This window comes from Juglans regia, chromosome 13, assembly GCF_001411555.2.
Source record: "Juglans regia cultivar Chandler chromosome 13, Walnut 2.0, whole genome shotgun sequence".
Taxonomy (NCBI): domain Eukaryota; kingdom Viridiplantae; phylum Streptophyta; class Magnoliopsida; order Fagales; family Juglandaceae; genus Juglans; species Juglans regia.
This window is the reverse complement of record NC_049913.1, coordinates 29,872,120-29,944,208: the sequence shown is the minus strand read 5'-3', so window position 1 is coordinate 29,944,208 and position 72,089 is coordinate 29,872,120. Positions and strand designations below refer to the sequence as shown.

The window sequence follows — 72,089 nt, the reverse complement described above, 5'->3', positions numbered from 1 at the left end:
TGAAGAGAAGATCGAACATAAACCCAATGTTAGCATTACTCAAACCTCATAAACCTTATGTGGTCTATAGTGATGCCTCCAAGATGTGATTAGGATGTGTACTGATGCAGGAATGATGAGTCGTCACTTACGCATCACGAAAGCTCAAGGATCACAAACAAAATTATCATACCCATGACCTGGAATTAGCTGCATTAGTCTTCGCATTGAAGATTTGGAGACAATACTTGTACGGGTGAAGTATTCAAGGATCATAAGAGTCTCCAGTATCAGTTTAGTCAGAAGAACTTGAATATGAGGTAGAGAAGATGGGTTGAGACAATTAGCGACTAAAAGTGTGAAATAAAGTATCATCCTAGAAAGGTTGATGTGATAAGCAGATGCCCTTAGCCGTAAATCTCAAACTGACCCAGCATCTCCATTGGCAAGCATGAGGAGTCTATTGATCGAGAGTCCGCCAAGGGATTTTGTGTTGGCAACAATACAAGAGATTGTACCATTTAGCAATGTGGAGGTACTAGACTAACAACAAAAGGATGAAAAGCTCAGTAGATTCTGACAGAAGATCCTAGAATTAGAAGGACCACAACACTTCAGTATTCCTGAAGATGGGATGCCATGTTATAAAGAAAGGAAGGTAATTCCCGCAGTTCTGGAGATAAAGGAGAAAATATTGAGGGAAGCATATTGTATCCCTTATACTGCTCATCATGGTAGTACAAAGATGTATCATGATCTGAAAGGAAATTTCGGGTGGGATAGGATGAAGAAGGATATAGTGGAATTCGTGGCAAAATGCCAACTTTGCCAACTAGTGAAAGTCGAACAATAAAGGCCAGCAAGAGAGCTATAGTCGTTACCTATCCCAGAGTGGAAGTGAGAACATATATCTATGGATTTTATTATAGCTTTGCCATGAACGTCGACAGGAAAAAACTCCATATGGTTTGTAGTTGATAGACTGACAAAGAGTACACACTTTCTACCTATAGCCAACACAAACTCCATGGACAAGATTTAGCAGTGCATATCATCCGCAGATTGACGGACATATGAAATGTACGATATAGACGTTGGAGGATATGCTTCGGGCTTGTGTGTTGGAACTAAGTGGTGATTGGGAAGGACACCTGCCTTTGATAGAGTTTGCTTACAATAATAGTTTTCAGGCCACAATTCAAATGGCGCCTTACAAGTAAGGGTGCTACTGACACCATACGGTGCGGGGTAGCCCCCTCCTTGACCCCTGCCGTTCATGGGCCAGGGGTGGGGTTTTCACTCCCGCTCCCCATCCTCACATCCAAGGGTAGGGGTACCTCGCCCCACATGCCGGGAGGCAGAGCGGACTACTAATCCGCCCCGCCCCCCACCCACTTCAATAATGGATTATAGTCCACTAGGCCCAAAAATTATTCCTAGGTCCAAAAGTGATCAAAAATACATTTTTTGACCCAAATTGTAAATTTAATTATAATTTAACTATAACGTAGTTTTTAAATTTGCTAGTGCATATTTTGTGTAAATTGTAGTGTAGTAGAGTGACCCTTTTATATATTACCTTCACAATACAAGTCTCACACTTAAGTAATGTGAGACTCTTGTATTGCCTTGACAATCTATAAAATGGTCACCCTATTACATCACAACTTAGACAAAATATTAAGTAAAAGTTCTACTTAATACATATTACTATATTTATATATAATACAAATAATAAATATTTATAAATATGTATAGTATAAATATATATTTATATAATAAAAAATATAAGTGCGGGGCAAGGGAAATGCAAGGCGGGGTTGGGCCCTCCCAGCCCCCACTAGAGGGGCCAGATGCAGGGCGAGGCAAACGAGGGTAGGGTAGCGGGGCCCCACTGCCCACCCCTACTTATAAGGCACTGTGAAGAAAATGTGGGTCCTCGTTATATTGGGACAAAGTGGAGAAAAGAAGATATTAGGGCTTGAATACCTGCAAGAAGTTTGACAGCAAGTAGCATTGATCAGATAAAGGATATTGGTGGCTCAAAACAAACGGAAAAGTTACACTGACAATCGACAAAGAAACATGAAATTTGTGGTAGGAAACTGGGTATATGTCAAGGTATCATCGATGAAGGGAGTGGTCCAATTTGGTAAAAAAAGGAAGTTAAGTCCCCGGTATGTTGAACCTTATGAAATTGTGGAATGAATTGGATCTGTAGTAGGGAATACATGATATGTTTCATATATCTTCTCTGAAGAAGAGTTTTGGAGAAAGACTACCATTCATGATGAAGGCTAGCAGCTTCAACCCAACCTGTCATATGAGGAATGGCCTGTGCAGATTGTGGACCGTAAGGAACAAGAACTAAGGAATCGAAGAATACTTCTAGTCAAAGTACTTTGGAATAATCTAAACTTCCAAGACGCAGCCTAGTAAAGGGAGGATTCAATTGTTTGCTAGGAATTTTGTATCTAACTGAATGTACTCTAGTATGTTTGAATAAAAGACTTTGTCTGGATTTCTGTTCTTTTATAATTGATAGTAACAATATATGTGTTTACCATACCATTGATAACAGGGCATGGCAGGAACTAGAAAATTCGCATGTTTGTCCACATTGTTAGCGGCCAGAATTAGAGAAATGGGAGAGCATAGTCGCAGAAACTAGAGCAAAAAAAGAAATCGAATGATGACAACCCTTGGGCAGCAAATGGAGAAATTCAAGCATCATCGCACTCATGTGAATGATGCATATTTTAGAAGAAATATTTTTCTACGACCAGTGCATCTATGAAGTGCTTAAGTTGTTCGAGGACCTATAGAAAATTATCAACAAGGACAAGGTAAAATAGAGAAAGCCTTGTAGGGTTTTTTTTAGAACAAATGTAAAAATGTAAAAAGAGGGAAAGGGTTATTGATTTTGTACCCTCTCGTATTTTGGGAGTTTTAACAATGAAATTATCTTGAAAATTTTAGTTTTAATGGTACCATGACACTTTTGAAAAATTTCTCTTAATCTTACTTAGATCTATATGAATTTCTGTTGCGATTTATTGCATACTCTTAGAATTATGCTAGGTGCATTGCATCTTAACTGTCATGCATAGTGGTATGTAGCCTTAAGTTACATGTCCTGACGCTTCAGTCACCATCCAATCCCAAGCGGAGACTGAGGGCGTCACACATACTCATTCAAAGATTTCGTAGTAAACTTGGACAATATTATAGCATTGATGAAACAATAGATGAATCTAAACAAGGTATTATGGATGATTTTTTAAATACTTTGACACAAAATGGGCTTCCACCCCATGAGTTGTTACTTAATAAAAATTGCCTCATCTTCATCCTTAAGAACATTAATCCTTCAGAAGGCCTATGCAACGGAACACATTCGATTTGTCACAATTTTGATCAAAACATTATTGATGCAGAAATTGTAGTTGGTCACCATAATGATAAAATAGTTTTTATACCAAGGATTCCATTCTTACCAAATGCTAATAAGAACAGTGATTTTGCATTCAAACGAACACAATTCTCTATCAGTTTAAGTTTCACAATGATAATAAATAAGTCACAATGGCAAACATTCGATTTTGTTGGTATGTATCTGTCTCAACCTGTATTTTGTCATGGGCAATTATATGTGGCATTATCAAAAGCCAAGACTATTTTTTCAATAAATATTCTAATAAGGCCAATATCAAGTGATGGATCTTAGCAAAATTACACAAAATATTGTCTATATAGAATTATTAAGATTGGCGTTTTCATGATAATATTATATAGGTAACTTGATTCAATTGTACAACTTCTAATTCTAAACAATTTCTTTACCCATAAAAAAAAAAAAATTGGATATATAACTTCATTTTCTTTTCTTTATGTTTATTATTCTATTCTTTTATTTATTACACTTCTTCCATATAAATTAAACTGCATATCAAAGGATTTCATATGCTAGTTAGGGAATGGCCACCAGGTCTGAGTCTTCAGGAGATCGATCTGAAAATGTCCATCTTTTGGGTGCAAATTCATGGTCTTCCACTGGAGTTAATGTCCCTTCCAAATGCAGGAAAAACAGCAAGAAAATTGGGAAATTTCATTCAAGTGGAGCAGTCTTCTAGCCTTGGCAATGCACTCAGATGATACATGAGAATCCAAGTAGAGATTAATGTCAAATGAAAAGCACTGTTTCATTTAAGTGAAATTTTTTCGTCTAACCCATCACCCCACCCCCCAGCCCAAACCGTGGCACATACTTCTCAACATTCTCTCAATGAAAGTGGCAGAGGATACAAGAACGAGGCTGGCCTACATGAAAATGAAGTAAAAAGTAGTTCCAAAAAGGAAACTGTTAGTGAAATAAAGAACAATGAAACTAGAGAGCAATGAGAAATGGATGAATAAATGAAAATTGCAAGAGGAACTAAGTTACTACTTCTTTGGGTTCCCCTAGCATTGGCTGCTAATGAGATTATTTGTGTTTTTTATGATGTCACAAGAATTTGGTAAACCTTTTATGGTGGGAGGACAGATTGAAAGGCTTGTGGCGGATTTCCCACCAGACCCAGGGTTTGGGCAGCAAAAAGAAAATGCAACCTTCGAAGTCGTATGTCCCATCAATGTTGGAGGAGGTTGGTGGATGAGGTCATCAATGGTGGAGGAAGGAGTCGATGGGTGCAGAGTGGGAAAAAAATTTCAACCTTCAAAGTCATCTATCTCTTATAGGTTTAGTTTTGGAATCGAGGGCAATTTAGTCAATTTAATGGAACACATGTGCGTAGATGTGAAGGATTGCAAAGGAGTCCCAGTTTTGGGACTGTACGTAACGCTGCCCAATGTCGAAAATCCTTTACCAGATGGCTTCCCTCTTGTGAGATAACGGAAACCAGCAACTTGGATCAGTTTCAAGTATGAGAGATTGTCCGATTTTTGCTTTAGTTGCGGCCAACTAGGGCATATTCAACAAGTTTGTCCAGTTTTTCAATCCAAAGTCGAAGCTACAAATTATGGTCCATGGATGAGAGGAGATAGTGTAATAGCAAGAAGAATGGAACAAGTTGAAAGCCAACAAGCTATTGCTAGAAATCAAGGGATTGAAATGGTGGTTCTTGACATGAATAGTCTTGTCCAACTAGCTTTCATCAAGAACACATCAGAGACAAGAAGCTTCTTTCCTCAAACATCTAGCAAAGGAAAAGGGATCATGCACTGGGAAAAAGAAAGTTCAGGAAACATCTTGGAAGTATGGATTAATAATGCAGCTACTCAAATGGATCACACGATAGAAGAGGACTTTCCAAGGATCAACTCGAGAGTGCAACTCCTTCAGAGTTTCCAGAACTGCATGCAAAGGAATAGTACCATGAATCTCATAAGGACACATGGCAGTTTCACAAATCAGCAGCACAAAGAGAGAGAAGTCATAAAAGAAGGCTGCTCAAATCACTTCTTTAGATCACGATGGTCAACATCACAGAGCCACTTCGTACAGACTGAGCCCCCAAACACCTTAGCCAAGAACATCCAGACCACTCAAAATAACCAAGCTAATCCAACGAAAATAAACCCATTTGCAGCTTTTAAAACTCTTCTGCCAGAAAGTAACATCGGCCCATAATTTTTAATGCCCAACCCCAAGCCATCAAAAAAGACTAAAACCCATGCATGGAATCCCAATCAGGAAACCATACTAGAGAATGAGTCAAACCCCAAACCTGAAGGAAGCCTTTACTAACACATCATAGCCAATTCAATCATCTCAAAAACCCAACACAGAGCAACCCAAAGAACCATTCACTTTCTCTTTTTGTCAGCCCATCAGGGAAAACCTGTCTTGCAATCAGACCCAACCCAAATGAAAACATCCCTGCTGGAAAAAATAAACAGCCTCTCGAAACACTTGTCTATTCCCCTCGCAACAAAACTGAAGCCTATTTCCCAAATCCTCTCCAAACCCATCCATGGAATCCAAATCAGAAAATAAGAGGAGATTCACTCAAGAGGGACAGGGAGAGTCTGTCGATCCTGGAGAAGAGCATGCAGAGGAGGTAACACGGAGGAACCCAGGGGAGAAAGCAACAAGTGATACATCTGATGAAGAGGAAACCCTTGTGGCAATGTATTTGCAGACGGTGAAGATGAAGAGGAACGAAATGACAAGTCGCAAACTGAAGAAACTAAGGTTTTCACTGTATCACAGGGAGGAGGCTCACCAATCAGGTAATGTGTCTAAGTCACCCACTTTGAAACTTTTTTGTTACGAAGCTAAGGCCAATGTGGCAGGGCCAATACTACCACCAGAGGAAGAATGAGACTAATTTATTGGAATTGCAGGGGTATTGCCTGCCCCCATACTCATACAATTAGGAAGCTTAGGGAAAATATTAGGACTCTTAAGCCTGATGATGTCTTCTTGTCGAAGACTCTGCTATTTGATGTAAAAACTTTAGGGATTGTGAATAGATTAGGTTTGTATACGTACGTAAATATTCCCCCAACTGGAAAATGGGAAGGCCTTTTGTTCATGTGGAAAAACGATGTGGATGTTGAACCAATGTATATAGATGGTAATGTAATGTCGCTTTTAGTGTATTCTGACCCCTTGCATAACCCGCTCATTAATCTGGTTTATTGCCCTATGCAAAGTGGAAAAAAATGGCCCCTTTGGAATAATCTAAATAATATTGTGAACAACTTCAATGGGCCCATTTTGTGTATAGGTGATTTAAATTCCATCCTTTGTCAAAATGCAAAATTTGGTGGAAATCACTTTGCTAGTTCCTCTAATCAGAATGGTTCCAAGCTTTTTTTGGAAAATAATGGCTTGGTGGATTTAGGCTTCCATGGTCAAAATTCACGTGGTCTTACAATAGGCAAGGATTCAATATCATAAGGGAAATGATAGATAGAGGAGTGGCAAACCACTCTTGGACTCTAATGTTTCTGAATTCCACTCTTAAACATCTTCCCATCAGTGCCTCGGATCACTCACCCATCTTCTTAGATGCTATGGGTAGAAACGATCACAAAAATTCTTTCAAATTTGAAGAATTTTGGACTATGGACCATACTAGTCAAATGGTTATTAAGAAAGCTTGGAACAAATCTTTTTCAAGTACACATGCCTTCATTAAAACTATGGAACAAGCTATGGGCATATTCAAACCTCAATTCGTGAACTAACTCAAACTCTGGCACAAATCCAAACCAAAGAACCATCGGCTCAATCCATGATTATGGAGGCAAAGGTGAAAGAGAACCTCAATGAGCAACTCCGAAGAGAAGAAATTCTCTGGAAATAGAAATCAAGGCTACAATGGTTAACTACAACATACCTCAACACAAAATTCTTCCATATGTCAACCTCTGTTCGAAGAAGAGCCAACTCGATTGACAGCCTAAAGACAAACACCAACCAATGGATTGCCGACCCTTAGTCATTCAAAATTGTTTATTGAATCACTTTAAAGAAGTCTACCAATCTTTGAACCCAACCCAGTCCTCAGAATTAGAAAGCCTGTTCTAAAACAAGATTTTTGAGATGGAAAACAACTTTATTTGTGAAATCCCAACAGAGGATGAAATAGTGTCGACTGTTAAACAAACTCCTTCCAACAAAACCTCGGGGCCTGATGGTTTCATTTGCCTTTTTTATAAGTATTATTGGGACATAGTCAAGGAAGACTTTTATGCTGCAATAAAAAATTTCTTTATTTCCTTAATTCCCAAGAATAAAAATCCAAACATTGCCCAGCAATTTAGACCAATAAGCTTATCCAATGTGTGTTATAAAATCATTGCAAAAATTCTTGCCAATAGGCTCAAAAACATTCTTCACAAGATAATTTCTCCTCATCAAATTGCATTTGTTCCCGATAGAACTATCCAAGAGAACACCATCATTGCCCAAGAAGTCTTTCATCATATGAAGAAGATAAAAAAAAGGAAGGGTAGGTCTAATGGCATTAAAGATTGACATGGAGAAAGCCTTTGATTTCATGGAATGGAGTTTCATTATGAAAATTTTGGAAAGTCTCGATTTTCACAATAAATGGATCATGTGGATCAAGGAGTGTATTTCTACAATCTCTTACTATGTGGTCATAAATGGAACTCCACATGGCTTCTTTCAGCCCTCTAAAGGCTTAAGGCAAGGGGATTCGCTTTCCCCCTTCCTGTTCATCATTGGCATGAAAGTGTTGTCCAGACTCATTATAAGAGAGGAAAACTTAGGGAACTTAAAAGGTATTAACATTAGAAGAAATGGCATCACCATCACCCATCTTCTCTTTGCTGATGATTTGATACTCTTTGGTAAAGCCTCCAGTCAAAATGCCAAATTTTTTTTAAATTGTTTGGAAACATAAACATCCTGGTCTAGCCAAAAGATTCACATAGAAAAATCCTCCATTCAGTTTAGTTGCAATACTCAACCTCAAAAAAGGTGGAAAGTATAAGATATTTTGGGTTTTAAAATAGCCTCATCCAAAATAAAGTATCTCAGACTTCCTCTTTCCTTTAATGCATACAAGAAAATCCACTTCGAGGAGATTCAGGAAAAAATTTCCCAGAAGTTAGCTTGTTGGAGGGCCAAACTTCTCTCTCAGGCTAGTAGAACTACCCTTATAAGGTCAGTAGCCCGCATCATTCCTTCTTACATTATGTCCATTCTCTAGATCCCAAAGTCTATTTCAAAAAAAATAGACAGATTCTTTATGAAATTTTGGGTGGGACTTTGAGCCTGAAAAAACTCACAACTTCTCACCCAAATCGTGGAAGTCAATATGTCAGCCAAAATCTGCGAGAGGATTAGGACTTAGAATGACTTCTCTCTTTAATAAGTCTCTTTTGCTGAAATTAGGTTGGCAAATGATGAATGATAGTAGTGCAAGTTGGAAAGCTATGCTGCATTGTAAATACATGTCAATCTCCTTTTTTTTCGATGCCAAACAAAAAGTATCTGATTTTTGGTTTTGGAAATGGCTTCTTAGACAAAGAGATTTCCTCAAGGAGAGTGTATGTTTCCAAATCAACAATGGCACAAAATCTAGAGTTTAGTCTAATCCATGGATTCCCACATAGCCCACCCATCAACCCACTCCAAAGTCTGCTTCCACTTAAATTGACCCGACCCTCACAGTTGCTGAACTCACAATGGAAGAGACAAGAAGATGGAACACCATTCTTCTTGATGCTCTTTTCCATCAAAATTTGATTCGAGAGATAACAAAATTTCCTTTGGCTTAGACTCAATTCCACAACAGGGTTGATAAGCTCATCTGGCAACATCATATTTTTGAAAATTTCTCTATAAAATCAGCCTATGCAGCACTCACCAGAGAACCAGAGAATCAATCTTTGCCCACTCAAACAAATATGTGGAAAAAATTGTGGAAACTGAAAATTCAGGACAGATTAAAACTCTTTTGTCGAAAAATCCTGAACAATATCATTCCTACCAAATCTGTTTTAAAAAATTTTCTATCCCTCTTTGAAGAGCAAGTAAACTATCCAATCTGCAATATTGAGGAAGAAACACAACAGCCTCTGTTCCTGAAATTCACTTACTAGGAAATCCCCATGGCCCCTAAATAGATCTTCCTTCACAAATTTTAGCAGTTCAAATAAGATTGTTCATGAAGCCTTAAGTCCTAATATTAATAACTTTGTCTCAGGGACCTTAAAGATTTTTAATGAGCACAGAGATGCTTGGAGTAGTAAACAGTTTACTGAGCCTTACAAGGGGAGAATAATTACTAAAGACCATTGCATATTATCTTTTGATGTGGCTATTAGAAACACAGGTATTACAACAACAACAACAATCTACAGATCAAGTGATGGTTCACCAATATTTGTCAAGACAAAATTCATCCAAAGCAAAAATCAAAATCAAGGGGGAGGTCAATGCATTGCTACTAGGAATTGAAGCATGGATTGAACATGATATAAAGAAAATTACAATCATAGGAGATTCGATAATGGCCATACAAGCAGTTGAAAATCTAGATGAATGTGCAATTTGGTCCATGGAGCCAATAGCAAGAGATGCAAACAATTTTCTTAAGTCATTCGAAAGCTAAAATCTGATCAAAATACATCAAGATCATAATTGATGCGTGCATGGAATTGCGCAATGGGCAGCCTCCAAAAGTATTTTTGGAAGCATCCCAGTTATTTATATTCCACCATGCTTACTTGATTTTCATAGTGGAAAGGACCCTCCCTATTTGTTTTCCTATAATATGACCGTTTAATATGGTACTCTATGAACATTTTAGCAGTAATATATAAATCTGATGCTTGCTTAAAAAAAAAAACTCACATTTTTAGAAGGTATATACGAACCTTACACTATAAATGAGCATGAACACTAGGAGGATATGTAGAATGAATAGGGGAAGTGTGCAAACCAAGAGAGCAAGGAGGCTCGGGCATTCGGGATCAACATGCATCTATGGATCGAGGAGGGATAAGAGGATTACCCTGTATGGACAGCCTCGGTCTCAAGTAGTTTCTCGAGCACATATGTTTGGTCTACCATTCGGACATGTGGAGTGAAATTGGATTTGGCCAATTGGGTATGGAATAGAGCATTTCCAAAAAAGCTTACCTTTTGATTCCAATATACAAAGGTTAAATATTGTCATGGCCTCTAAATGAATTTTTGTGATAATCCAAATGTAGAAACATTGGATCACGTTTTATGGTTGAGTGAACTAGCAGCCAATATATGGTGTATTTGGCTAGATTGTTGGGCCTTAAACAGGACAGGATCAAAAGCTGGCAGTGGTTGGTATTATTTTGGTTTCACAAGGCCAAAGCTGTTTCTCAACTTAGCATCGTCATAGGGTAATTCCATCAATTATAAGTTGGTGTCTATGGCTTTGAAGGTGCAAAATTCATATAGAAGGGAAATCTACACCCGTTGATATGGTTTGTTTTAGGATTAAAAGCATGCTCTCTCAAAGTATGGTGAAAGTGCGTCCTTGAAAGAAGGTAAGCACAATTGATGAGGCTGAATTACATCAAATAGGACTTCCTGTCTTGGGTTTGAAAGCACAGAAAAGTATGATTGTACTAGGGTCTACTCCACCATTAGGTTTTGTCAAGTTAAATATTGATGGGTGTAGTTTGGAGAATCTTGGTGAATGTGGTGGTGGAGGGGTAGTTCATGATTCTAAAGGGGGTCTCTTGGGCCATTTTATGGCCTAATATGGGTGCAACACTAACACAATGTTACTAATTCCCAACTGGTGGAATGTAGTATGTTATGGTTCTATAACTATGTATAGTCCATTGGTTAATGGATTTTTATGACTTATGGTTTTAGCTCATTTTACACTTTGGTTTTGATTATTTTGTAACCTCAATGTGTCTTTTTTTTTAATGAATAGTGGGAAGTCACATGTCCAATAGTGACCCTCTCTCAAATTTATTCATAAAGCCTTCACTTATGACCGAGGAATATTGTGGAAACAATCAAGGCCTGTGTGAGAAAAAACTCAACAAGACCACAACCAAGAAATCAAACTAAATAAGCCTATATATCAAAATAAGGTAACCAAAACCACAAAAAACAGGCTACTAACACCTTGAAGAGGGAAGGTCAGAGAAGTCCAACTGGAGTAATCCTATAAGAATTCGAGACATGTTACAGTTATTAGAGTAAACTAATTCTGCACCTGAGGCACCCTCCTTGGCTAACCAATCCACCACCTTATTACCTTCACAAAACACATGCTAGAAACGACAATTAAGAGTACGAGTCAAAGGAACAAGCTTTTCCCAAAAATCCTTCCAGTACCAAACACCACATCGCCCTACATTCTACCAAGAAATAACTACCATCGAATCAATCTCTACTATCACATTTGAAATATTTAATAATTTGCAAAGCCTCAAACCTTTAAGGAGTGCCAAGAGTTTCGCTCTATTATTAGATCCAAAACCAATAGGATAGACAAAGGTCTAGACAAGCCGACCTAAATCATTATGAATAACACCACCAATGCCACAAGAGCCTGGGTTACCGAGACTACTACCATTCTTGTTCAACTTGCACCACCCCGGTGGCTGCTTAAGCCACTTTACCACTGTTAGCTTTTAGCACAACTGATTTAATCCGTAGGGCCTCTAGGATCATGCCATCCCAGTGGGACAACCTATTGGGGTTCTTAGCCACATGACAAAGGGAGCCTATCCACACACAAATAGAATGAACAACAACTTCATGAGTTTTCAAATTGCCTTCCATTCGAGCAAGACATCTTCTCATCCAAAGACGCCAAATAACAATGATGGGCATGATACCGACTATAAAACTCACCTGGGAGGAAGAGCTAGCACGCCTGAACCAAGTCACATAATTAAATTTTCAAGATCTACTAAGAGGAATACCAAAAAGGTTGCCAAAAAATTAACATACTTTTTTGAGGAAATTCACCCTTAAAGAGAACATGGTTAATATCTTCATGATGGTCTACAATTCAACAATCACATTTGGAAACAAGGGGAATGCCAATACGGCACAATCTATCATCCACAATCAAGGCCATATGCCAAGCCATCTAAAAATGGATAGATATTTTTAATGAAAGACTTTTATGCCAAATCCAAACATGTCAATCAAGAGAAGAACCTCTAAAATGAATACAATGCCATGCAAATTTGGTAGAGAACATACATGTCTCCGTAGGAGTCTAAACTAGTACATCTTTTCTGGAATTAGGCCCAGATAAAGTGACTAATCTCAATATGTCTTGTTTCCACTTCCCCCGTCATAAAAAAAAAGGCTTAATAAAATTGTAGTCTCATCCTTTCTTGAAAAAAACTCAACATAGAATAATTATTAGAAAAATTCGGAAAGTAGATTTTTAGTGTTCTCATATTATCATAAGATGACATATAATTAAAAATTCATGTTTATATAAACAATTTTAATAATATAATAGAAATTAATTCAAAAAAATAATATAATAGAAATAATCTCCACCAATTTATAAATATATTTCTTTAAAATTTAATGAGAAATGCCTTGTTGGGACAGTGAAATGAGATGATATGTGAATAGTAGTGAAATAAGTTATGAATAGTAACAAAATATTTGAGTTAATATGTTTTATGAAATTTTGAAAAAAGAAAAAAAAATTTAATAAAAATATTATAAAGTTAAAATATTATTAGAATATAATTTTTTAATATAATTTTTATCTTTAAATTTGAAAAAGTTAAATTTTATTTTGAATTTTGTTTAAAAAATTGTAATAATTAAATTAAAAATTTAAAAATTTATATTTATAATATTTAAATATTAAAATAAGATATTATCTCTTAAAAAAGAAAATGACTATACATCAATATGGAATCGCAGTATATCTCACATGAATTTTTTTTTTTTTTAAATTCAATACATTAAGGAGATGTTTGGATTCGAAGATGAGTTGAGATGACTTAAAATGAGCTGAGATGAGTTGAGATGAATTGTGAATAGTAGTGAGATTTGTGAGTTAAAGTTACTGAATAGTAATGAATAGTAGTGAGATGAGTTGAGATGAGTTGAGATGAACTGAGATGAACTGAGATGACTTGCGAATCCAAACAAGCCCTAAATGTGCTGCAGCGCCACATATCTAAATAATTTTTCCTTAAAAAAGCACCTCATCATCTCATCTTACGTTGTAAATAGTTATTAATTTTCGTCTTGGACGAGACATAGAACCAACGAATGATTCGACTCCCAACACTGTGTAGGAGGGATTTGGAATCTGGACCACATATGCCCCCCCGACCGCAGTTCCAGAGGTGCTCTCAACAATATTACTCCCTGGTCGCCTTGTTTTACCAACTTTTACATCCAGATCTAGACGGTGGAAATCTGAACTCAAGTCCCCGAGTTGTAACCTAGTAATCCGTCCGTCCGACCGTCCCTGGTAGATAATTTAGAGACGAGGGACCGGGTGCCAACTGCCAAGCGCAAACCCCCCGAAGAGTGGTCCCCTGACTCCTCCTCAATCGTGCAAAAAAAGTAAACGTATAGACTACTGAGTGTTTTAATCTACAGTTAATGTCAATGGAACCTTTGCGGCCTCCCGGGTCCTCCTCCAGACTATAGCATTAATGATTTTTTTGGGGGGCTAAGAGCTTGATATTTTTCCAGCTTGAGAGGTTTTCTCTCATTTTTTGAAGGGATTGTGGAAATGAGAAATGGAGGACCCTTCTCGTCAGTACCGGAAGTGAAGGAGAAGAGGGACTCCGAATTAGGTGTGTAGTGAGCAAGCCCTTGGGTGGTAAAAAGCACCATCTCTATGCTGTTCTGAGGAACTAGTGGAATTGGATGGAGAAGGTTTCTGGTGAAAATGGCGGTGAAGGGGAAGTGGTTTCCGAGATAAGTAAGAGAAAACGGCAGAGGGTTGAAAACAGTCTGGGAAATGAAGGTGATGGAGTTCAAGGGTGGTTTGGTGGGGGGAATGCCAAAGGTCTTAGTGTCGGGGAAGAAATTGCGCGGCTGTTCGGTGAGGTCAGTGATGTAAATGGCGGTCTGGGTCTTGATGATGGAAGTTTGCAGCTTTGGGCTGGTGGAGATGGTCAAGAAATTAGCGAAGCTGCGTGTGGAAATGGCAGTGAAATTCTTGGCGATGTACGCGAAGGAACTCAAGGTGGGTATGGTGAAGTCATCGGTGGAAATGATGGTCTAGGTCTTGATGGTGAAGCAATTCAGCTTTGGGGCAGTCAAGATGCTTGTACAAATGGCGGTGGGATTCCTGGTGACCGAGGAATTCAGTTGGACGGGCTTGGTGAAACTACATGTGAAACTGATGGCCTTATTCTTGGTGGTGGCGAAGAAGTTCACGAGGCGTATGGAGACGTTATGAGCGGAAACGGTGGCCCTAATAACGGTAAAGCTGTTCAGCGTTGGAGCTGTGGAAGTGCATGTGGAGAAGACTGTAGCGGGGTTCTTACTAGTCAAGGACTTCAGTTGGGTGGTTCTATCGAGAATGCATATGACAAAAATGGTCTGGATTTTAGTAGTCAAGGATTTCAAGGCTTCTTTAGTAAAATCAACGGGGAAAATCTTGTTGATGAAAGAATTCAAGCCCTTTTCGGTGAACCGAGCTATGGAAACAGTGGCTTGAGTTTTGGTGATGGCATCCAGTTTTGGTGCGGGGAAGCGGCCTGCTCAAATCTTGATGGTAAAGGACTCCAGGGTCGATTTGGTGATAATGCATGTGGGAATGGAGGTGGGATCCTTGGAGGTGAAACAATTCAAAGTGGGTATGGTAAAATTGGAGGTGGAAATGGTGACAGACAAGAGGTGGCTGGGTCGAAAGGAAAGCGTGGTCGGCCAAAGGGATCAAAGAACAAGAAGAAATTTTTTTATGCTGACGATAAAGAGGGCATTGAAAGGTTGGGTGGAGCTGCCGGTGAAAATGGAGTTAGAGATGAGGTTGTTAGGTCGGAGAGCAAGCGGGGTAGGCCAAAGGGTTCAAAGAATAGAAAGAAAATTCTTGAAATAGGCAGAAATGAGGGAACGCCAGGTGACATTGTTGGTGGAAATCGCAATGAGCGGGGGATTGTCTGTCTGACAGCTCTGGACAACGAGAGGCTAATTCATGAAAAAGATATAGCTCTGGCTGTTGAAGAAGCCTTTGCTCCTAGTGAACCTGGACATGGGATCGTCAGGCCAAAGAAAAAGCGTGGTCGACCAAAGGGTTCAAAAAATAAGAAAAGAAATCTGAGAATGCCTGGTGAAATAGAAACAAGTGATGCCAGTGATGGAGTTTTTCCGCCTACTGATTTAGTGAATGAGAGGCAGACTCCTGTATTCGAGGAAGAGAGGAAGTTTCCTGTTGAAGCCACTCCTGGTAGTGAAGGCCGGAAGGAGATTCCCAGGCCAAAGGATAAGCGTGGTCGACCAAAGGGCTCGAAGAATAAGAAAAACATAGCAGGTCACGAAAATGTAGAAATAGCTGGAAAAATTGTGGGTGTTAATGATATTTGTGATAAATCAGTTTGGCCAACAGAATTGGGGAATGAGATGCAACCTTTTGTGGGTAAGGAAGATAGGGGATTTCCTTCGGAATCCACTAATGATAATAATTGTGGAAATGAGATTTTCAGGAAAAAGTTTAAGCGTGGGCGACCTAAGGGCTCGAAGAATAAGCAGAAAATTCTTGCGGGTAAGGAAAATCAGGGAATACCGTGCACAATCGTGGGCAGTAATGATGGTATCTGTCTTGAAACTTCATTGAGGTCTGAGGGTGAGAGGCCTACTGTTGCAAATGAAGAAGATCGGAAAAGGCCTAGAGGGAGGCCCAGGAAGTTCAACAACCGACAGAGAGACTCTGGGGGCATTAGGATGGGAAGATCAGCTGAGAATGGATTGGAAAGTTCGGGATTATCAGTGAGTTCCTTTGCATTTGTCTCTACTCTTGCTGGTCATTTTGGATTATGATTTCACTTGTTAATAGGTAATAAATTAGAGGAAAGAAAGTTAGTGCCGTTACCATCATATTGGTCTGTTATTCTAGTATGTCACTGCAAAACTAATGTGAGCTTCCATGTTATGGTTTTTCTGATAACTTGGCAGCCATATGACTTTTTCCTAGATTTGAATAAGTTAATATCCTCACCTCCAATGTGTGTAGTTGTTGGCCATCCTACTCTGCAGTGCTGGTGCCGACTGGCATTTATGCACATAACCGGCTTGGAAATTGTGGCTTTTCTCTCAAAGGGCATCCCAATCTAGAAATTGAAGGGCATAATTATGACAACCCAGGAAAAGTACTAGCCACATTTGCACTATAACCTTAAAAAGATTAGTCTGTTTAAAACTTTAGTAGAATCACATAATATAATCACATAATATGTATAGTTTCACCGAATAAGCGGCCAATGTATAACTTAGCAGCCATGACTACCTTTGTACCCTAACCACTCTATATGGGCATTTTCTATTTCAAATGCGGGACTAGGGTCTTACAAACTCCCTCTCTTAAATTCTTGACGTCCTCGTCAGAGTCAAATGTCTTGTAATGCTTTGGTAGCGCATGATTGTCCTTACTAGGTGGCTAAGCTACCATATGTTAACGGTACATCAAAAGCATTGGCTAGTCACGGTTCCCACATTTGCTACTTGTTACATTTAGGCACCGCCTAACAAGTAGCCAATGTGGGAACTTAGCACCCGTGACTTTTTCTATTCCAAATGTGGGACCTAGGGTGTTACACTATACAGTCATAACCTAAATTCCTATGGGCAAGGGAAGTCCACTTTCTTCCAATTTCCCTTCTCTTCTATGGGGCTGCAATGTAGCAATTCCAGAAGTTCCCCTTATATGCAAAGTTTAGTTGCTTCAAAACAATGATATGGAAGGTACGTTCTATTAAATGATTAAAGTCGGCAAAGGGCAAGGGTCAGTTAGAATTTATCTGTCAAATAAATAGATATATGAAATGGAAGATGTCTAGTGATCATTTCTGTCATGGCAATGGTTAATGTCATAGATGTTTAGTTGCTTTCATGGTCTTCCAACAACCAATTTATTTGGGAGTAAGTGTACTGATGTTACATAGCACCCTGATTATGCTAGTTCTACTGTTCTGAGCACAAAAGTGAATCAAACTGGTTGCAAAGGTAACAATGAGTGTTGAAAGTTGAGATCCAGATTTCTACATCATTAATGTGCCAATGATCCAACTCACTTACATATAACTCGTCCCCGTACCCACCCCTTTTCTTCATCATGGTGCCATAGTGTAGCTTTAACAGAGGTCACAAAAGACTGCTGTATATGGTCTACTATCCTAGTTGTTTTATGTATTGTTGTTGAAAAGTTATGGTTATAGTTTCAAAATAGTTTAGCATTCAAGTGTTCAATTGCAGCATGCTTTTCTAACTAGGTTTTTGTTTTAGGATGATACTAGCAATAAAAGTCAAAGGAGCTTAAGGTGCCACCAGTGTGGGAGAAATGGTAGAAGAGACGTTGCTTGTTCCAATTGCAAAAAGAAACGCTATTGCTACACGTGCCTTGCAAAGTGGTAATAATTACTCACAAGCTCTTTTAGCAACCCTAGCCTTTTGAGTTCAGCAGCTCTATTGAAACCGCTAAAGAAGTTTCAGCTTATGTTTAGCCAAAGAGCTTGTGGTTCATTTTGTTTTTATAAAAAGGTTGATTCTGTTAACTTGGGACATTTTTTAATGAACCTCACTTCTATTTGTTTGCTGAAAGGAAATGGTTCTCATGCAATTGTTCTAATGGTACTGAAAAATAACTGTACAGGTACCCGGAGAAAACGAGAGAGGATGTAGAAATGGCATGCCCATTTTGTCGTGGTATTTGCAATTGCAGAGTATGCCTCAAGGACGATTTAAATGTGATGGTTTGTACCTTTTGTTATTTATTCTTTCTTTCTTCTTTCCATTACATTTGCTGCAGTTCTTCATGATATTTTCTATATGCCAAATAAGTATTTAGTTTTGTCAGGAGGGACAAGAACAAGAAGATATGGATATCAGTGAGAAATTGCAAAAGTTGCTTTACTTGCTATGTAAAACTCTGCCTCTCCTTAGGCATATTCAACAGGAACAAAGCTTTGAATTAGATGCCGAGGCCGGCATATGTGGTATTGCATTTTGATACAATGATCAATCTATAAGTTTGGTAGTTTAGTTTCTTTACTTGAGAGATGATTCAGAATTCCCAGATAATGTGATTCACTTTCTTGTCTGTAGGTATCAAAATTAAGGAAGAGGACATTTCAAGAGCTGTACTTGACGATGATGATAGAGTCTATTGGTACCATCTTGTGCTCTCTGATGGTTGAAACTGAAAAATCTGTTATTTATGAATTGAACTTCTGGTATATTTATTTGCATATTATTTTCACTTTGGTTATTTTATGTTTAGAAAGAATTCGAAATCCCTGTGAAAATGATAATGGGGTTGGACATTGGCCGAGTCCGACTGTTTCAGAAGTTTGATTGGCAACATTTTAGAATCAAACTTGGTACTAAAGGGAATCACTTTTTGCGTACCTTAGATAAAGTTAATGATACGTAAATTTTGGTATCAAGAGAGAAGCTGACTACATATAATTTTACTTGTTCATGTTATTCGGGATTTTGTTATTCGTATGATTACTTTCATCATTCCTGTGCTGTCTGGGCATGATTCACCCCTTGTTTGCATGCCCTGTCCATAGTTTCAGCCCCTTACTTTTATTTATTCTTTTTAATGTACTAAGATTAGTGTTATTTCATCAAATTCGTGTTAAGTCTGCAGAAAAACATATCATACAAGCAGTTTTTAATGCTAACAAACCACATCAGTTATTGAGAATTGTTGCTTCGTTGTCCAGATTTTATTATTATGAAAAATTTGGGTATTATCCCCATGTACTTTATCCTAATTGTGATCCGCTCCCTATGCAACATTTTTGAGGAATAATCCCTTGTGCTGTGACAAACTTGAAATTGGCCCATCAGTTTTTTCATTTTTTTTTTTTATAAGTAAAATAAATTTTATTGAAACAAGCAAATAGGCACAACCCTAGTAAACAGGAAGTATACATCAGAGAACACCCACTTACAAGTTAGGAGCTAGAAAGTGATACATAAAAGTCAAGAAAGCTGGCTCCATTAAACACAGTGGCAGAAGCCCAAAGAAATAAAGTATGGAAAAAGAAACTTCTAAGCTTATCCCAAGAATGTTCCCTATCTTCACCATGGCTAACCCATCCTCTTTTTTAGAACAGGAACAGAGGATTTCGATGAACTCAGTTCCCTGAGAGTGTCAGTGAAACAGCTCCATCCCTTCCCATCCATGCCCTCTGGGATGATGATGAAACCTCTCCTACCACCATCCCCATACTCCGCTATCACCAAATAACACCCATAGTAGTTTACACATCCCTGTGTCAGAAAAGCTCGGTTTCCAGCATGCGAAGTCTCGTAGAACTCACTACCTTCCGAAGTGGCATATGCTGCAACCGTTTTCACCAACCAGCCCACCGTTGCCTTACCAATGATAATGAGCCCATCAGTTATTGAGAATCTTTTCTTCGTGTTGTGAATTTATTACTGAGGAAAATTTGGTCAATAACCCCTTGTACTTTGCCCCACTGAGATTTGCTCCCTTCGCAATTTTTTTTGAGAAATAATCTCCATGTGCTATGATGACCTTAAAATTTTCCCCTCTGTTGCTAATTCTGTCCACTTTACTTGAGTGAAAACCTACAAACTGCCACATGAAAATTTCATTTTTTTACTTTATACTAAAGTTAAAAAAAAAAATTATTTTAAAAATTAAACTCAAAACAGAAATAAAAATAAGTAAAAAAGCAAAAAGACAGCCACCAAGGTGGCCCAAGGGGTGGTTGGCCAACTTGTAGCTGTTGAATCCATTTGGTTCGCGACTATGTGGTGGCCCAAGATTGGCCATCCTATGGTGGCTGAATCTGGCCATGCCACAAAGGCCACTAGACTTGGGCCACCATGGGGTGGTCAAATTCAAGCCTCCATGGTGACCCTGCAGAGAGGGGAGGTCTCTTGTCCATGCCTGTTCTTTTTTTTTTTACTATTATTTTAAGAGAAATGATAGTTGCAGTCATGAGTGCGCAAGCGCCGCGCAATTACTTTAAAAAAAGTGAATAAATATGGGATCTATATGAAAAAAATTCATTACTCTTATTTTAACTCTTTATTTTTCTCTTTCTGATTTATATTTTTTAATTTAAGCATATTTTTAAATTAAAAAAAATGAATTTTCCACGTGGTAGTTTGTAAGATTGCCACATGTTTTTGGTTAAGTAAGGTGGACGGAGTTATTAATGGTAGTGGCAAATTTCAAGTTTTTCATAGCACATGGGGTTATTTCTAAGAAACAAATAGGTGCGAATATTAATGGTAGGGGCAAATTTCAAGTTTTTCATAGCACAGGGGGTTATTTCTCAAAAACAAATAGGGGCAAATGTCAATTGAGGGAAAGCACGAGCGCACCTTCTGTATTCCTGAGTCACAATGGTCAGTGTGACTATCAGTACTAGCTCTGAATATGCATTCAAAATGCACTGGAACTTCTGCTTTAGTGATTTTCTGTTCATGACGTCCTAAACTTGTAATTGTGCTCAACTTGTTTAACAGTGACAATTGCAATACATCCATTGTCAACTTCCACAGAAGCTGCTCCAATCCTGATTGTTCGTATGATCTCTGTCTCACATGTTGCCGAGAACTAAGAAAAGGATTTCAGCATGGAGATGAAGAAGCAGAATCTTCCCACGGACAGTTTTTTGAAGGACTATGTGGTCAAAACACAGAATTGAATGGTCAGACTGAAAATGGGAAGAGATATGGTGCGGAAAGCGATATGGCCCTTCCTGTGACAGAGGGGATAGCATACATGTCATGTAACTTTCCTGATTGGAAAGCAGAGGCTGGTGGTAGGATTCCTTGCCCTCCAAAGATACTAGGAGGTTGTGGTAATGAGATGCTCACACTGAGACGTATATTTGAAGCTAATTGGGTCTACAATTTGATCAAGAGTGCAGAAGACCTCCTTTGCAATTATCAGCCACCAGATAATGACTTTTCTCTAGGATGTTGTTTGTGCCATCCCATGGCAGGCGATAGGGTAAGAGATTCTGAAGTAAGGCAAGCAGCACATAGGGGGAGCAGTAATGATAACTTTCTCTATTGCCCAAATGCTGTTCACTTGGAGGACAATGAATTTGAACATTTTCAAATGCATTGGTCACGAGGTGAACCTGTCATAGTTAGAAATGTACTTGAAAAGACTTCTGGTCTTAGTTGGGAACCAATGGTCATGTGGAGGGCTTTTGTTGGGGCAAAAAGGAAATTGAAAGAGGAGGTAGCCAGCTTTAAAGCTATTGATTGCTTAGATTGGTGTGAGGTATGTATTCACTCTTTTGCTTTGAGATTTCAATTCACTCTTCTTCTCATTACTCGATTTTCTCCCCCTTACCCTGGCCCTCTCTTGTAAGACAATAATTAGTGTATCTCTTGAGTGGCTAGTGTGAATTTTTTCAATTATTTTTGTAATGTGATCATCTGAAATCACATTTATATTCTCCATTGAATGCAATTTTTAGTGGATGATAGCTTCTGCTTCGCAATCCACAGACCCTATTGCACAATTACTGCCACATTGTAAATGGAACTTGTTTTTTCACCATTTAAAGTTCTATTGCACTTGTTCAATATCTTCTACAACTAAAATAGGACTGTGTTTTCAGTGACACTTTTGTCTATATGAAATTGCACAGAGCTGAGGCTTCAAGACAGTCCTGACCTAGCATACAACTAATGTTGAGGACAGGAATCTTTTTCCGAATGAGTGGCAACACTGATGCTTGACTGATACACTATCATACTAATATTGCATGTGCATTCTCTCAAGTTGAGAGGCTAATGAGAATATCATTATGCCATTGTGTTTGTATTCACCCTGCTTTTTTAGAATGCCTTAGTGTTTGGTGTCCCCCCCCCCAAACACAGATCCCCCCCTTATTAGGTCCACAATTTTAGGTTATTTAAAGGGTTGAGTTCAATTTGGACCCTCTTGGTTTAACCTCCCATTATAGTTGGTTTGTACTTCTAACAGTTAGACCAAGCACCAACTGAATGGTATGTGTTTCTAAACTTAATTCTGTTGGGGGTAGTGTTGTCAAAAGTCTCAAATAGCATCAAATCTTCATATGATTGTTGTATGCACCTGTTCTAATCCTTTAATTACTCACTCAACTACATTGAAACAGTCAGCGTCAAAAGCTTATTGTTTAAGTTGCATCTAGAGGGGTTAATTTAAAATTTATTGAAAGTATTGTTGCAATTCACTTCAAAATTGATTGAAGAATCACTTGGGAATTGTATACCTTTCCTTGAAAACTCAGAGCTATTTCTGTTTTTATGTTGTTGTGAGTAAAATAGACAGGTTTTGTTCTCTGTAACGTTTTCTGAGCATTGCCATTTTGTGGCATATCTTACTATCCTTTGATCTGTTGAACTTGGGGTATTTTAGATTTTTCCTATTTTGTCTTGATGTGCCTTAATTAAAGCTTACCATTATGTACAAATTGTCGATTGCATGAAATTTTTGCTCTTCCTGAATTTTGGAAAGGAAAGGGACAGACCATGTAGTTATTTCTTGTTGATGAGATGAGGACTAGGAGCATTCAGCTTGTAATATGTAAGACAGTTTATTGTGCACGTTGCACATGAATTTATCTGCCAATGCAATTGCCTGCTAGCCTGGCATGCAGTTGGCTTACATGCTTTTCTTCCAGAAAAAATATTTCCTTGCAATTTCAATCTGTGAACTCTGTGCTCTCGATTGGGATGGCAGGTTGACATTAATATCTTCCAGTTCTTCAAGGGCTACCTACAGGGTCGTAATTATAGGAATGGGTGGCCAGCAATGTTGAAGCTGAAGGATTGGCCTCCATCAAATGCTTTTGAGGAGTGTCTGCCAAGGCATGGTGCCGAATTTGTTGCCATGCTTCCCTTCAGTGACTATACCAATCCTAGATCTGGGCTTCTGAATCTAGCTACAAAGCTTCCTGCTGTTTTGAAGCCAGACCTGGGACCCAAAACATACATTGCTTATGGATCTTTGGAAGAACTTGGTAGAGGTGATTCAGTAACAAAGCTACACTGTGACATTTCTGATGCGGTATGAATAACTTTATATACTTTATGCGTATGTCATCTTCATAGATTGTTTCTCTCTCTCTTTTTCTGGCATCTACGACACCTTGTTATAATGCTGCTCTCTGCCTGCTTCTCCTTCACTATAGTTATCTAATTGAGTTGTGATTTACTTAAGTTCAGTGTGTTTCATCAATCAAATTGTTTTTCCTGAAGCGCAAATATGAACATATTGATTTTCATACTCTGGTTATATTTTTCTTATGCTTCACCGCTCGTCTTTATACAAAACATAGCAGAAAACTAGATGTTCAACGACTTAGGATGGTGGTGTAAGGATTTTTATTTTTGAAAAAAACCTGGATTTTCAACACCTTAGGGTACTGGCACTTACAAAAAAAAAAAGAAAAAGAAGGCAAAGGTACTGGTAGGTTTTTTCTTTTTGGCTTTGTTACTTGTTTCTGTGTTTTGCTCTCTTCAGCCAGTCAAGAACAAGTGTGTTGAGGAAAAGTTCATTTTGAGAAGCTAGTTGTGCTGTTTTGGTCTAGGGATAGCTTCACAGTGTTTTTCGATCTTGATAAAAGGTTGATGTTATGGAGTAGGTCTTACAGGGAAGTAGGAGATTGGTTTCTGATGCATATGATACTCAAGGTCCTTGTATGCATTTTCTCCTCTCTCCCTCTCCTCTTTCTGGTTCAGGTATTGGAATGAATTATATGGTCTGCATTTTGGTACCTGGTGTTTAACTTACTTTTGTCTGACCTCATTTGATGTGCAAATTATTTTTTTGTCAATTCTCTCTGGGATTGCATTGCATTGATGTGCCACATGCTACCTATTTGTAAACAATGTGAATGCTATTGCCTGCTTATTTACATTATATTTTCTTTACCCATAAAGAAGAAACTTTATCTTGTCTAGTTTCTTAACCTGCAAGAGATTGGAATCATATTTTTCCTAGAATGTCTGATGCAATTTTTCCATAATGCTTCTTGTATCATGGGTTCTATTAAAAACCTTTTTGATTTTATGAATTCCTGACATGCTTACAGAGACTTTTTGTAGATGTATTTTCTTTTATGTTTCCCAGTGGTCACCTTTTAAAGCCATTTGCTGCTACTTCAACTCCTAATTTATTACTCCTGCTTAGGTTAATGTTCTGACACACACAACCGAAGTAAGGATTCTTCCAGGACAACAAAAAATCATAAAGAAGTTAAAGAAAAAACATGAAGCTGAATATTTGCGTAAGCTTTGTGGTGGGACCCATAAGTTTCCAGGCAAATCTAGAAGAAAGCAACCAAAAAGATCTTGCAAAGGTAAAAGCTTGGCTCATAAAAATTCTGATAAAACCGACGTTATTGAGAGTGGCTCTTTGTCAGTGGAAAGGCTGATTATAGAGGAAGGAACACTGGATGGAAAACAAAATAAATCCTTGAGAAGTAATGGGGAGAGGATAAGTAATGTGGTTAAGAAAGAGGTTGAATTGATAAGATGCTCATCAACATGCGATGTCCTTGCTAAAGATACCTTTTTACCTGAAAGCATGGAACTCGTAGAAAGCACAAAAGACAATAAGGAAAATGAAAGAGCTTCTGGTGTGAAGGTAAAAGTTGACGAGTTTTGCTCTGTTGAAAATCAGCCTGACAAATGCACAAGCTTGATTGAATTGAATTCCTCCATTGTGCCTAATTGCATGAGTGAGGACTTAAAACCAGATGTGGCTGAACTACCTATATTTAAAGGATTTTGCATTTGCCAATGCAGGGATATAGAGAACATTTCACTTAATGAGATAAAAACTGGTACAAACCTTCCTGCTACTCTTGAAGTATATTGTGCGAGATGCAAACTCATCACTAAGAGGAATATCTTATCATTAGCTGAAGTGGAGTGTGGTAGCAATGGTCCTTCTGATCGACTATATTCCCATAATGAAATGGTTGAAACTGACAATCCAGAATATTACCTGCCTTCTAGTTTGACAGTGACTGGTAGGATGGCTGACGGAAATGATGTAGAGGAAGTGACATTTTTGGGAAACCGCACAGATGGCCTGAAGTCAGATCCAGTTCAGAGAAAAGTAGATCACAACTCTTTTGCAGAAAGTAGGGAAGTTCTGAATATCCCTTCTTCTAAAGAACAGGGTTCAGGCCTCACTCTTCATACTACTAAAGAATTTTGGCCTCCTTATGAATCTGATGCTAAAGATGCAACGGTTGAAAAGGATTCATGTAATCTAAAATACTTTCATCCTTCCAAAATAACAGCAGAATTAAAGTCTGTCCATGGAAAAGATTCTACAGGTGCAACAGTTTCAGGCAATGTTAATGGCAACTTGGAGTCAACCAAATTGGAAGCAAACTTGACCGGAGATTACCTTCAAAACAATGATATGTCGAAGACTCTATATGGAGGTGCTGTGTGGGATATTTTTCGTAGGCAGGATGTACCGAGATTAATTGAGTACTTACAGAAGCATCACAAAGAATTTTGCCACATCAATAATCTTCCTGTGGATTCTGTAAGTATTATCACCTAACAGCATTGACTGTATTATTTTGACTAGTTTAACTTAAATTGATTAGCTTAGCTGGCACTTGCTTCAGGTTATTCATCCTATTCATGACCAAACTCTTTATCTAAGTGAGAGGCATAAAAAGCAGCTGAAGGAAGAGTTTGGTAAGAAACTTTCTTGTCAACTAATTTAAATTACAATATCAATAAGGTGCTTATTATTGTGCAATAATGAATTATATTCAGATGTTGAACCATGGACATTTGAGCAACACCTTGGTGAGGCTGTGTTCATTCCTGCTGGATGTCCACATCAAGTGAGAAATAGACAGGTGCAGGTCTCTTTGAATGAATTTAATTTTTTATTATAAGATTGGCTTTTAGCAGTGCCAGGAAATCTGCTCTTCCTTTCTTCCTCTCCTGATTTGATTTCCCTTCTCATCCCCCCCCAAAAAAAATGAATGCCATGTAGCTCGGTATGGTAGGGTCTTGGGGTTTAGTGGGGCTGAAAGGGACCTACATTTTACTAGAAGAATGAGCAAAACTTTCACCTATTCAGTAACAAGTAAGAGAAGAATATTTAATTTAATCAATGCCACATTGTAGTTTGATGTAGGACTGATTTAGGAAATTTGTTTGATTTCTTCTATTTGCAAGCTGGTGTGGAAGACACTGTCAAAATACTAGGGAAGCGAGAAAATACCAAGTGAGCTCTTTGGAATAATTGCCTCCCATTCAACGTAAATCCCGAACTATACAAGGAAGTAAATAATCTGCTATACACGTTGTCTAACTGCCCCCTAATATTCAGCCTCTATACATGGTAATATAATCTGTACAACTAATATTAACAGAGTCCTAAAGTGTATAAATTCCTATATTGTATATTGTATACGTTAACATCCCCCCTCAAATTGATGCTGGTAAGTCAACCAGCAACAATTTGCTAACAAGAAATTGATGCCGCTGTCGAGTCATTGCTTTGGTGAAGACATCGGCCACTTGGAGATCCGAAGAAATGTAAGGAAGAGATATGACCCGACTCTCCAAGGTATTTCGGATAGAATGACAATCAACCTCAATGTGCTTGGTGCGTTCATGGAAATCGGGATTGGTGGCAATCTGAATAGCACTAGGGTTATCAACATGAAGAGGGGTAGAATTAGTCTGAGGAAACCCAAGTTCCTCTAGAAGACCACATAACCATACAATTTCAGAATAAGCAGTAGACATGGCACGATACTCAGCCTCAGTAAATGATTTAGAAACACGATCTTGTTTCTTACATCTCCAAGAAATTAAGGCATCATCCAAAAACATACACCAACCCGTAGTAGATCGACGCATATCCGGGTTGGGCATTGGTGTAGGCAACAAGTTGAAGAGATGAGCCTGTAGGAAAGAATAATCCACGAGTAGGCGACCCTCGAAGATAGCTGATAATGCGGCGAACTGCAGCAAGATGAAGGTGCCAAGGAGAAGACATAAACTGGCGGACCTGATGAACGGCATAGGAGATGTCAGGTCGAGTAGTGGTCAAGTAGATAAGACTCCCAACCAAGCGCCAATAGAGAGTAGGATCATCCAGAAGATCCCCTTCATCTTTCCTGTATTTGACATTTACCTCCATAGGTGTATCAATAGAATAAGTGTCCTCCAAACCAGCCAAGGTGATAAGATCTTGAATATACTTATGCTGGTTCAAGAAAATACCATTGGCCCGATGATGAACCTCCAGTCCCAAGAAGTATGTGAGTTGGCCAAGATCTTTCATATGGAAAGTTGCATGTAACATCTTCTGAAGCTTAGTAATCAAACCATAGTCAGTGCCAATAATGATAATATCATCCACATAAACCAAGAGAAGAACTATACCCGCATCAGACGTGTGGAAAAAAATAGAGGAATAATACTAACTTTGTGTAAGGCTGAAGGTAAGAAGTGTACTATGAAACTTCTCAAACCAGGCCCGGGGAGCCTGCTTGAGCCCGTACAGAGAACACTTCAGCTTACAAACATCATGAGGAGAAGTAGTCATACCAGATGGAAGCTTCATGTAGATCTCTTCTTGGAGATCACCATGAAGAAAGACGTTCTTCACATCCATTTGATGTAGTTGCCACAACTGTGAAGCAGCAATTGCTAAGATGGTTCGAACCGTGGTCATTTTGGCAACAGGAGCAGATGTCTCATCATAGTCAATCTCATATTCCTGTTTGTTACCCAAAGCTACAAGGCAAGCTTTGTATCAATCCAAAGACCCATCAGAACGAAGCTTTAAGAGAAAATTCATTTACTCCCAATGGGCTTGATTGTAGGAGGACAAGAAACAATATCCCAAGTATGATTCTCCTCTAAGTGCTTGAAGTTCTGCTTGCATTGCAGTTTGCCAACACTCATGTTCCATAGCCTATTTGTAGGAAGAAGGGATGGAAATAGAGGATAAAGTAGTTATGAGAGAGACAGGGGATGAGAAACCATACCGATCAGGGGGTTGAGAAGGACGAGTAGACCGGCGAAGTGTGGTGGAAATAGGAGCAAGAATAGGAACAATCGGCAAGGCAGCAGGCAATGCAGCAGAACTAGAGGCACCAACAGAGGCATGATAAGCAGTACCCTGCTTCCTTTCAGGTCGAATGGGACAATCAGAGATGATATGACCTTGTTTCTTGTAGTAGTTACAGAACTTCTTGGGGCAATCTCGAACAATATGACCAAAAGTTTTACAACCAAAGCATTGGACAGCACACATGTCTCTACCCTTATTCCTCCATTGTGCTGCATAAGCCACAGTAACAGGTGCACTAACAGTAGCCCGATGTTCCATGGTAGCCTGAGTTACTATACGCTACTCTTCACGAAGAAGTTCACTTAAACCAGCATCCAGAGATGGTACAAGATGACAATTCATCAGATTAGAACTTGCAATTTCAAAATCGGAACGAAGCTTCATCAAGAATTGATCTCTCTTGCTTGTTTCATGCACTGCTTGAATAGCAGAGAAAGCTGCAACGAGAACATGAATATAAACAATGTCGGAATAGTCAGCCCAAAGATTTTGAAAACCAGAAAAATATTTCTCAATGGAGAGACTTCCCTCTGTGAAATTAGCCAACTCATACTCCAATTGAAACCGCCTAGCCGTGTTGTCTTGATTGTAGACCTTGTTTAGGTACTTCCACATGTCTGCGACAGTTTTATAAGGCCTCAGATTAAGAACAAGGTGAGGCTCAACCGAGCTAAGGATCCAGGTCATAACCCAAGCATCCCTGATTTTCCACTTAGACAAAGCCGCTACATCTGTAGGGGTGGGATCACTCCCATCAACATGACCTCACAATTCTTTTCCTTTGACAAATAATTGAAACTGAAACTCCCAAGCAGAGTAGTTCTTTCCAGTAAAACGAAGATGAAAGGAATCAAACTTATATGATGACATGATGTAGCCACAAGAATGTTTACTAGAGAGTTGCTGCAGTAACGAGATGAAGGAACTGAAAAAGAAAATTAATCCAGTTTCTGCAACCACAACAATGACGTGTCCAATATTCAGAGAGAACACCCAGGCCAAACAAATAATTTGAAAGGCACCGATAATGAGAAAAAAAATAACCCAGTTGCTGCAAATACCAGAAACTCCAAAAACAAATAACAACACCGAAATACCATAGCAGAACCGGAAAAGACAAGAGAAGATGCCGAAATCAAGAACAGAGAGCATCGAAATCCACAATATCAGCAATAGAAAGTGCCGACACAGCAACCCAAAGCACCGAAATGAAGAACAAGCAATTTCAGAAAACAGACCCCCGAGAACAACCAGAAGAAGCCGAGAATTCCCACCCGAGGGTGCTGCGACAGTCATGATGGCACAAAAGTGCCGAGAATACCCAGTCGCAGAACACAATGCCTAGAAGATGAGGAATTCACGTCGGACTCACCAAAAAACAAACCAGAAGGCGCTGAAACTAAGAAACCCAGAAGCCCGAGAGAAAAAAATCGAAGGAGGCACGGTAATTGAACCTTGCTCTTGATACCATGTCAAAATACTAGGGAAACCAGAAAATACCAAGTGAGCTCTTTGGAATAATTGCCTCCCATTCAACGTAAATCCCGAACTATACAAGGAAGTAAATAATCTGCTATACACGTTGTCCAACTGCCCCCTAATATTCAGCCTCTATACATGGTAATATAATCTATACAACTAATATTAACAGAGTCCTAAAGTGTATAAATTCCTATATTGTATATTGTATACGTTAACAGACACACCTTCTACACTGCTTACATGGTAAGCTTTGATTTGCAAGAGATTTGATATTTTAAACTTATCTTCCAAATTATATCATGCCAAGTCAATTCATACCTTCCGCACCAGCTTGCAAATAGAATTTTTCAATTTGTTTACATGCAATGGGTTGAAGGTTAGGAGAATTTGGAATTTTAAAAGAAAGGGTCAGAGGGCTCAAAGATTGAGTGGACTAGGATTTGAGACAAATGGAGATAAGGGCAGGAACACTGTTTATTGAAGCAAACATGTTGCTGGAACTCCTGTATAATGGCTGTGTTTTGGAATTTATGAGACTTATCAACTAGTCAAACACCATCGTGTGTCATTTCTTGAATTGGCTTACCACACTAACTGCACATTTGAGTAGTTCAGTTTCCCTACCAGTCACCGAAATCTGCTGAGGTTTGGAAATAATTCTCCTTTTACCTCACACTAGCCTTTTGGTTTGGGACCATGGGAATGTCAACGGGTTCAAGCACCAACCAATCCTGTCTCCTTGAAAATGTCAGGAAAATTCTTCCTTTGGGATAAATAAATACCTATATGCGATCTCGTAACTTCAATCCCTAAGAAGTACAGAAGTTTGCCCAGATCTTTGATATGAAACATTGTTGTAAAAATAATTTCAACTTGGTGATACCTCTTGAATTACTTCCAGTGATCACAATGTCATCCACTAAAACAAGTATTATCTACCCAACATCAATGTGTAGGTAAAAAAGCTGACTGATCTGTCTAACAGTGGCGGAGACCAAAATACATTACGACCTCATAGAACTTTCCTAACCATGCTCTTGGTGACTGCTTGAGACCGTATGGCTATTTTCTAAATTTACCCACCACCTCTATAACCCCCTAAACTAGGCCAATGTATGATCTCCAATTTATTAGTACCATATTTCAAATTTCACTGCTGTCTTGACTACATTGTGGGAGAGGAAGGAATAAAACCTCTGAATCTGTTAAAACTCACTTTATATCAATCATAGGCTATTTATCTGTCAAAAGACTTAATGAATCTGTTAGAACCAGTCGATACTGACTAAGACGCCCCAAAATGTATCATCAGCAGAGAATTGGGTTAGACAAAGGAATCGAATGTAGTTTGGGTCTTGAATGGGCCAGGAGTGGATCTTGTAACACGCGACCTGAGTTTAAGTCGAGTCAGATGGTCAATTTGACTGGGATCCCTATCTGAGCTGGACAAAGTAAGTGGGTCTTGACCCAACAGCAAAATAGATCATGTCCTAACAACGAACTCATCTCATCTCAGCCCAACAACAACTGGATCACAGCCTAGTGTGCCCCAATACTGAAGAGAAATCTTAAACAAAAATACCGACAATCTGTCCAAGATAAGGAGTAACATAACCAGTAACTAAGCAGAGTTCTTCCCCCGTCAACTTTGATGATATTCTTTGCCACCAGAAATCACCAATGATCACCTTGCTGACACCCACAGAATATGAACACCTAGAAACTCATAAATCGATGACATACTCAAATAAGAAAATGCAACCAATACACAACCCTCGGAAACCGAGTGGTGTACAAAAATGGGCCGGCACTGACTGGAGAAGAGGAATCCATGCTATGGTATGATAAGACAACTTGACAATATCAATGATATTCATATTGAATGCTTGACTTATGATAAGAGGACTTTAATAAGAGGGCTTGAATATATGCTGCCCTCTATTTCATACTTGTAGAAGAGAAAGGTTACACAAGCCTTCTAGAAACACAGAGAATGGCAGCTGTTTAGAACACTTGACCAGGACAACTGGACAACTCACCTAAGCCTTCTAGAAACAACCTTCTAGGAGGGTTACAGATTAGGTATTCTGGCCCTTATTTCTATGGGCTACTGCTATTGATTTCAATGGTGCTAGCTTCTGTGAATTTCTTGTATCCATTTCTAGCACTCAACTCTTAACAAGGTGTTATCTCTTGTATACCTCGTGTACTTGGGCTACACCTATTCATTAGATTCAATAAAATTTTATGTATTAAAAATACTATTAGAAATTCTTGAATAATCTTGACGAACATAATAAAGAAAATAATCCTAAAATAAAATCATGTATTGGAATTCTAAGAAATTGTATATGAGCCTGTGAACTAAAAAATGAAGAACATAATTCATAAAGTAATGATCAATTTTGAAAACGTTTTAGTCCTACTACATTGTAATATTGGCTTCAAAAGAAAAAGCATATATAGTTCATGCTTTGACTAGTGGCGGATGATGGCCCCATGCATGAAAAGCTCGAGCTGCCAAAACTGAAAATAAAATAATAAAAAAAAAACTCTGAAAGACAGAAAATTGTTTCAATATGAATGTTCCCTCCTGTTTTATTAAAAATCTTGTTTGTTAGATCAGAAGAATACATGATGGATGAATTGATATCCGTCTTGATTGATTAATTGTGTGGAATATGATTTCAAATTGAATCATGGAGTCTTATAAGCTTTTGCAGACAGTATTTAAAGCTTTTTATTTATTTTTGTTCCCTTATTTCTATATTAAGTTGGCCCATTTCTCGTGTTCTGTTGCCAGTCATGCATCAAAGTAGCCCTTGACTTTGTTTCCCCTGAAAACGTCCAAGAATGCATTCAGTTGACAGAGGAGTTTCGTCTGCTACCAAAAAGCCACAGATCTAAGGAAGATAAATTAGAGGTAAATGTTATTTCAATTATTTTTGTGCCAACTCATCAGTTGGTTTTGCATTGTTCATAATTTGATTCTGTCAATACATTTTGAGCGTAGCAGTTAATGTCTTGCCTATGTGATGTATCGAAATGCCACAGACACACACACACACACACACACACACACACACATACATATATATATATATTTTGATCAGTAATCAAGAAATTATATTCATAAGAATAGGTAAAGTCCAAGTACACAAGGAGTATACATGAAAATTACCAAACTAGAGTTTACAACTGATAATAGAAAGTCATGGACATTTAATCCGTTACAAACAATGGCCCCCACCCATGAAAACAATGTTTTAAAGAAAAAAAACTTTCAGCTCCTCCATTGTTCTCTCGTGGTTTTCGAAGCTTCTATCATTTCGCTCCCTCCAAATATAGCAACACATACATATAGGGACCATTTTCTAGATTGCTACAACTTGTGAGTTACCTCGGAGACCTCTCCTGCTTGCTAAAAACTCCACCAATCTAAGGGTCATGACCCATGATAATCCAAGTCTTGTAAAAAAGTCATCCCCCATGGTTCTGGCCACTTCAATGTAGGAACAGATGGTCGACTGATTCTCCATCTTTCTTACACATGCAAACACCAGTCCAACACTATTACCCGACATTTCCTTAGGTTATTTGTGGTGAGAATTTTGCTCAATGCTGCTATCCAAACAAAAAAAGCTGCTTTTGAATGAGCTTTGGTTTGCCAAATACTCTTCCATGGGAATGTGGGCATACCTGGGCTCGTTAAAACTTTGTGAAAAGATCTTACCGTGAATTTACCTTTCTTGGAAGGGCTCCAACTCATCCTGTCCATGGTACCCTCAGTCATTCGTATAGAATACAATGCCGCATAGAACTCCGAGATAACCTCCAATTCCTAGTCTTGGGCTACCCTATTGAAATCAACATTCCATTGAGGGAGCCCACTGGAAAAAGCCAAGAGATCCACTATTGCTACATCCTTTACTCGTGTGAGCTCAAATAAGACGAGGAAAGTGTCTTGGAGACTTTATTCACCACACCATTTGTCATACCTAAATTTGACATGAGAGCCATCACCCACTACAATATGTGTATGTTTCCGGAAGATCTCTCAACCCTTCCTAATGTATTTCCACAAACCCACCCCATGTGGGCCGCATACCTCATTCGAGCACCAACCACCCAATGCCTCCCCAACCTGTGCATCTATAAGAAACTTCCACAAGGCTCCCTTTCGTGTTGGTACCGTCACAACCATTTACCCAATAGGACTTGGTTGAACTTCATCAAGTTACGAATCTCCAATCCACCCCTAGAGAATGGAGTACAAACCATGGACCAATTGACCAGATGGAACTTGAACTCATCCCCCAAACCACTGCACAAGAAATCATGTTATAGCTTCTCAATATAGTTGGCAATCTTTGTTGGGAGCGGAAACAAGGACTAAAAATAGGTGGGGAGATTAGAAATAGTACTTCTAAGCAAAGTGAGCCTACCACCTTTAGATAAATACAACCTCTTCCAAGATGTCAATCTACGCTCCACCTTTTCAATCACAACATTCCAGATCTGCTCTGATTTAAAGGAAAGAACCTAAGGGTAAGCCAAGATACTTCAACGGTAGTGAAGATACCTTACATCCCAAAAGATAGGCTAGAGCCGCCGCTTCAGGAATAGTCTCCACCAGTACCAATTCAGACTTTGAGAGATTAACTCTCAAACCTGAAACAATTTCGAAGCATAGAAGTAGGGCCCTCAAAGATTGGATATGCCTGAGATATGCTCCACAGAATATGAGAGTACCATCAGCAATCAACAAGTGAGAAATATCAAAAGAGTCATAATTACCATTCCCCACCAGAAAAATGTAGAGAAAGCCACCTTCCACAAGGCCTACAATCATCTTACTAAGAGCTTCCATGACAAATAGAAAGAGTAAGGGAGAGCGGATCCCCCTGTCTTAGACCACGGGAGGAGTCAAAGAAACCCACTTGTGAACCATTCACCAAGATAGAAAAATGGATTGTTGAGATGCAAAACTCTACCCAATTCAGCCATTTCTCTCCAAAACCGTATATTGCAAGTAAATAAAGCAAGAATTTCCAATTTACATGATCATAGGCTTTTTCCATATCTAGTTTGCAAAGTAATCCAAGTTCTCGAGATTTGAGTCATCCATCTAGCACTTCATTTGCAATTAAGACCGAATCTAGTATTTGTCTACCTTTAACAAATGCATTTTGTGGCTTCAAGATTAACTTCTCCATCACTGTATTCAATCGGTCGCTAGCACTTTGGAGAGAATCTTGTAAACCCCATTCACAAGGCTAATGGGACGATAATCTCGAACATCCGTTGATCCCACCTTTTTGGGAATGAGTGCTAGAAAGGTAGCATTGAGACTTTTTTCAAAGCCGGCAATATTATGGAACTCTTGAAATACCCGCATAAGGTCTCCCTTTATCACTTCCTAACAAGTTTGGAAAAAACCCATGGTAAGACTATCAGGGCTTGGAGCTTTGTTACTAGCCATACCTCGAACGACTTTGTGTACTTCTTCTCAAGCCACCCTGCACACTGTTGATCTAGTGCTGAAAAAGTCAAAACTATCTATTGTTGGTCTCCGTGGTTGTTGTTGGGTTAGGAGATGTTCATAATACTGTACAATGTGGTCCTTGATAATTGACTAATCCGAAGAAAATACCCCATCTACTATCAATGTATCAATAGCATCGTTCCTTCGATGCAAATTAGCCACCCTGTGAAAGAACTTCGTGCACTTGCCTCCCTCCTTGAGCCATAGTGCCCTTGATTTTTGTCTCCAAGAGATCTTTTCCATTAATATTACACGTTCAAGTTCTGTGACTAATTGATTTTTGCGAGTGTTTTCAGATTCAGAGAGAGTTCTCACCTCTCCTTACCCTCCAAACCCTGTAACTCCTCTAGAAGGGAACGTCGCTGTAGAATCACATTGCCAAACACTTGTTCATTCCATTGCTTCAAATTGTGTTTCAGCACTTTTAATTTTGTTGCCATTATGAAGCTTGGAGAGCCTTGGAAATCATAAGAGGACCACCATTGCCTGACCCTGTCTACAAAACCATCAGGTTTAAGCCACATGTTTTCAAAATTTAAAATATCTTTTCTGCCTCCTTGGATGCCTCCACAGTCTAAGAGGATAGGGAAACAATCAGAGCATAGGGTGGGATCTCAAGAGTACTGCATCTGGTGTCTAGACTTTTAATGACACTCCAGTAATTTTCTTTGTTCATAGGTGAAGAAGATGGCACTATACACTGTTTGTGTTGCCGTAAGTGAAGCCAAATGTCTGATGTCAAAAATTGTGTAAGTACTCTTAACCTCATTACCTTCTGCCTTGCATGTTACCTTTAGAGGGCCATGTACTATTGGTTGTTAAAAAAACTGGTTTTTTGGAAAGCGTTGTAAGACATAACATTAGATTGCAAGTTGACTACCATGCTCATGTTTACTGTTATAAAATACAGCATTTATTGGACTATATGGATTTGGACATTGATGCATTACAAATGGCATATACTAGTCAAAACGTTTGACTGATATGAGCCACTTCAAGGGTTCTTATTTACTAAAGCTAGCATAGTATGCAATTCATCCCTGACTCTTCGTATTTCATCCCTCCAAGAAATTGTAGAAGAAATATCGTGAATTAGAAACTTAATTTGTTTGGCTCTATAGAAAAGTTTATATATTATTCTTATCCTTGGCACTCACCCAATGTAAGAGAACAACCCTATGGGAAAAAGAAAGGTAGTATCGACTATTATCTACAAGACCTGACCTCAATTGGGTACTACTAAGGAAAACTCTACTAGATGTGCTTACAGGAACAATTACTTTCTTCTTTACATATAAAAAAAGATGTGCTTACAGTAAGATGTCACAAGATGACATCACATCATATACTTTCTCCTTGGGCTGATCATGTCCTCGCATTCATCCAGAACAACTGTGGAATAAGTATGTCATGTTAACAACAGGATCAGGGTAATCCAAAGTCGAGCTATTATGGTTCTTACAGGCTGATAAAAATGAATCCTAATCAACTGGCAGAGTACATTTCTTCTGTTGAAACTGCGTCTAGCCCGTGATTCAACTGAATACAAGTGACTACTCTCCTCTTACCTGTATTGGAAAATGGATCTAAAAGACTTCGCTCTGGATATATTAACTATAGATAGTGGATGCGCAAGGTTTTCTTCTTTTGTCTGGAAATTTCAGAGGGGACAAAGTTTAAGTCACACAATAACATGCACACGTGCTTCAGGTTGCTTTGATGTTTCAATATTGCCTTAGAAAGATCATTGACTACCTCTTTGGAAAAAATAAACACAAAATTTAAGATTCTTAGGCTTCGTTGAGTTACTAAATCCATCTCAACTTATCTCAATTTATTATTACAATTTTTTCAAATTTTAATACAAAATATAATAAATAATTAAACTTTTTCAAATCTCAAAATAATAATAATATTAAAAATAATATTCTAACAATATTTTATTATCTCAATTCAACTTAACTTAGTTCAACATCCAAACGCAATTCAAGAAGAAAACTTAGTTCTTATGTATTAATTTGTTACTCTTAATAAGAGTTTTATTATTATTATTATTATTTGTTATTCTCAGTAAGAGTTGAAAATCAAGACAGCAAGGAATTTTTGCATTAGTTCTTTTATGAACACACTTCTAACTAAAGGATAAGGCTTCACCCGAATATTCTTATGCTTGATTTGGATATCAAAATTCTCTCAACTCATCTCATTTTATCTCATCTTAATATTCAAACATCATAAACACACTATCAATTTTAAATTTTCAACTATTTATCTAATCATTACGTAATCATTATAATTTTTTCGAACTTCTTAAGAAAATACAAAAAACACAATTCAACTTTTTTAAATACTAAAATAAAAATTATGTTCTAATAATATTTTAACTTTAAAATATTTTTATTTAACTTTTTCTCTTTTATTTTTTAAAATCTCATAAAACATATTAATTCAAATTATTTTATTACTATTCATAAATCATTTAATTATTATTCATAGATCATCGCATCTCCTAAGAGAGACTTTAGTAAGAGAAACAAAAGAGTTTCAACATGTGCATACTTAAGTGAGGAAGGTAGCTTTTGAACGAGATGGTCGTAAGCACTTGAAGTGATGGAGTTTTCTAAAGAGAAGGGAGAGGTTCTTTCTCTAAAAATAGTTTGGCCCTATTTTCCCTGGGACATTTCAAAAGTTACCTTGCTCACTTAAGGATGCACATTTTGAAAATCCTTTTCCTTTCCATTTCTGCTATGTGTATACATTTTTATAGTAGTGTTTTTTTCCTCCTCCCTCCACCGATTCGGTTTTGGTCAGATATACTACTTTTCGGCTGCCATCAGTCGACACACGCCCCACTACCACATCTGCCAGCCTCCGATCTACTGGGACGACGCAGAGTCGCGCCAAAAAGCTGGGCGCGTGGCCCTCACGCGCGCTTGTTTCTGCGGGTGTTCCTCACGTGCCGCAGCGCCCTGACGCCTCCGACGACAACACGCGTCGTACCAGAAGATTCCTCTCATCGAGATCTTCCAGATTTGGCCTGCCTCACCTCTATCTCATCGGGGCATGGTTGCCACACGCCACCACAGATGCGCGGGAAGGCAGATGACCGACCGCAAATCAACCCATCCGATGTCGTGCTTTCTACTATGTTATCGCTTTCTTAAACCAATGATCTTGGGAAATGGACTATAGATCTCTCTAAAAAATATTTCAGGATAACAAATTGCAGTGCACCCACTACCATCACCTCTTCCAGCCGAGGCTCCACCACCACCAACGGTGGTTCTATAGTTCGCATAACTTTGTGAACTGTTTATTTCCGTCTTTTAAGACGACGTCCTCTTTATAGGGTATGCGTAGGGACTAAGAAATTGGTCTCAAAACCCTTCTTTTTTTTTTCTTTTTTTCCACCTCCTTTGCACTATAGTTTTTTGTACTGGGGCGTTTGTTGGAGAACTCTATCCCTCCTCATGTATCATCCTTTCCGTTTCTAACAGAAATTTGCTAAAAAAAACAATAGCTTTTGAATGATGTTAGTCGATTGTTGTGATGTACATATACTATACTCTTTTATTGCCTTGTAATTGTTCTGGGTGACCTTGCAGTTCCTCAAATGGAGACAAGAAAGCTCAGGAGCAGGCATTTTAACATTAAAGAAAGGAAGTTGCATATCTCTGAGACATTCTGTTTTAGAATCGTTCGTCAGTGGTCATCAATGGTGTTTTCCTAACTCGTAAATGACTACTTGTTTTTGTCTAAAAGGTTAGAGACCTGCATGAGTTTGCCCTCTACTGTACACAGGAAATGTGTTATACTAGACTTTGCATGTAAACTATACTTTCTCCGCAGCACTCTTATTTGTCAGTGATATTTAATGACTGACTAGAATGTATATATGTATGTCATATAAGGCTGTCAATTTGTATGATGAATTTGATACGGACATGACATCAAGGACAGAGCAACGGACATCAAGGACAGTGCAGCATGTGATGTGAATTCTTCCTAGTGAGAATCACGAGGGCCATGCCTCTATTTTGTTACTTTTGATTCCCATTATCACTGAAGATTGAGATTGTCTTCATGGCAGGCAACGTGTTCTAATTAAATATATGTTAATCGGACCAACAACAAAAAATCATCATCATCATTTGCGCCATTTGCAAATGTACTTACATGTTACATGCATAACCATTATATATGTACATGTGTGTGTATATATAATGTGACATGAACAATATTTTTATGAATAAAAGCAATAAAGTGAACAGAATCATATGGCATCGTTGATGCCTATGGTGGTGTTAATCAGATATTATCCACCCAATCATTAGTACCATCTGTATTACCAATAGCTTTCTCATTACTCTATTTTGTAAAATATAAAAAAAAAAATTATAGAACCAAGCTCAAATCAAGTCAAGAAATATATATATATATATATATATATATATATGAGTAATATTACGAGAAATTGTATTGCAAGCTTAATTAATTGTCTTTAATTTTTTTCAAAATTACAATAATATTTTTATCAAAATGGTATTTTCTTTTTACTTAATGAAGGGCTTGCACATGCAGTCTTCAAATAGGAATTGTAAATAAAATTTCTCTATATATATATAATTATTCTATTTTTAAGTCGGTATGTAAAACATTTTATTCATATTACTTAAATGATAAAATTTGATTTATAAAAATTTTTTATTTCAAATCGGTATGGAGTCTTTAATATGTGTTATCTACACCGGCTTAGAACTAAAAATTTTCATATATATATAATATTTAAAAATTGTAGAAAAATGATTGGTTTTCCGATAAAACATCCCGACAATAGGTCCTGACATTTTTTTTTATTTATTTAATGATTAAATTAGTGTTTTAGAATGATATTGTAAATTTTAAAAAAAAAATGTTTAAGAAGACTAAAAAAATGCATGGAAAAAAAAGGGATAAATAGCTTTTCTCGGTGACTTCTTTCGGGAGATGTAGCACTGTCCAAAAATCTATTTTATTACTGTTGTCTTTGTGAAGAGGAAGAATACGTAACTACATATTTATTATTGGAGATGTTTTCTGTTACTGACCTAATTAATTCCTTATTCCTAATCTTAATGAAAGCCATAAGAGGGAAAGGAAAACAAAAATAGGTTGATATTCCTAATCTCTCTCTCTCTCTCTCCCTCTCTGTGGGACAAAAAACAAAAACCCAAAAGAAAAGAAAGGAACTTCTACTTTGGGAGGGAGGGAGAGAGATCGTTCGGTTCCCTCCCATTCATCAATTGATCTATCCAACCAGTCATTCCATTCCATCTCCCTCCCAATCATCCCACTCTCTTCCTCTTTTCCTTCTTCCTTTGAAATTTATCAACAAAACAAAGGAAGATAAAAGAAAGAGAAGGAAATCGAGAGGAGAATAGGAAATACTCAAAAACCTATTGGATATCTCTATCTCTCTCCCCTCTTTTGTTGGGGGATGAGACTTTGATTTATCTGATTAGTGGGCATGTTTGGGTTTGTGGGTTTGCTGGGTCAAGATGGACTTGGACAGCATTGAGTGCGTTTCTTCCTCGGATTTTGACGAGGATGAGATCCACCACAATCAACAACAACAGCAACAGCACCGTGGTCTTCATCCACATCCTCATCGCCACTCCGAGTTTTCACCCTCCAAGCCTCGCAATGGCATCAACATCAATAACGCTAACATTGTGGGTCCCACGGCGATTGCACCAGCCACCAGCGTCCACGAGTTGTTGGAATGTCCTGTCTGCACCAATTCTATGTACCCACCCATCCACCAGGTCTCTGTCTTCTCTCTATCTAATGGCTCTCAAGCCTAATGTGGTTTTGTCCGTGCTCTTTGCACATGGGTTTTGCTTTTGTTATTGGCAGATTGTTCGCTGGGTTTAATTGTAGGATTTGGCGGGGATCGATCTTGGGTCGGATCGATTGCGCTTGTAAAATTGAGTTTGTGATTGGGATATTTCATAATTTAGTAATTTGTTGTTCAGGGGATTCGTGATGGACATTGATGAGCTTGGGATGGGTTTTAGTGGATTTATGTGGACCTGAGTTTTGAAAGACTTGAGATAAAGTGGTGAAGACAATACGCATTGAAGCACGTATCTATATGCACACTTTTTCTAAGGCGATTTAGAGGAGCAAAAGCTCCATTCAGGGCGGCTTTCTTTGTTTGGACAGTTGCCCTATCCTTACTTTGGATTATTTAAGGAAGAAACATGTTCTGGTGATAGAGTGGTGCTGTATGAAAGAGAAATGGGAAAACCATGGATCATCTTTTATTCCATTGTTGTTTCTCTATTAGCGTGCTGGGAAAGGAGGTTTCATTATCATCATAGTGAGACCATATGGAAAATAACACAAGATCCAGAGAAGACCTTAAGGCTTTCTTTCAATTCTCTTTGTCATTGGATGACAAATAAATCACAAAATGATGAGGATTGAAACATATATCTAAATGGTTGGAGAAGTTCTTGGCTCCCAAGATTAGCTGATCACATTGGTCTTAACAAGTGCATTCCTAGTTCCTAGAAGTTTGTGGGCCTTGTTTGTTCATGTTGAGAAAATGAAATTCGAAGTCTGTTGGTTGTAATAATTTGTCTTAATTATTAAAATAGTTTTAGTTGGTAGCCATAAAGTTGATCTGAAGTCAATGGTTGGATTAATCTTTTTTTTATAAGTAGGTTGGATTAATCTACCTGTATCAAACTAGTGCCTTGGGGTGTTGTGAATATTGGTTGGCTAGAATTCCAGGATCGGGGTGACAACTTCATCGATGCACTTAGGACTTTCGTTGGGGTTGCCATTCAAAGCAAGAGCTATCTGAGATGACATGCTCGAGAAGTGGAATGTTTTTTTGTTTTTATAAGTAAACTATATTAATATCAATAGGCATAACCAAGTACACTAAGTGTATACAAGAGAGAACACTTAGCCCATAATAGAGAGCCCCTAAATGAACATCGCCCAAAGAGGGAGAAATTAGAAACCTATCCAATATACACCAAGCCCTATTGGGACAAAACATGCCTTCCCAAAACAAAGCAAGTCACTGTAACTACCCCAACCCTTTGTCTCCCACACAATTAATACTCCACCCGAAATATCCTACGAGGACTGAGGAAGGCTTTATGCCTTCCCTCTAGTCCTCCCTCTACTTGTACAACCTCCATTTGCATCGTAGTTGATTTCCCAAGTAAAACGCTTTAATTCCCTGCTCTTCTTAAATCTTGATTTTGTTTCAAGCGAGTGACCCACCTCAATTGCAGTGAGTAGTGCTGTGAATTAGTCGTCAAATCGTCCACAAGTAATCCCCACACTGCTGTATCTCATTAACCCTTTGCAAAACCCAATTCGATGATGATCTAGTTATATTGTTTGATAGCGAAAGAGATAACAAGGGGGCAACATCTTCCCCAGGCACAGTTCCCAACTGAACACCAAGTCTTAAACATGCATCCTCGCAAGGCAACAACGACAAACCCATATTCAAATCACGTACCCCCTCAACAACTCCATTGGCTCTCTCCAATGGTAAGGTCGTGGTCACCATTGGAGATTTTGGGTTGGCAGCAAGTCCCTTCACCTCTGGTGACCCTTTATGTGCAACTTCGACGAACCCAACATCTCCTTTAGACCTTGGTATTACACCATTTTCTTTCAACTTCAACATGGGAGCCATAGTATTTTCGGGGAGAACATTGACCAAGGGTGTAACACTGACTATCGGTCTTTCCTGTGTCACCTGTGGCAAAAGGCATTCCATTACGGATGTCTCTACACCAATACCCGACATAGAACCCACTTCAAATAACCCGGTTTTCCTTTTGACCCGCCACACTCTCCTGGATCTGTTTATAAGGATAGGGCCGAATCTAGTTTTTCGTTTTCCTTTATCTGAGTTTAAAGGATTTGGGCCTATCTTAGGCTTGTTTCTTAAGCCCTGTTGCCTCCAGTTGAAAGCAAGTCTATTTTCGTAGAATTGAAAGCGATCGCTGCCTTCAACTCGACAAGCTGGGTTTCCATCTCCTTTAATGTATTGTGCATCACGACAAGTTGATTCTAAGCTTGTGTAATCTGCAGGCCACTTTCACAGTTCCCCTCACTCTGAGCCACTGAAACATGACCCGTCTTCAAAGCTACCGAATGTAGTTTAGCAAGATGGAGTCTACTCTCTTTATCAAAAGGAGGCTGACTAACTCTGGTCAAAATCCCTGTGTCCAATTTGTCCACCTACCATATGTCCCTATTCAATATACCAGCTAGTGGTCAATTATACGGAAAGGCCTTAGAAGGATTTTTTATGGAACAGAATTGGCAATGAGCCCAAGCTTCATCTAATTTGTTGGCCCAAGGTTTCTCTGCTGGTACCACCAGGAGGGTTGGGATTACACTTTTATGGTGTTTAACCTTGCCTTTTTTGGGATAGTGGCTGTGGTGCTTTGCTAACAAAAAGGGAGGCATTATGGTGATCAATGGTAGAATTAAGTATTAAATGGGGAGGTTGGAGCTCTGATGAAGTGAACATGTCTTATGGAACTGCATATGGAAAAACATTAGGGTTAGAGATTTTCTCGAACTTTCTCATTCAATGTGGGAGACGGGGAGATGATAAGTTTTTGACATGATATTTGGTGTGGTGATCAGGCATTGAAGGTTGTTTTTTCAAAGTTGTTCAGACTTTCCCTCAATAAAGAGGCTTTGATGGCATATTCCTGGAAGCTTTTCAACAACATTAGAATATGGAATCACTTTTATTTAGTCAGGACATGACTAGGGAATTGAAGCTGTTTTTTTCATTCTTCAATTATTTGTACGGTACTAGGTTAAGAGGTGGGGACAGGATAAGATGTGGTGGGCCTCATCCAAAAGAAGAAAGTTTGAGGTCAGAACTTTTATTGGGTGATGCCTTACAGGGTTGTAGAGTTGTTGGCATGGTGGAGAAGCCATAATATTGGCCATTAAAGCATGGAAGTTTGGATTATGGTTCTATTACGCCTCGTGGTTGGAAAGAATGTAATGCTCGGAATTTTGAGATTGTGAGAAGACGGTAGATGATCTTAGATACATAATGCTAAAAATTCTTTTTGCCTGGGGGTTGGCTCAAAATAGTATTGGCCCTTCTAGCTATCCTGGTTTGATGTCTCTTTGCTTCCCCAACTATGGGTGCTTTCTTTTTTATACACCCTATTTACATAGGCTGCATCCCTTTGTGCTTTTTAATGAAGTTGTGTATCAGCAGTCTTTTTGGAATTGCCCTTTTCCATGTAGGTTTGATAAGTTGACCATGGAGAGAAATGGGCGGTACTTTGAAGATCGGGAGCGTTCTTTGGACGCGCTCAAAAGATCCTTCTACAACACTATTTTTCTGGGCTAATGTTATTGACTTCAATAGGATTAGTTTTCGTGATTTTCTTATATCCATTTTTAGTTCCTAAATCATAGATAGGGGTTCTCTCTGTATACCTCCTGTCTATTTGGATTATGCCTACCCTCTTCCATTAATAAAATTTTATATTACCTATAAAAAAAATTTACCATTGAAGAGTTTTATAGAACAATTTTCTGGAAAATATACTATTTATGGGGAGCCATTGGAGACCATCCCATGAGTATGCTGAAGTTAATAGAGTTAACAATTTTTTTATGGAGGGAAAAATAATGATAACTAGATTTTTTTAATAAGTTATTCCATGATGAAAAGCTTATCAGTGTTTTCTTCAAAGATGGCCTTTATATAACGTTCACAGTGTTGTTTGGGAATTGTACTAACTGATGCTGGCGCAAATTAAAGTATATGTTAGAGTATATGTTTCTGAGAGATTTATTGCTTGTATGTCTTAGGATGAACTCCTTTTTAAATAACAAGGTGCCTTTTGTAGTGCCACAATGGACACACGCTTTGTTCTACATGTAAAACTAGGGTGCACAACCGGTGCCCCACTTGTAGACAAGAGCTTGGAGATATTAGGTGTTTAGCCTTGGAAAAGGTGGCTGAGTCACTTGAACTGCCCTGCAAGTTTTACTCCTTGGGATGCCCAGAAATATTCCCTTACTACAGCAAACTTAAACATGAGGGAATGTGTAACTTCAGACCATATAATTGTCCGTATGCCGGATCAGAGTGCTCTGTTGTTGGGGATATTCCTTTTGTTGTTGCTCATTTGAGGGACGATCACAAGGTGGACATGCATACAGGATGCACATTCAACCATCGCTATGTGAAGTCCAATCCCCGGGAAGTGGAGAATGCCACTTGGATGCTCACTGTAAGTGTTATAATTGCATATATATAAATATATATATATATATTCTTTGGTTGGATTTTCATAATAAGTTACTTGCTCCCATAATTTTTCTTCAACGATGTTGTACGAATCAAGTTTTTTATAGAAATAGCTAGGGGACTTGTATTCTACAGTAAATGTAATAAAGTGGTGTACTGATGATATAGACTAACTACCTGTGTACTTGTGTGGGTTATGAGGATTAATAAATTTTTCTTACTTATAAAAAAACAAATGATATAGACTAATTTTTATGATCATATTTTCAGGCCGTATTGATATGCCTTGTATGCTTTGTTTTTATTATTTGCTTTAGGTGGCAATCTTTAGTTTTTTTTTTTTTTTCAGAAAATGCGCAGTTCAGCTAACTTAACTGCAAGATATAAGTCAAATAAGGATTAAAATCCTTGTACTGTGTAATATTTTAACTGTCCCTGAATTATAGAATATATCAATTGTTTTGGAAAAGCGTCAATATTACTCTTTACCCTTTACCGTCGCTATATGAACAGTAACTACTAACTAGTGTGTAGTGCTTTTGTTTGTACACACATCGAAAATATGGAGAAAAATAACACTAAAAACACATTAATACTATTGACGGTAAAGAGTAATATGTTATATTATGAATTTTATTTTTAAGTTAATTTCTTATTTAGCCAAGATTGATATTATAATTATTGCTAAGTCAACATATAACTTGTCTTCTGTAAAGAACATGTGTAAACATAGCAATTCTCTTTACTTATAAAAGTTGGGTGTAATTAAGTATATTCTGACTTTTATCTGTTGGTCCCATTTGGTGTATTTGGAATGAGAGCAACAATAGAACCTTCGAGTATCCCATGGAGGAACCCAAGAACGTCTTTATCAACACACTATTCCTCTGGAATGTATCTATAGATTTTAATGTGCTGTTTGCATGAATGTTTAGTATATTTTCACCTTCTAGACAAGGTATGTACTTGAGTTGTGCCTCTTGCCGTTATTAATAAAGAATGTCAATTACATCAGCAATTGTTGAAGTACTGAACAAAGAAGCAAACAGAGAGTGAATCTTAAATCAAGGATCTTTTAGTTCCCCTTTATTATTTTATCCAATCTTCTAGAAATTTATATATATATATATATATATATTGACAGTTTATATAACTAAACATGTATTCTATTGTTTCTGTCTAGAGTCTTTCATTTTCATGTATTTCTATTACCATATTGGATCGACCAAAATCTAGAAGTCCATTGATGAAATTAATTTTATTTACTTGACATTAATTTTTAAAATAATCCCCTGACCTGCGGATTCTGGTTTACATTTCACCTGTAGCCTGTGTACCAGTTCCAATGTACTCCAATTACCTGAATCTTACGGGCTTGGCTGCTCTATTTTGTCAGGTCTTTCATTGTTTCGGTCAATACTTCTGCCTTCACTTTGAAGCCTTCCAGCTTTCCATGGCCCCTGTTTACATGGCATTCCTCCGTTTCATGGGCGATGAGAATGACGCTCGGAACTATACTTACAGCCTTGAGGTCGGGGCAAATGGCAGGAAACTCATATGGGAGGGTACACCGAGAAGTATCCGAGATAGCCATCGGAAGGTCAGGGACAGCCATGATGGTCTCATTATCCAAAGAAACATGGCTCTCTTTTTCTCTGGTGGGGATAGAAAAGAGCTGAAGCTGAGGGTTACTGGAAGGATATGGAAGGAACAACAAAATTCAGAAGTTGGCGTGTGCATTCCAAGCCTCTGTAGCTGAAAAAGATGGTTTTGAAGGCATCTAAAAGTTTTTATGTTATGTATTTTATTGTAACTGATTCCATTTGACTGGTATGTTGTATGGATGGAAGTATGTATTTAGGAGCTGTGAGAGGCGAGTTTTGAATGTTGGACCTGGACACCTTGTGTCTACTGGAGTGTCTGGCAATTAGCAAGCCTCAGGGTGATGTCTAATTTGTGTCTGATTACTAATAAGCCTGCTCGTGAATGATGCCATGCGAGCATGTTGATTCTGACTCTCACTGCTACTATTTCTATATTTTGTAATTTGAAAATAAAAACCGGAGTGAACAAATTCGGTCATTTTCATCTTGCCTCGAGAAACTTGGCCCTCAAAGACTTTTTTCTATAAGCGAAGGATGATGGTTAAAATGATGATGAAATAGAAACGGATTTTAAAAATCAAAGACCATGACTAATGCAAGTGTTCGGCTTTAAATGACCAAAACCAGCACTCCATAACACGGATTCTGCAAAAGTAAACCAATGTTGAGACTGATGAATGAGATTGTGTCAAGCAGCGTGGAATGAATTTGAAACAGAGAGATTCAATGGTGGTATAGATAAAGTCACAAAGTAGCCAGACACTCATCAGCGTGCCATCCATCAAATTAATGACCATAAAAAATAAGCAAAATCCACAGACACTAAGAGAGGATATAAAACAAATGAAGCAAATAAACCATCATCATTTCCCAATAATTATAATTGTACAGAATTTGACCATAGTAGCAGATGACCATTAGGTTCATATTTCATAAGTATGTTGATGAAGACAAGGAACACAAAAGACGATCATTTCTCCTTTAAAATCATCGCCAATAAAGTAGCACAGTAAATTTGTTACCTGCTCAGTTTGCACCATCACTCACTTATTTGTTTCTATACCAGCTGAACCCACACCTTCAGTAACTGCTTCCACTGCTGATTTTCCATCAGCATCTACAGAAGGAGTTCCACCAAAAATCTCTTCTTGGCCACCTTGCGCTGCTTCATTTACAGAAGCAGCCTCAACAACATTTCCATTGGCCTCAGCAGACTCTGTCTCACTATCCTTATTCCCGAACAACTTAGATGGAAGTAAAGAAGATACGGCAGCTCTTGCACTTCTCTTGGCTGCTTCTGCGGCTTCAATCTCCTTGGCCTTAGCCTCAGCCTTCTGCCTTTCCTTTTCCTCAATAAGCTTCCCCAAATCATCCTCCCTCCCTTCCTTCCTCAACTCCGCTTTCACGAATTCCTGCAACTCCTCATTACACTCAACCCCATCGTCATCCAACATTGTATCAACCACATTAAGCACTTCATCCAATTTCCCAGCCTCGCTCAATGCCTTCATTATAAACTCATAGCTTGCCACATCCATCTTGAGTTTCTTCACCATCAGATCAAAAAATGACTTTGCCTCGTCTATCTTCCCAACCTTAATCAATGCATCAACCAACTTATTATAAACCGCCAAGTTCGGCCTCAAACCTGTCTCAACCATCTTTCTAAAGTATCCAGCTGCATCATCCGCTCTGTCTTCCTTGAAACAAGTATCCATCAATAACGCATATGTAAACTCATCCGGATTCACCCCCTTCTCACCCATCTCCCTATATATCTCCTCGGCTTCACCCAACATTCCATTATTGCACAATTGCTCGATCAAATTATTGAATGACAAAGTATCCGGACTACACCTATACTCCCCCATCTTCCTGAAAACATCAATGGCGTCCTTAAACCTCCCTTCGGCACAATAGCCATCCACCATCACATTAAAACTCCCCAAATTCACTGCCAAACGTCTTGGCGGGTTGTGCTCGCCAATCATCCTATCGAACAACTTTAAGGCCTCGTCAAACTTCCCATTCTTGCTCAACGCATCCAACACAGAGTTATTCGCAATCGCGCTCATCTTCACCTTCGAGCCCTCCCCGAGCGCCTCCTCATAACACTCCATGGCCTCCTTCTCCATCCCCCTCATGAAATACCCCTTCATCAAGCCCCCATATACCACCCCATCCTCCACAAACCCTCCCACCTTCTCCTTCAGTTCCTCAAAAAGCCTAAAGACGCCATCTGAATCCCCACTCCTCACACACCCAGTCATCAAATAGTGGTACACAATGGGATCGGGCGCGAATCCTTTGACCCCAATTTCCTCTTTCAACTCCATGGCCTTGGGGAGCCTCCCATTATCGACCAACCCTTTGATGAGAATGCGGTAGGTGGTGGGAGAGGGATTGATTGGGGCGTCGTTGATGAACTGGCGGTAGTGTTCCAAGGCGGTGTCGGGCTTGCGGCAATCGAGGTAAGTCTGGAAGATGAGGTTGTAGGTGATGACGTTGGGGGCAATACCGGCCTGGGTGATGAAACGGTGGAGGGAGAGGAGATCGGAATACTTGGACTGGCGTAAGAGGGCGTTTAGCACGGAATTGACGGTGAAGATGGTGGGGCGGCAGTTAGAGTAGACGGAGTGGCGGGTGTAGAGAGAGGCCTCGTCGAGGTCGTTCTCCCGGATGAGGGAGAGAATGCGGTTGTGCAGGTTGAGGCGGTTGCCGGAGAGCGCAGACACGGTCTCAGGAAGCTTGGGGGAGTTTGGGTTTTGTGGGATTTGGGATTGTTGGGGTTTAGTGGATTGCTGAGCTTGGGAATGGGCGCGGTTGAGGGAGGAGAGAGGGGGTTCGATGCGGAGACGACGCTTGCGGCGGCGGCGTTCTGCGGCAGCCTCTTCAGGGGAGGAGAAGGACAGGGAGCGGCGGAAGGAGATGAAGGAGGCGGCGGCGGAGGGTGAAGGGTGATTGGGTTTGGCTGCTAAGGTTTTGAGATGGGTGAGGAAGATGGGTTTGGAGAGCGCCATTTTTGTGGGTTTTGGGAAGAGAAGAAAGGAATGGAGACAGATAGGGTTCTGAGAGGGTTTAAAGTAGCAGAAGGGGAAGGGAATAGGGAAGTTGGATATAGATAGATGGGGCCTCTTTCCAACATTTTTCTATTTCATTTATTTTCTGGGCTTTTTGGCCTAGGCCTTATCATCCTAACTTCTGATTCCCATTTTCAAATTTCCCAAAAATACGAGTAAGACAAATTGGTTATTCCATTCAAGTTGATGTTTTCTATTCGAGTAAAATATTGAACCCGTTTGAATTGAGAAGTGATCTCATCTTATCATTATAATTTTTTTAAATTTTTATATAAAATATAATAAATAATTTAGTTTTTCAAATCTCAAAATAATAATAATATTAAAAAATGATATTCTAATAATATTTTATTCAATTCATCTAAAATCATCTCATCTCATCTCTCAATCCAAACGGGGTCATCTAAGTATGCACAACTTCACTCACAATATTAGATTTTTTTAAATCGAGTTTTCACTGACATGTCAGATGTATGGTTATGTTCAACTTATGTGCATGAAATTATAAGTATTGTTAATGCCAAAACATCGCAAAATATGTCAGAACTAGAGAAAGAGTCATTTTCGGCCCACTAAGGTAATCCAAAGACTAGATGAGATGGTTGGAAACCCACGATGGCAGTTCGGAGCGACGGTACGGTACCCGTACATACATCCATAACAGTGAATAGAAAATAAATATAAGAAATATAAATAGAGATAGAGACACACATATTTACGTGGTTCGACACAAGGTCTACGTCTACGGGTCATTTGGAAGATAAATTCACTATAATATGAGCATTTTACAGTCTCTCATTGTCTCTCCTTTCTCTTTGTACAATGGAAAAGATGATATTCTAGAGATCCACTTCTGAGATTGAAGATGATTAGGGGTGTAACCGGTCCGGTCCGGTCCGGTTTTGGATAAAATCTATGACCGAACCGGTATGTACCGGTTTTATATTTTTCAAAACCGATTACGCACCGGTTACCCTCCTAAACCAGTACTTCCGGTTTTACCGGTTTCCGGTCCGGTCCGGTCCGGTTTTCCGGTTTTTTAAAAATATAAATTTCACAATTTGTCATTAAAAATTTGTTTATAAAAAAAAAAAATTGATTTAAAAAAAACTGTTTTATACTTTTATTAATATATTAGACTATATAATAGTATTAATATTAGACTATTGGTATAGTTATAAGTTATATATTAGTATTAGTTATAAACTTTTAGTGATTTAGTATTAACATTTTATGTAATAATTTATAAATTATAATAAGAAATTATTTCATATATGAATATATATGTTATATATAAAATTTCACATAAAAATTTATAATTATACATTATATATAAAACTTATATATATTAATATTTAATATATATAAAATATTTTGTATAAAACTTATATATAAAAATATTATTTTTTATTTTTTTTAATCAACCGGTCCGGTCCAAAAAATTCCGGAACCGGAACCGGACCGGAACCGGCCGGTTTTTACGTTTTAAAAACCGATTCCAGACCGGACCGGTTCAAAACCGGTAAAACCGGTCCGGTCCGGTCCGGTTTTCCGGTTTTCCGGTTTGAGTTTACACCCCTAAAGATGATCCATGTGTTCTCTCTCTCCCCCTTTCCCCTTCGCTCAGCTTTCTGGAAGTCCTTTTTTTTTTTTTAAGAAGAGACGAAGATCACCTGTTCATGAGTGACCCCCTACCAATTTTATTAAAATCCCTCACTTATGGAGGAAGAAAACTGTGGTAACAAGCAAAACATTTGGGATTTACAAATAATGAAAGAAAACATCCCAAATCTCAAAAACAACGACCATAAAAAAAAGGCTACCATAAACAAACTAAACATGCCTAAGTAAAAAGCCCACAAACCCACTTAAAATCTAACATGGGGCAAACCCGCCTCATCCAACCGAAGCATGCCTTTCAACTTACGAGGCAACGAAATAAAATCATAAAAAATGTTATTAAAACCTTCCTCGCCCCGTCTAGCAAGGAAATCTACTGCATTATTCCCCTCGCGAAACTGATGACCAATGGAGAAATTCATGTCTCTTAATAACATCAAAAGTTCATCCCAATAATCCCATAAATACCAAGTCGTGCACTTGCGACTACTCAGCCAAGAGACAATCAAACTGGAGTCGCTCTCAATAATAATTTGAGTAAAACCCAATTCTTTACATAAAGCTAGTCCAGAAATTAAAGCTCTCAATTCAGCCTCATTATTCGTACCATGACCAAAAGAAGAAGAGAAAGCACCTTTGAAAATACCTCTCTCATCTCGAATGACTCCACCTCCACCACAGCTGCCCGGGTTGCCACGACAACACCCGTCTATATTCAATTTAATCCACCCAGCATTCAGTTTCCTCCAATAAACCAGTTTCGGAATAGGCTTTGCCTGATCAACGTAATGAACATCAAGCGCGCGAAGAATAGCTTCATCCCTGGCTGAGATAGTCCAATGTTTCACCATCAGAGATGAAATCTTCTGAATCCAAACTTTCACTGCCAAACAGACTTCTGATGCCGATTCAAAAGAATTTTCCATTCTGGCCTTACAGCACCGCATCCAAAGCCTCCAGGTGATAACAGACGGTATGATGTCTATAAGAATCCCTCTATGAGACGACTTCTTCGCAACAAAGAACCATTGCATTACCGTCGTCCACCAAGGCATACCATCAACATGATTAATACCCAGCGTTATGGCTGCCCACCTCCAAACTGCCGAAGCAATACTCCCATTACAGAGCACATGATTTAAACTTTCTGTGTGACCTTTAGAACAACAGTTACACCGAGAAGCCAACGGAATTCATAGTGTTTGCACCCGAGAATCCAACGCCAGACCATTAAATCTAGTTTTCCACATGCACACAGAAATCTTCTTCAGAAGGAGGTGATGCCAAATCCAATCCATGCCCAGATATTCAGTTCCTTTCACACGGATTAGGTCCCAAGCTGAAGCCGACGTAAACTCTCCCTTAACTTCAGGTTTCCAAATGGTGATATCACTGCCCACCTTATCAGCCACAATATCATTCATTATTTCCTTTGATTTCTCTAAACCAACCAGTTCTAACAAATAATTCTCATCCCATGAACCATCAACCCAAACATCTTTAATTCTGATCTCAGAATGCCCGAAGTTCCTATTGGCACATAAAGGCCCACTTGCCAGCCATCAATCAAACCAAAAGGAAGACCTGCCCTCCCTCACTTTCACTATAACATTCTCTGTCACCTTAGGAAACACATTCATAATAGACTTCCAGAAACGGGAAGCATTCCTTCTAGTCTCAGCCATGAAAATGTGTCCATGTTTCACATATTTAGCACGGAAAAACTTAGTCCAAAGATTATCAACAGTTAACAATCTCCAAGCGAACTTAATGTGTAGGGACCGCTGAACTTCATCAAAATTTCTCATGCCAAGTCCCCCTTCCTTGTACGGCTTGCATATCCTATCCCAAGAAACCCATTTTATCCTTGATCTCCCATTCAACTCTCCCCAAAAAAATGTAGAGAGTAACGAATTGAGCTTTTTAAAAACTCTCAAAGGCACATTTAAGACTGCCAGCATGTGAGTTGTAATACATGCTAAAACATGTTTCATGAGTGTAAGCCTACCTCCTTGCGACAGTAAATTTAATTTCCATCCAGCTATTTTTCTCCTAATCTTCTCAATGAAGGGTTCCAAGTCTCTAGATGTAAGACGTCCTAACACCAAAGGGACACCCAAGTAGGTGACCGGAAACTTGCCTTCCACGAAACCCGTAGATCTCATGAGATTACGACGACGGGCCGAAGTAATAGAATTTAAGAAAAAGAAAGTCGATTTTTCCTTATTGATTAACTGCCCTAACCACTTTTCATAAACTTCCAATGTGTTCATTAACTTAAGAACCGAACGTTTTCCGCCATTCACAAAAACTAGAAGATCATCAGCATAAAGTAAATGGGAGACAAGAAGCGCACCCACTGGATGTGAAAAACATCCAATACGACCCTCTTCAAAATTTTTACAAAGTAATCTTGAAAGCACTTCCTCCAAAATAATAAATAGATAACGGGATAACGGGTCACCTTGTCTAAGACCCCGAGCCTGTTGGAAGAAACCCTTGTAAGTTCCATTCATCATAATAGAGAACCAAGGGGTCTGAACACATTCATGTACCAGATTACAGACCTGAGAAGAAAAGCCAAATCACTTCAACACATTTAGCAAAAATTGATAGTCAACTCAATCATAGGCTTTGGCCATATCAATCTTCACCATAATGTTGCCTCCCTTTGTTTTCTTATTCAGAGAATGAACCATTTCCAGAGCCAGAGTGATATTTTCGAAAATGCTGCGGCCAAAAATAAAAGCTCCTTGTTCATGAGAAATCAACTGAGATAACAAAGAGGTCATCCTTTGTACCAGGACCTTTGAAAAAATTTTGTAAGCGACAGAACATAGGCTGATAGGTCAGAACTTGTCAAAACTCTTGGGATCCTCCACCTTCGGAATCAACACCAGATAAGATGCCGTATAAAATCGTGGTAAAGTAGAACCCGAAAAGAAATCCTTGGCTGCCTCAACGACATCCTACTTGATCAAATCCCAATAGCTTAGATAAAAACCCGAGCCAAAACCATCAGGTCCAGGTGAGCTTTCTTTAGGGATGGATTTCAATGCAGCCAAAATCTCGATCTCAGATGGGGCTATAGCAAGTGCCAAATTATTCTCTGCAGAAATAGAGCACTGAATTAGAGGAGCAAGATCCACCTGTTCAACAATAGAAGGATTAGTAAGATAATTTTGAAAATAATTTAAAGCACCTTGATGAACCTGTTCAGGTGAATTCAAAAATTCTCCATTCTCTAGCCGCATAGTAGAGATAACTTTAGTTTTCCTTCTTTGGTTAACAACTGCATGGAAAAATTTAGTATCCTGATCGCCTTCTGAAATCCATTTCTTCTTTGCCAATTGCGAAAGCTTGAGTTCTTCACGTTGTTCCCAAGTATCCAATTAAAGTTTTGTGACCAAGAAATCACATTCAACTTCCTGATCATAACCATCTTGTAACCGACTCTCGAGAACCTCCAATCTTTATTCTAAATCTTTGATATTCTATCCAACATGCCCAAAGACCTGATTATTCCAAGCTCGTAACACAAGCTTCGTTTTCTTCAATTTTTTGCCAGTCAGATCAGACCCACAGAAGTAGTAGGATACTTCCAAACTTCTTCAACACATCTCTTAAAATCTCCCTGCGAAACCCACATATTTTGGAACCGAAAAGGACGAGGGCTGTAGCTAACCACTTGTTTTTGAAAATTAATGAGCATTGGACAATGATCCGAAGTTTTCCGTTTAAGATATTCATAGAAAGCTTGAGGAAATCTCTTAGCAAAATGGATATTAATCAACACTCTATCAAGACGAGCCCAGCTTCGAGAAAGCCCCTCATGGCCATTACACCATGAAAGGCGGCGACCAACCACCTGGAGGTCCAATAAACCACAGTGATCAATACAATTATTAAAATCCTCCATCAACGCAATTGGTCTAGGATGGCCACCAACTCTTTCACTATCTTCCTGGATAATATTGAAATCCCCTACCACAAGCCATGAAATCTCATTGTCGTCTATCACGTCTAAACTTTGCCATAATTCACGACGTTCTATGCTATTGCACTTTACGTAAAAAAAATAAATTAAAAGCTTTTCTTCACCAAACTGAAACCTCCCAGAAATTACTTGATTAGTCATAGATAAAGGCTCCCACTCACAATCGTCACTCCAAAAAATCCAAATTTTACCGCCAACTTCCGCATTACTACAAAAATTTGGTAATCCCAACGTACAAGCCAACCTAGTCATATTATCAACTTCAGCAAAAGGTTCCAAGATCCCGACAATACGCACACCATACTTCTTTACTAAAATTTTTAAGCGATTACGGGAACTACCTAATCCTCTCAAGTTCCAAACTAAAATTTTATCAATCATAACTTGAGCTTAGAAGATCGGGATAAAACCCGTAGGGATTGTCTCACAGTGTGTTTCTTTGATTCAGTTGTACAACTTGGCTGATCATGGTCAGGGTCCGAATTGTATGTCTTTTGTCGAGCCAGTGCGCCAGGAACATCTTCATCTTCTGGGTCTGATATTGAGCCAATTGGTTCCACCCCCACGTCACCATCATTTTCAACTGCTAATTGAGTCCGGCATTCCATCTCTAATATTTCGAAGACCAGCGATGTGTGGCCCTCATCAAAGAAAACTCTACTCGAAACATCTTCCATCACCAACAACTGCACCATAGGACTATCAACTTCAACCTGGGTAGCACGACTCCCTTGTGTTTCTCCATGCATAGGAACCAATTCATGTATTTTCACTATATCCGAAGGTTCCTCTTCCACCCTTGGTTCCTTCGTAACATGCTCTGTTTGCCCAAGGACAATTGCCATGCACATAGGATCTGGCTGCTGTATCATCGGCATTTCCTCTCCTTGTGTCTCTGCAGCCCCAACCGTAACCAGAGCTAGATTTTGTTCAATCACTGGTAAATCTTCCTGCGCTGCACCGTCCCCCACTTGCTCTATCTCCTCCTCCTTCTCACTTATTTTTCCTTTATCACTCGATTTTGCTTTCCACACTTGCTGATTCTTAAACAAATCTGGTGACTTGTCTCCCCTCCTGCCTTACACCAATTCTCCCCCATACGACAAACCACATTCGTGTGCCCCTATCTACAACACTTGGTGCAATAAAAACCAAGTTTTTCATATCGAACTTCCTGCCATATAATCTTGTTTGCCGACACTACAATCGAAAATCTTTTGATTGGTTCCTCCTTTAGATCCACTTCAACACACATACGTGCACCTGTAGCTCTGTTTTATTCAATGTCGCATTGTCAGTTCCTAGGAAGCGGCCAAATCTAGTTCCAAGGATTTGAAGACAGTCCCTTCTATATAAGTGCAATGGTAATCCTGGCAGGACAATCCATTGGGGAGCCAAAGAGGACTCTTTCCTAAGATCAAAGTCTCTGGACCATTTGAAAAATCAAAAAGAGTTCCCCTCCAAAGTTCTTCCTTCACGTGCCCAACCATGAACAAAATCCCGTTCATTTTTCATGTGAATCAAAACATGGTAGTCGTCCATGAAACTGATATGAGGAATGTCTAAAAGGCCCCATTTTTTCACCACATGCAGACGTATGTTATCGATGGACGGTCTAACTCGCGTGAATTTCATCACCAAAGCAAACTTAAAATCTTCTGCAGCCTTTACCATCTCTGGTTCCGAAAAAATAAAACCCAGCTCCCCATCAATGTCTACCGGAAATCGCATAGGTAACTTGAATGATGTATTTTCTGCATGTTTTGAGACCGCCTGTGCATAAGAGTTATTTCGAGAAGCTTCAGGAACGGCGTTCCCCGCCGACGGCAAGGCCATCAGAAGGGCAGTGCACGCCATCTACAAACAACCCTAGGAGCGTAAACGTCCCAAACAGGAAACCCGAGATCCTCAGACTTTCCAAAAACAGAGCAAAAAACTAATCGCCCCAGACCTTCTCTCTCTAGCCTTCTCTTTCTTCCTTGTGTCAAACTTGTTTTCTCTCATTTCTCATTTTTTTCCATTTTTTCCTAACACCTGCCTTCCCCCTCTACTCTTGTCCCCTATGTGTATCTGTCGTTTCTCTCCCTTTCTACCCCTCTTTCTCTTTCTCTTCCTCTTCTCATTTGATATTTATTTTTTCTTGTCTCCTCCTTGTCTCTTCCCACTTGCCTTCTAATGATGTCCTTTTAACGGGTTGGGCCTAATATTTTTACCCCATTCAATTGTCCACGATTCTTAAAGTCAATTTGCTCAAAAAGAAGATCTTGAGAATCCTTAAGTTAAATTGCGACAAAGATAGTCTAGGGGAAACTGTTGAAAAATAAATTTCGGGAGTAGGTTCCTGGTTTTATATTTCTTTATTAATAGAGATTTCTAAACGCGAAGCTCGACTTGAAGCGTCATTAGGGAGATGTACTCGACCACGCTGGGCGTGAGCACTAAGCTCGGCTTGGGAGGGAGATGTACTTGATCGTACTAGGTGCAAACGCGAAACTCGGTTTGAAGAGCTAGGCTAGTTGCGAGTGCTGGGCTGTACAAGAACCGGTAAAACCGACCGAGACCAACTTAGACCGGTCGTCAGAGATTGGAACCGATCGAAACCCTTTTTTTTCAAAATCGACATCCAGCGGTTCGGTCCCAGTTAGAGGTTGGACTGGACTGCTGAACTAACCGATAGTTTAAATGTATTTTTTTAAAAAAATTATACATATATGAAACGACGTCGTTTTGGGACTAAGTGTTTGAAAAAAAATATAAAGGAAACGACGAGCCAAACGGCGCTGTTTCACCCTAGGGTTTAAACACCCATATTCTTCTTCCTTCTTCCTCATTTCGCTTCTATGTTCTCATTTCTCCTTAAGATGGAAACGCTGCCCCTCTCTCTCTCTCTCTCTCTCTCTCTCTCTCTCTCACGACGCATGTAGGGCCACCTCTGTCGCCATATCTCTATCTCTCTCTCAAATTGCACCTTGCATCTTTCTCTCTCTCATCGCGGCATCATCGCACGTAGCATGAAGTTCTCTGTCTCTCACGGCGATGTCATCGAATGCAGGGCCACCTCCGTTGCCATCTCTCTATCTCTCTCTCAAATCGCACCTCGCATCTCTCTCTCTCTCTCTCATCGCGGCGACATTGCACGCAATGCGAAGTTCTCTGTCTCTCATGGCAGCGTCACCGCATGCAGGGCCACCTCCATCGCCACCGAAGGCGTCTACGAACCGACCTGAGTTATGCTTAGACCAATGTCGACGATTTTCTCCCTCTTTACTGTCCAGTTTCAATCGAGATTTACACATTTTCACGATTTCGGTTGAGTTTCGGCTTTGTCCAAAAACCACGCCGAATGATTCTATTTTCACTCCTAGCGAGTGCAGAGCTTAGCTTAGAGTTTGTTTGTATGGACGTGGCTTTGAGCGCAAAGGCCAGGCAGTCAAGAGACTATCACTGTCCATAGCTTGCGGCGAGTCTAGGGACCTAGCTTGTATGTGAGAGTCAGGCAGTCAAAAGACTTGCACTGCCTATATATGTGGTGAGTCTAGGGATTCGAATTTGTACTCAAAGGTTAGGCAGTTAGGGGACTGTCACCGCCCGTAGTTTGCAGTGAGTCCAAGGACTTGGCTTTGCTGAACCTGTGGGCGAGGGTCAAAGCAGTTAAAGGACTGTCATCGCCATTGTTTGCCTCAAGTCAAGAGACTCGGCTTTGCTGAACATGTGGGCGAGGGTCAAAGCAGTCAAGGGATTGTTTTCGTTGTTGTTTTCCACCAGTCAAGAGACTCAGCTTTGCTAAACTTGTAGGCGAGGGCCGAAGCAGTCAAGAGGCTATCATCGCCATTTTTTTGCCGCAAGTCAAGAGACTTGGCTTTGAGTTTGCATGGATGAACGTTTGCCTGATAGGTTGCATGAGATAGTTTACCATTAGCAAAGAGTGTATATTCTTTCGATCGTTTTTGTTTTCAATGGCATTAGCAAATTGTCGCCCCTTGATGTGAATTGTTGTTGGTGTTCCTATTAAGTGGTCAGGAAGCCCATCAACCCCCAAGGTCCATCTCAGGTAGTTACCGAGTATGTCGACTCGTTTCTGAAGGTAACCCATGCGGTTTGTGGAGCACGAAGGCTTGTTCCCGAAGGTAACCCGTTGATAGTGGTTGTGACGTGAGTGTAAACACTTGCCATTTGCTGGAGAAGATATTGTGCTGGTGTTGTTGTCCAAGTGCGAGTCCAATGGCTCGAATTTTATGTGCACAAGAGAGGTCAGGCAATCAAGTGAATTTTCTCGCTTGTTGGTTCACGGCGAGTCCAAAGACTCAGCTTTATGTGTGCGAGAGAGGTCGGGCAGTCAAGTCACTTGTCCGTGCCTGTTGGTTCGCGGTGAGTCCAACAACTAGTCTTCATGTGTGCAAAAGAGGTCGGGTAGTCAAGTGAATTTTCCAGCCCGTTGGTTTGCAACGAGTCCAATGACTCGGCTTTATGTGTGCAAGGGAGGTCAGGCAGTCAAGTGACTTGTCCCATCTATAGGTTCACGGCGAGTCTAATGACTTAGCTTTTGTTGGAAGAGATGCTCGATTGCACTGCTAGGCGGGAGATGTGGCTTGATCACGCTAAACTATTTTTGTTGAGTGCCCCAAAACATAAGGTAGATCCGGCCAATCAAGATCTCCTAGATTTCATGCTTATCTAATTATGATACAAATTGAATGTGATCATTTATAATGATATATTTTCACAACAATACTAAATATTGCTACCAATCATAAATTCATCATCTTTGTATCTTTATATTTAACACATTTTTAAAAGTGATAAAGGCTTATTTTCAAGATGTTAACCATTGAATTTATAAATGAAGACTCCTCATCTTGTTCAATTTGAGTAGAAATGCTCATGCTTGACTCGGACCAATACCAAATTGCATTTGACTCTCAATTTGATTATTCTATTTCCCTTTGAAAACTTCTATGAATGCATCCCTTTTTTCTAAGCAATCCAGCTGCCATTAAAACAGATGTATTGGCCCTTTCTTATCTTGTATTTATTTAGGTACTTTGTCCTTTTCTGGTAACTTATTTTATTCTTGGATATCTTCGTCGTTGGAGTGGCAAGATTGAACAATGGAGTATTGAATACTCAATCCATCTGTAAGGGTAACGGCCGGGTTTTTCACCTCGATTTTAAATTGGTAGATGGATGTTTTTTTATATATAATCTACCAAAAATGCATACTGTAGCAAAATCAGACCCAATACCATTTTAATACACTAATCAAAATTATTCTAATTTATAATTAGAATAAAAAATACGAATTTCCTGTATATAGAAAAATAAATAAGTTATAATTAGAAAAATATCTTTTAACAAAGAAATTTTAACTTTTGAGAATATAATTAATTTCGGCTAATAACAAAAAAAAATATTTTGGGATTTAAATTTATTAATGGTAGATTTGTTAATTACTCATAAATATTACCCTTTATTAATATATTCATAATTTTTATCCAATAATTGGTGGGATCTACGCTTTTATTAAATCTTAAAAAGTAAAAAAAAGTTATATCATCTCATATCACTTCATTATTCAAACACACTTTATTATAAATCATCTCATATCATCTTAATTCAAAAATTTTAATACTATTCAAAATATTTCATCTCGTCTTATCTGAACTGCATAACCAAATGAGGCATAAAAGTATATCTGCTATTTTTAGATTATCTAAAATTAGAATTAAGGACTCACACACAAGGGCTAGCTGGCTGAATGTCCCAAACAGCTGCAAAATGAAACCCATTTAATCAACATGTTTGGGTTTTACCTTATTAAAAGAAAAGCACATAAATTCACTTATATTTGGGTTTTTCCTTTTTCATGGTGTTTTTTCCTTACTAAGTGATTAACGTATATTCACTATGGATTGATTATCTTTAAAGAAATAACTTTTTGAAAAAAATAGCTGAATCAGATCAAGGAATTTTAATAAAAAATAATATATCTACTTGTGAAAATTCTGTAAATTAGAGAAGTGACTTATTAATAAAATAAAAACAAAGAAAATATGCAAGAACAAATTTATATATATATATATATAAATAGTCCTTCAATGGTTTATTCTGTTCAAAGAAATTAATTTTTAAAAAACTTAGGTGATTAGATCAAAGAATTTTAATAACAAATAATATATCTACTTGGGAAAATTTTGTAAACTAGAAAGGTAGGTTGTGAATAAGATAAAAAGATAGAAAATATGCAAAATCGAATTTATCTATATATTGTCCTTCAATTGTTGATTCTATTTAAAGAAATTACTTTTTAAAAAAAATAGATGAATCATATGGTCATTCAACTTACTCCAAATATGGATCAATGGAAACAACATCATAAAAAATTCAACGTCGTTTCCATTCATATTGTATAAGAAATAGCAACATAGCTCTTAAATGGATACATCCTCCAAACTACGCAATAGCCACTGTAATAGTCCAACTATGTGTCGTTGCTTAGTACTTATATATTGCTTCTTTTGCTAAACTATTAGTCTTTTGCTTAGTGCTTCACAAATAAAATGTAATTATTATTATGCATCTTCATGCAGTCTTTACTTATTGCTTAAACATGGTATTCTCGCAATACTTTTTTTCAACTAGGAAAACGTGCCTTGCTCATTGGAATACATGAATGGGTAAGAATTTTAACGGTCATCCATCAAATACATTCTATGTATTTTACTATATTCATGAATTTACAACATTTTCCCTTGGATGACTATACACAAAGAACATGTCTCGTTAAAATCTTGCCAAGGAAAAACACAATGGGAAAAATCAACGGCGAAAAAAAAAGAATACAATATTCTTGTGTACCTTGGAATGCTTTAGGCTTGCCTCGTTAAAACTTTGCAAATGAAAATTCAAAGGGAAAAAATCTTAGCGAAGGAAAAAGAGTACAATCCGTATGATCATTTTCTTTCCCTCAAAACTATGTAGAGCTTCAATAGTTTACAATGAAAGATTTTTTAGTTGACTCATTCTAATGTCGTATACCAACTTTTTAAAGGTTGCAATTGGTAATGTTTTAGTGAATAGATCCGCCAAATTGTCACATTATCGTATTTACTTGACATCAATATCACCGTTCTTCTGGAGCTCATGTGTATAAAAGAAATTTGGCAAAATATGTTTGGTTCTATCACCATTGATATAGTCTCCTTTAATTTGTGGGATACAAACAACATTATCTTCATATAATGTTGTTGTGCTATCTTTGATTGTGTATAAACCACACTTTTTTCAAATGTGTTGAATTACTGATTTTAAACAAATACATTTCCGGCTTGCTTTATAAATTGCAATAATCTCTTAGTGGTTGAAAGAAGTGGCAACTAATGTTTACTTTACAAATATCCATGAAATAGTTGTACCTCCACAAGTGAACACGTATCATGTTTATGCTCTTCCTTTATGTGAATCAGAAGGTAACCCAAGTTTACATAACCAACTAACTAAAGATTTGATATGGAAATTATCCAAGTACCCCTATAACGCAGCGAAAATATCTATCAAATCACTCAACAAATTGGTTAGTTTTCAAGCATGCAATTAATTTAATAATTAAACAATAACATAAAATAAATAAATTGTATAACACTAAGATTGATATCGAAAGAAAACCCTTTAAATAACTCTTTAAAGGTAAAACCCTACGAACAGCCAAATCCAGAAAAATCAATTTTATTATTTGAAAATAAATTACAAGTAGAGCTCAATTACAAAACTTTTGTCAATTGACACTCTTACTCGACCAGACAATACTCATTTGTCTTCTACTGCAGTAGCAGCTAGAACCTCTGACGATCTTCAAATATTGGTTTTTCTCCTGAAACTCCAGTGGTTGAAACTCAACCACTCAATTCTTCAATATGGAGCTCGATCACACTTTTAGAGAGAAACAATATAAAAATTGTCACAACCCCGCCCCGAAAAGGGTGGGATTGCGACGTACATACCTGTTCTTTTCTTTCTTTCATTTCTTTATATTTTCTTTTCTTTTCTTTTTCTAATAACATGCGATCGGCATGAACATGTCACACATATATTCTAAATTTCTAATGTAATAAAGGGAACATCTGATAGACATTTTATTCAACATTCATCAATAAGAGACTCTCAAAGTCCATCCCAACATTAAAAAAAAAATGTTTATACATAAACATAGCCCATCATCCATATAAGGTCGAATAGAATGTTCGACCATGAAAATAACTCATCATCCATAAACATAACTATTCTAGTTAGGGAAGACACTAAGCGTCTGCCTTTCCCTCTGCAGTAGTGCCTTGCTTCATAGTTTTTTCATAATTACCTAGACGTTTAAAACATTTAAAACAAAAGTGAGTCGAATATTCAGCAAGCAGTACACAATGTAGTTAACTTATTAATCACATAATCTTTTCTTTTGAAAACATGCATACATAAACATTTGCTAATTGTGACAATGCTTTCATGCATAAATAGTTTAAGGAATAAGTCATAATTTCATGCATAAGCATTTTAAGAAATAATAGTGCTTTCATGTATAAACATTTTAAGAAATAACTATACTTTCATATTTCACTTTCTTTGGCCAGTACATACTATTGTGCCTCGTGTTTTAGAGTTAGCGGTCTTCTTTTGGACCTGGATTCCTCCCGTGACCATAGGTTGGAAATCCATTTCAGCCAGGAGGCAGCACTAGGTGCACTACTAGTACTACTTACCCAGCATTGCAATCTGCCCATTCATTTGGTATCATTTTTATTCATATGACCGTTACTTATTTTCATACAATAAAATATTCATTCATTCATGTCAGTCCTTCTAGTCTTTTCTTTTCAGTCATTTTCATTTAACAGTTCATTCATAGAAGAATATCATTTAAAAGTATAAACTTAAACATCATCTTTCATGGCATCCATAAAACATCAATTCATAGGGATATTTTAAAACACTTTATTCCCATCATTTAAAGCATGAGTTCATAGGGACATTTTAAAACTCATTTAATGTATCACTTGAAACATAAGGCATGAGACATTCATTTACTTTCCATTGCAATCAAAACATTTTCATCATCTTTCTTAATCCAATGCATATTCATTTTTTATGAACAAAATAAATTTTCATGCTATACTATATATATAGAAACAACCAATAAGTTTCTTGAGAGAGTATATATGAAAATCTCATGATTTATAACCTACGTGCATGCATTACCTTATACACATACACACAATTATAATCGATATGGTACTTAACAAGGGCTATCAAGAAAGGGCTTATTACATAATATATATATATTTACTCTTTTCTTTAGAAGAACATTGCAATAAGAGAGAGACATTCTTTTATAAAGAGAATTTGGTGTAAAAAGTAGGGTCATAGTTACTTATCTCTATGCTCTTCGATACTTCCAACTTCAATATAAGTCTTATTTCAATAAATAACATAAGCGTGTTAATACCCATACAATATTATTTAGCTTTCTCTTTAAAAGAGAAAGCCACGATCTTATAATTTAATGTTCATTCTATGTTTAGCATTAATTCAAATGACTACTCCTCACCTCAACTTACAAGAGAAATAACTTAAATATTAATACATGCTAGTTGTCCATGAAAAAGCTATTTTAAAAGCTTACATGAAAAGTAGTTAAGGATTCATAGGTTTCAAGCAAGGTCTCTTTGGTTCAAGCTCAATTTGGGTTATGGACATTAGGAGATAAAATCTGAAAATTCTCAACAATGAGCTTTAAAATAGATTTAGGCATCTCAAGTAGGCTAAACAAGCTTAGGAAACATGCCCTTTAAATCAACTTATAGTCCCTCATTATAAAAAAGGTTAGCTTGTCAATATCTTGAAATCTTAGATTAAGTAAAATTTAACCAAATGAGGGAACATAAATGGGCAATTTTTACATCAAGACATGGCATGACATGGACTTAGGAAATACTTGGACAACTTTACATATCCTAATACATCATACACAATTAATATCTTATCTAAGCTAACTAAGGTATAATCTATTCATATAAACAATATTTTCTAGTTTAACTAACATATTTCATTAAAATTAAACATAGCATAAAGTATAGCAAAATTACTCATTAAGCAAACTTTAAAATCTTTAAACACTCAAGCTTATGTTTTACCCATTTAATACCTTTCAAAAGCAAGATATAAAATTATAGAACCAAGCAAAACCTTTAAACCAAACCTCTAGCATCCTAAAAATAGATAACTAACCAAACATCAACACAAGGTACATGATACCAACATATATAATTTAAAATCACTATAATCATCACCTATGATTAAACAAAGTTTAATAACAAAATAGTATTTTCAAAATATAAGAAAATACATAACAAAACAACTATGATACCATTCGGTTTGGAAAAAAAAAGGGCATACATATTTATTTGCAATATAGGAATTTAACTATATCAAAACACAAGCTAAAACAACTTAGTTGACTTTCAAAATCAGATTAAAAAAAAAAAAAGTCAAATTATGATTTTTACCTTAAACTCTTAACTCATTTCAAGAGGCAAGATAGAGGACCAAAAAGTAATATAGCCGTGTGGATGTAGAGCCAAAATGATAGAATTCTTTTAACCCCAGAACCGAAATATTGTGGATAAGAAAATAGTGAAACTTGAAACCCACATGTAAATCATTCTAGGGAATAAATTAAAAGTCTATTACCTTCAATATTTCACCATTTGGAAGATGAATTCAAGTTTTAGTTTCAAGCTTTGAGGCAAAGCTGAAAATGGTAGAAATGAGGGAGTATACTCGTATGGCTTGGAGAGGATGCAAGAATTTTTTTTTTTTTTCCCCCTTGCTATGGAGTCACAAGCTTGAAAGAGATGAAAAGAACTTAGTTTCTTGAAGATGAAAAGATAGGAGAAGAAGAGAGGACCAACTTTAGCTTGCTTGGAAAGGAAGTGAAATTTTCTTTTTCTTTTCTTGAGTGTAGACCAACAGGTTAAGATGAACTAAAGGGAATTGATTTTAACTTTTCTCCTTTTGTGTTGCTTTGACTGATGGGTGCAAGGAAGAAAGTGAATTCAATAGCTTCCTTAGGAAGCTTACAGGTGCAAAGAGTTTAATGGCTTGCCTTAAAAGCCTATGGGTGAAAATGGATAAAGGGTTTAATTGCTTTAGTCAAAACTTATCCCATAAGTTAAGGAGATGAAGGGTGGAGATCTATTTACCTTAAGGATACTTTTCGCCTACCAATTTAATGGTAGAGAATAATTGGATCATTTCTTAAATGAATAAAATTAAAAAACTTAAGAAAAAATATTTCAAAGTTTTAAAAAAATAATACCCTTGATTTATTTTAATAATTCATATTTTAAAAATAAAGCATACACATTTTAAAATAAAATAATTAAAAGTAATAAAAATCTTTATCTCAAAATATTTAACTAAAAGAATTAATAAAATTATGTATGGACTTATGTAGTAGGACTCGGGTATTACAAAAATTCTCTAAAGAATTTTCTCACTAAAATATACACTTGAAAGTGCTCTAAAAAATATCTGGATCTGAATCTCTATGGATCCTAAGCAGTAGGATCCTTTAAATAAACAATCTGAAAGCAGTTTTAGTTTCAGTAGGACTTTGCTGCCTGTGCGAGTCTATCATGAAGACATCTCTTGACGGAATGCTAACACCAGTGATAACTCTTCACTGCAGTAACATATTTCAGATCAGCATCTTCTCAAGATAAGTGCAGATTCCTTGGGACTTGATTTTCTCACTTATGACTTATCTAAACATCTAATACCTCTTAGATAAACTTAATATTGTTATAGATAAAGTCAATAAATAATTTACATTCATCCAAAATTACCAACTTAATGATAGGATAAACTCTATCATTTTAGTCACCTAATCCTATACAAACTTATCAACTTAGCCACCTAATCCTAACCAAACTTTTACATCTACAATCTTCACATTTGGTGGATTGGTGACAAAACCAACTTGATGAATATAGAGTGTACCTGAAACAAAAACAACCAGTAGACCAAGATTTCATGAAGAAAATTTTAATACAGTAATAAGAAGAAATGACATAGAACACTCTTTGAAATTAGTCTCAACAAAATCAAAGGTTAGAAGTAATCTAAACCTACTAAAATAGTGTTATAGTCATCATCAATAACCATGTTCAGTACTTAGTTCTCTCTCTTAATATTTTGCTGCTCCTCCTCAAATATATAATTCTCCACCTCAATATTCTGCTACTCCCCATCAATCTCTCCCTTTTTTTTTCAGCAATACACTTACTTCACTTACTCATTCAACTTTCTCTCAACTCGTTTAACTCTCCCTCAGTTTGTTCAACTCTCCCTCAACAACAAATTTAAATCTCCTCCTTTTTCTCACTAATCTGACAAGACTCATAATATAATAAATACCACATATGTGAGCCAAGATGAAGACACTAAGAAAGACATGATGAACAACTCTCGTGTGTCTCAAATTTTCATGGATTAAATGCACTTGATGTATGAGTATGAATGCAAGTAAAATCTTGACAAAATGAATGAAGTAGCTTGGTTGAGACATAAAAACAAACACTTGGTGGGCATTAGTTTAAAACCAACATGAATAATCCCATAACCCACCAAAAATCATCCTTAATACAAGCATAATATAGATCGCATGTAATCATATGTGAAAATGTCCACTCAACCCAACCAAAATCCAAGGCCCAACTTCACATAACTAAAATCAACAACCTAATCTCCATAAATCTGCGCCGATCCCTAGACTTTGAGAAAGAGAAGGATTTGATTGAGATAGAAACCTTACTATGATGAAAAAATGTAGATTAGAAGTATTTGTTCTGTGTCTTAATCATGAGAAGCACGAAACTGATAAGTGTGAAGTGGGATATGGTTAGGCCTTGAGAATGGAGAGTGCCGTGTATCTGGGTGAGTTCTCGCAAGTGAAAATGAAATAATATTGGAGGTAAGTCCTGGGCATGTACTCGTGTGAGACTAAAACACTCAAGTCACTAAGTGACTATTGCTGTGCATGGGTTAGTCGATAGAGTCCCTCTGGGACTTAGAAGCAAAACAGAGACCCACCATTGGGACTTATGCAGCAAATGCAAAAGGAGCTCCCAACACTAGCTCATACCTCAATATATTTTATATTTTCAAACTTATTTTATATTTAAACTAAAATAAATAAATAATAAACAAAATTTTTATTTATATATATATAAGCAATGGGGTAAGTAACATGTCTAAATGTATCTTAGTTCAAATATAGTGGCACTCACAAAAATTCAATAGAGTACACTCTCATATTTGCAACAATCAACATGGATGCTCACACCTCATAAGATCATCAATGTCAACGTTCATGTGAGTGTGTGAGTGAGTAAACTTATATTAAAAAATAACTCTTTATTTCTTTTTCTTTTCAAAATATTTTTGATAATATTATTCATGAGTATTTTATTCTTATAGATGCTCTCAAGAGTTTGTCACTTACCTCAAAATTCAAATTTTATGCTAGGGCCTAGATACATGAATATATCCTCCAAACACTAGTTTGCACAACCTCTTTTATGTCCATTTTTGTTGCTCATCATTTTTCACAATGATTTGAGTCACGATTCTTTCTATAAGGATTTAAGGGGATAGATCCATGTATGGTGTTTGTCTTTTTCCGCAATGATATAATACCAAATTTTTTTATATGGATCAACTATTTGTGTTTGGTAAGAGAAGATCTCTTTATTATTGTATTAGGTTCAACTAGCATTAGTCAATTCAAGGCATGGACTCCCTCTATGGTGAGCATCTCAATAATAAGTCTGGAGCTTAATTATAAGGTGCATACACATAAGTTTCTCACATTATTTTGTAAATGAACTTTGTCAATATGACCCAAAGGGTTAGTATGCACAAAGTGAACTGCATAAAGTAAAGAGATGCATAAGTTCAAAAATTTATTTTATGAGAACACATGTGCTCAAAACTTTGACATATCAGGCATGCACTTTCTAAAAAATTAGAAACAAAACAAAAAAATTTTATATTATTTTTCTTATTAAAAAATGAAAACAGAAACATAAATTAAACACAGAAAAATAAAATGCATATCCTAGACTAATAAAATGAAATACAAGGAATGCTCCATTAATGTGATACGACATTATCGTTGACCACCCACTTTAGTTTAAATTTTAGCCTATTCTTTTTATCAACACCAATTTGTATGATCTTTTATTTATTGTGAAAGTAAAATTCTGCTAGTTTACCAAGTTTTAGAGTTATGAACGTGATTTGTTGACTCATCTCATCAACTTGATTTTCTAGAGTCTTTCTCTTCCTTTTTAACTTTCTTTCACATTCATTTTTCATCACTTTATTCAAGTTAAAGCAATATGGTCTTATATAATCAAGAATACCACAATGATGACAAGTAGGAATAAATTTACTTTCGGACTTACCTTAGTTGGGCTTCTTTGTCATTAATCTATTGTGTGAGGTTCTTGGAACATGAGTTTTAGACACGGCTTTCTTTGGAACTTCCTCATCTTGACTTCCTTTAATAAAAATGATACATTTTGATGAAGTGGTAGCGGATGATGAGGCTTTAAGCTCCATACCTTAGAAAGTCATGTACTCCAAACCCGTACAATTACAACTAGATTTTTGACAACTTAATATCTCATCTAATTTCTAAGTAGCAATTTTTTGTTGGCACTCTTGAGAGTTTTTCAATTCTTTGTCTAGTGTATCATTTTGAGCCTTTAATCTTGATATCTCAACTTCATAATTTTTCAGTGCCTTGAAAAGGTTATTCTTTTTATTCTCCACAGTTGTGAGTTTATTGTACAACTTCTTGTTGAGTTTTTTCAACTTGACCACTTCTTCAAATAAATCATTATAAGTTTTATATACACTCAACTCATGGTCAACATCAACAATAGTTATATCCAAGTCGCTATCATCAAATTTACTTTCAGATTTTGTATGCACAATATCAGAAAAATCATTAAAATAGTAGAAAAAGTCACAAAAGAATTTTCATCATCAGATGATGAACTTGAATTTTCAGATTTTGAATTATCACTAAGTGTGATATTTAATGTTTTTCTTTTATTTTTCTTAAAGTTTGGACATTCAATTCTTATATGACCATAACTTGACCATGAGTTGAGTGTATATAAAACTTATAATGATGATCAAGATGAACTTTATCTTTTTGCTCATATTTTTCTATATTCCGTTTTTCAGAATATTTTTTCTTTGCAAGAAATTCCTTACTTTGTTTTTGCTTTCCACTAGATTTCTTGTTAAACAAATATTTTCTGATTTTCCTTTCAATGAGATCTATATCTTCATCATTCAAACTTTCTTTATCAGAAAAATCATCTTGATCATCATTTACTGTTTTTAAAGCAATGGACTTACATTTCTTATTTGAGGAAGAGATGACTCATATGTTTGTAAAGAGCTTACCAATTCTTCAACTTTAATAGCATCAAAATCCTTGTTTTCTTCAGTGGCTGTAACTTTTGGGCAAAATCTTTCAAGCAAGGATCTTAAAATCTTTATCACGACCCTTGAATTCTCCATTTCTCGCCAAAATTAAACTTGGAATTCACAACATTATTAAGTCTAGCATAAAAATCATTAAATTT

The 72,089-nt window shown here is 37.7% G+C and overlaps 3 protein-coding genes across 7 annotated transcripts; 2 read left to right on the top strand and 1 right to left on the bottom strand.

The window, feature by feature from the left end:
* Positions 1–13,717: 13,717 nt before the first annotated feature.
* On the top strand, positions 13,718–39,858 carry LOC108994046. 5 transcript variants are annotated; one of them, XM_018969117.2, is made up of 13 exons: positions 13,719–16,393; positions 17,906–18,030; positions 18,273–18,372; positions 18,468–18,615; positions 18,725–18,788; positions 21,134–21,902; positions 23,355–23,681; positions 24,807–26,180; positions 26,266–26,338; positions 26,420–26,505; positions 33,028–33,147; positions 36,448–36,518; positions 39,375–39,518. In XM_018969117.2, exons 1-13 carry the CDS (start codon positions 14,327–14,329, stop codon positions 39,415–39,417), a joined length of 5,367 nt encoding a protein of 1,788 aa, XP_018824662.1. In that variant the 5' UTR covers positions 13,719–14,326; the 3' UTR covers positions 39,418–39,518. The 5 variants fall into 5 exon arrangements, with proteins under 5 accessions (XP_018824661.1, XP_018824658.1, XP_018824660.1 ...); XM_018969116.2 differs by lacking the exon at positions 36,448–36,518 and having other exon boundaries at positions 13,718–16,393; positions 18,273–18,366; positions 18,477–18,615; positions 39,375–39,858; XM_018969113.2 differs by lacking the exon at positions 36,448–36,518 and having other exon boundaries at positions 13,718–16,393; positions 18,273–18,366; positions 39,375–39,858.
* Positions 39,859–40,921: 1,063 nt separating this feature from the next.
* Positions 40,922–48,163, top strand: LOC108994059 (E3 ubiquitin-protein ligase SINAT5-like). Its single transcript, XM_018969139.2, has 3 exons — positions 40,922–41,573; positions 45,675–46,061; positions 47,475–48,163. The coding sequence occupies exons 1-3, from the start codon at positions 41,307–41,309 to the stop codon at positions 47,835–47,837; spliced, it is 1,017 nt and encodes a 338-aa protein (XP_018824684.1). The 5' UTR covers positions 40,922–41,306; the 3' UTR covers positions 47,838–48,163.
* A 354-nt stretch (positions 48,164–48,517) lies between these two features.
* LOC108994072 (pentatricopeptide repeat-containing protein At3g49240, mitochondrial) lies at positions 48,518–50,779 on the bottom strand. The gene has a single exon (XM_018969161.2). The coding sequence runs from the start codon at positions 50,700–50,702 to the stop codon at positions 48,726–48,728; it is 1,977 nt and encodes a 658-aa protein (XP_018824706.2). The 5' UTR covers positions 50,703–50,779; the 3' UTR covers positions 48,518–48,725.
* Between the last annotated feature and the right edge of the window lie 21,310 nt (positions 50,780–72,089).

What these genes read in the sequence shown, in the direction of transcription:
- LOC108994059 (XM_018969139.2), top strand. Translation starts at nt 41,307, where the DNA reads ATGGACTTGGACAGCATTGAGTGCGTTTCTTCCTCGGATTTTGACGAG. An exon ending in TGTACCCACCCATCCACCAG is followed by an intron (nt 41,574 to 45,674) that starts GTCTCTGTCTTC and finishes TGCCTTTTGTAG; the next exon opens with TGCCACAATGGACACACGCT. An exon ending in ATGCCACTTGGATGCTCACT is followed by an intron (nt 46,062 to 47,474) that starts GTAAGTGTTATA and finishes CTATTTTGTCAG; the next exon opens with GTCTTTCATTGTTTCGGTCA.
- LOC108994046 (XM_018969112.2), top strand. Translation starts at nt 14,327, where the DNA reads ATGGAGAAGGTTTCTGGTGAAAATGGCGGTGAAGGGGAAGTGGTTTCC. An exon ending in TGGAAAGTTCGGGATTATCA is followed by an intron (nt 16,394 to 17,905) that starts GTGAGTTCCTTT and finishes TTTTTGTTTTAG; the next exon opens with GATGATACTAGCAATAAAAG. An exon ending in GATGATGATAGAGTCTATTG is followed by an intron (nt 18,789 to 21,133) that starts GTACCATCTTGT and finishes CTTGTTTAACAG; the next exon opens with TGACAATTGCAATACATCCA.
- LOC108994072 (XM_018969161.2), bottom strand. Translation starts at nt 50,702, where the DNA reads ATGGCGCTCTCCAAACCCATCTTCCTCACCCATCTCAAAACCTTAGCA.